This window comes from Rutidosis leptorrhynchoides, chromosome 1 (genome assembly GCF_046630445.1).
Source record: "Rutidosis leptorrhynchoides isolate AG116_Rl617_1_P2 chromosome 1, CSIRO_AGI_Rlap_v1, whole genome shotgun sequence".
Classification (NCBI taxonomy): Eukaryota; Viridiplantae; Streptophyta; class Magnoliopsida; order Asterales; family Asteraceae; genus Rutidosis; species Rutidosis leptorrhynchoides.
The window spans coordinates 647,418,038-647,490,126 of record NC_092333.1 but is presented as its reverse complement, the minus strand read 5'-3'; the positions used below and the strand labels follow the sequence as shown (position 1 = coordinate 647,490,126).

At 34.9% G+C, this 72,089-nt stretch overlaps 2 protein-coding genes and 1 non-coding gene across 4 annotated transcripts; 2 read left to right on the top strand and 1 right to left on the bottom strand.

Annotated features, from left to right (window-relative positions):
* The first annotated feature begins 34,137 nt into the window (after positions 1–34,137).
* TRNAE-UUC (transfer RNA glutamic acid (anticodon UUC)) lies at positions 34,138–34,209 on the top strand. Its single transcript has one exon. It is a non-coding gene; the product is annotated as a tRNA-Glu (tRNA).
* Positions 34,210–34,811: 602 nt separating this feature from the next.
* Positions 34,812–36,114, top strand: LOC139885758 (E3 ubiquitin-protein ligase RING1-like). Its single transcript, XM_071869515.1, has 2 exons — positions 34,812–35,622; positions 36,035–36,114. The coding sequence occupies exons 1-2, from the start codon at positions 34,812–34,814 to the stop codon at positions 36,112–36,114; spliced, it is 891 nt and encodes a 296-aa protein (XP_071725616.1).
* Positions 36,115–36,534: 420 nt separating this feature from the next.
* On the bottom strand, positions 36,535–41,616 carry LOC139885757 (uncharacterized). 2 transcript variants are annotated; one of them, XM_071869513.1, is made up of 5 exons: positions 41,247–41,616; positions 39,799–39,908; positions 39,086–39,457; positions 38,413–38,977; positions 36,535–36,907 (listed from the first exon to the last, which is right to left on the bottom strand). In XM_071869513.1, exons 1-4 carry the CDS (start codon positions 41,476–41,478, stop codon positions 38,432–38,434), a joined length of 1,260 nt encoding a protein of 419 aa, XP_071725614.1. In that variant the 5' UTR covers positions 41,479–41,616; the 3' UTR covers positions 36,535–36,907; positions 38,413–38,431. The 2 variants fall into 2 exon arrangements, with proteins under 2 accessions (XP_071725614.1, XP_071725615.1); XM_071869514.1 differs by having other exon boundaries at positions 36,535–36,872.
* Between the last annotated feature and the right edge of the window lie 30,473 nt (positions 41,617–72,089).

The following is a 72,089-nucleotide window of genomic DNA, read 5'->3' as shown; positions in this document are numbered from 1 at the left end:
GACCTAAAATTAGGGTTTCATCCTGTTATTAATTTCGTTTCATTTCGTATACATGATAGATAGGATACAGTAAAAATGGATACATTAGATTAACAATCCAATTGCAATTGCAATACTAGGCTAATATAAAATAGCACATTCATTGATTATTTATTTATTATTATTATAATGTGTTAGTATCACATCATAATTCATTCTTCGAGTTCGTGGTGACACGTTTCGCAATGATTTTCAATTGATTTAAACCTAGCTCGACGACATATAAAAGGTCGTTATCGTTATCGAGGATAACCGTATCTCCTGCATCTTCGGTATATGTGAGAAAGAATTCCAATGTAGACTAATACGTAGTAGGTTAGTAATCTTTTCTTTCAATGTCATTGTGGTAACATCAAGTGTACCATCCTTGATTGCAGCCATGAGACGGATAAACATTTTTCTATACTGAACCTTCAATTTTGATGAAAATTTAATTATTAGTATCAGTCACGTAGAACTAAGGTGGGACAAAACAAGAAATCTCCATAGATTGAATGCATTCGCACTTCGTATATGCACATGGTTTTCAGTCTGTGCTGTAATCACAGACTGAAAATAAAATAATAAAAAAAAAGTAAAAAATTTTAGTTCAGTTGTGAGTAGATTGACAAAAAATTTATTTTATTTCGTTGTCAATTTTTTCAATATGCCCACAAAGTGAAGTCAATCTGTACATAGATTAAAGTGAGTCTGTGCAGATACTGAAGTTCAGTCTCTGAACACACTGAAGAAAAAGAATTTTTAAAAAATTTTAATTTTTTTATTATGTCCATAAACTAAAGTTTAGTCTGTGGAGATTCTATGAGTTCTCTCTCTACTTAAATTCTCCTTTGATCTCTTCACTATATATATAGATATTGAAAGGATTTAGAGAACTTTTGACAAGAGAGAACCGATAGAACTCACAGATTGAATGAACATACACCTGCCACACGTACCTAATCTTCAATCTATGATCATTGAGTGAAAAAAATAATTATTTAAAAAAAAATTATTTTTTTTGGTCTGCCATGTGTCAGTCAGTATGGCACAGACTGAGCCACGTGTCAGTCTGTGTTACACAGACTGAGCCACGTGTCAGTCTGTGTGGCACTGAGCCATGTGTCAGTCTGTGTGGCGCATATTGAGCCACATGTCAGTCTGTGTACTGAGCCACATGTCAGTCCGTGCCCACATGTCAGTCCGTGCCAACATGTCAGCCAGTCTGATCTACGTGGCATGTCGTCTATCCTACGTGGTAGTCAGTCTGTCCTACGTGTCACTACCACGTGGATTTTTCTTAATAGAAAAATATATAAAAAAGAAATTTCTTTAATTAAAAATATTTTTTCTTTAAAAATTTTATTTTTATTTTTTTCAATCTGTGATCACAGATTGAAGAATAGGTGCATATGATAAGTGCATGTGCATTTAATATGTAAGTTCTATGAGTTATCTTTCATCTTTGGTTTTCTCTGAATCCTCACAATAAATAAATATATATATATATATATATATATATATATATATATATATATATATATATATATATATATATATATATATATATATATATATATATATATATATATATATATATATTTTGACTTTTAATCTCATCTTTTAAATTCCTAATCTGCTAACATTTCACATAAAACTGTCATTATTAATTCACCTCCATGAGTAATATGACACTTAATACTGACCATGAACGCCTAATTCTGAATTACAATAAATGGCAGAACTTAGAAAAAAAAAAAAATTAGTGACAAATAAATAACATGATACAATTTAGTTAGCTTTTCCCTTTTAACAATATGCATATACATAATGTATTATAGTAGTGCACAATTGGTTAATTGAGATACCATTTTAAAAGTTTCAACAAACATATTCAGGTACTTTTATATAAATGAATAAAGTTAGTAGATAATATAATATAGTACCCAAAATGATATTAGACGACTAAATAATATGGTTACAATGAAATTAACCCTACAATAAGTTTATACCATATCGAATCGAATCAAACATAACAATAAGAAAACAATATAAATAAAATATGATCTTACAAAGAGAATTTGAGGTCAATGTTCAACATAGTTCCCTTAATCTTGAAAAGTACTCCATACTTGTACCGCCAAACATGAATGCTGGCCAGAATTAGTGTTGGAATCCGTTGACGAACACATGTTCTTTAGAATTGGCCAACAAACAATGTTATATGTAAACTGCTTAGAAACAACATGTATGCTTCTAAAACAACTTGTACTGTATCTTTTTTTGGTGTCTATGTTTGAAGTATGTGTCATCTTTTCATTAAGATAATAAACTCCCTTTTATAATGGAGAGGAAAAGTAGAAAAGGTTACTTTAATAACAATCAAACTATTAACTTAATTTCTTAAGTTATGCAAATAAAGTGTCACATTAGTTGCAATCAGTAAAAGCTACAACTTAATTACAATCTTTTGACTTTAACTGTAACAAAAGTTAATAGCTTGAACAGACAAATACAATTGTAATTTATTATTATATTTATGAAAATGAAAACGTTTAGAGTTACAACTTGGCATTTGTATCTTATTAAGATTTGACATGTACGAGTAGTTTTTTGACAAGTACATTAATAATTTTTTCGTTCATCTATCACATAAATATTACAGTACTTAGTAATGGAGTCATATTGTGTTTATGTCAAATTTAGTATGTAAACACACTGAAACTACATAATTTTCAATAATCTTATGATGGCATTTATAAGAGTAAAACACATCATTATTCTAATTTAATACATGAATAGAGTAGAATGTAAAAAATGGTTGGAGGTGATGTTAGAGCTAATCGGTTTATGTGTCAGACATATTGAAAAAAACATAATGTGTATATATATAAGTTTATGAGAAGGAGTTTGATATTTTCACTTTCAATTTTTTACTACTTCCACCTAAAAATACTAAACTGTCATTAATAATGCTTTATACAAATTCTTGTTATATTTAAATCAAGTATATAATTGAAAAAAAAAATGCATAAAAAGATGGTGAAAGAATAAAATTTATGGGTGAAAATATCACCTCCCATACCTCTCTTTATTGTTGAGTTGAAGAATAAAAATATATTGTTTTTTAGTATATTTGTAATATTTTGAAATTCGTGTTTTGAATAGTTAGAGTCATGACGGGAGTTGATTGAAATCATATTAACCTTGAAGTAAAAGTTGATGTTGGTCCCACTATGCAAGTGGTTAAGTAGAATATTTTGTATATGCTTTGTTTGTCACTATGAAAATCTGCACATTCGAGTAATATGTACTAACCATGAAACTATATATAAATAAAAGTTACTTAATGTGGTCAAATGAGTTAACTAATGATGCCATAATACATTATAAGACTTACATATTGTAGTACGATTCATAATATTAAACCATATATTACCTTTACAATTTACCATTTGTTATAAGTCAAGTGTTACGGGGTAGTGGCCGACACTTTTGATAAAGTAAAATTTGGTGAATCAATATATTTGGTGGATCACGGATATTACTGTTCCACCTAACTGCACAGTGAATTATTGTACTATAAGTATGTTATCGATTGTAATCAGTAGGTACACCATTCTTGAATAAGAATCTAGTATCTTCTTTCTTCTTTCATATTTCTTCAAAATAGGTATTACAAGTAGTTATAAACTACTAAATTACAACACGTTATCAGCACGAAGAGCTCCGTATAATCATGGTGATTCTTCTAGTTGCTCAACCACCACTTTCACCTCTCAAGATTTCTGCCGGCCACCGTCCTCCGCCGCTGAAACTGTCGGAAGATCCTGAAACCTCCGATGTGTCTTCTCATCAAGAAGTTATCAGCTTGGATTCTTCCATCACTAAGTTATACTCATCAGGTATTCCAAAAATTGTTGACGTTATTTAATTTAAATTACTTTGAATTAATTAATTAACAAAAAAAAAAAAAAAACCAAGAACGAGGAACACAAACCATAACAAACCTACTTTGATCACATTATCATCGATCACCACCTTCATCATGTTATCAACCCAAAACAACCATACACATGCACGTTTATGTTTAAACTCGAACCAAACCCAACTGTGTTCTTGCAGTCATCGACCCACCATCTATTTTTCTTTTATATTTATATATACGTACATATGATCATAACCACCATAAAATGCCACCACCTTCAATCGAGAGCAACTACCACCACCTTTCGTTCTTTGAAAACTCACGACCAAAACCACCACTACAACACTAACATTTTTCTTGATCATCTTCACGACATCACTTCTATCACCTTTGTAAACATTGACTATATTTTTTTTTGTTTAGTTCTTGAAGCCACCACCTTAAACCCACTTAAAACCATCCAAAAATTTTCACTAGTTGCAGCTAGATATTGCCTACTACTGCTGTCTTAGTATTATTTCTGTTTCTATCCAAATGGCAGCGAAGCTTGTACTCAGGTTTTTGTTTCTTTAATTCGTGAACAAGGAAAATTTAAGGATGCACATAATAAAAGAAAGGCGATGCGTGATTGAGTAATATACCATGAATAATGCAAGATTAATGATTTTGTCAAGCATAAAGATAAAGTTGATAATAATGGGTTTATTTTTTTCCTTGTTGGCCGACAACTCCCCACCCACTCGAATTTTTTTTTATCAAAAGTTGATGTTACGGGGTATTATTTAACTTAGTAGGTGGATACCGAATTTCTATCAATTATATTATAATGATGATGATTTACAGCAAGTGATAAAATAATCCTTCTGGTCTACCAACACAACATTTAAGGTAATACTTTAATAAAGTTGATAATGATCATAATGATGATTATGATAATGCATCTAGGAAATTTCGCTGGATGTAATACATTGAAACCAGGTCGTGGGCCTTTAATTCCTATTATTTTGGGCCGATTAAAATCATTCTTTTTAGGTCACAACAAAAACTTGGGCTGTATTTGTGCTTAAGAAAATCGTGAGGTTGGGCCATATAAAACCCCAACCGATTAACTGCTGTAAACTCCCTAGTGTTCGAACCTCTTCTGCTGTTTATTTCTTGGTACTTTTCAAACAATCACGACACCACCTGAGGTCATGTTGATGATTATAAAGTCTTGATGGGTGTTGTGTCCAATCGAAACAAAAGTAGGAAAACAATAAAACCGTAAACTTTTATTGTATAAAACAACTTGGGTCGATATTTGCTGTGGGATCAGACGAACATGCATTAAACATAGTAGGGACTGTTAGATTGGGCTGCCAATTTATTTAAGACAATATGGTTGAATGGTTCCCTGGTCACTCGAAATATAGAAGAAGAATTAGAAACGGAATAAACGAGTAAATATATATGGGAGATGGATATAATCAGAAAAGCAAGGTTAGAGGAATGGTTAAGGGTGTTTGGGGTTAGGCAAGAGGTCTCGAGTTCGAGCTCGGGCAGAGGAATTATATTTTTTTTTCTATTCTTGTGAGGTTCGTGAATCCGAGATCAACCCTGCTTTGTTCAGTTCCGTCGTATGCATATTTTTACTGCAAAATATCGTATCGTGAGTTCATTTGATTCCCTTTTACTCTTTACATTTTTGGGACTGAGAATACATGCGCTGATTTTATAACTGATTTATTAAATGCTTTTGAAATACATTTTGAACTGCGAATGCATGAAATGCTTTTATAAATGCTTGACGAGATAGACACAAGCAAAACATTCCTCGAATCCCTAATTCACGCGAATCCTAAAGGTAGCTACCGGGTTTAACACCCCCACCCAGAATGTTCACTAGACGGAAGAGCTAGTAGGCGTGGTGTTTAGTACTTCGAGGTTTATATATTTATTACAGACTGAAAGTTCTATTTATTTTGGGCATATGATGAAAAGCGCATATGATGAAAAGCGCATATGATGAAAAGCGCAGCGCATATGATTAAAAGCGCATATGATGAAAAGCGCATATGATGAAAAGCGCAGCGCATATGATGAAAAGCGCAGCGCATATGATGAAAAGCGCATATGATGAAAAGCTCATATGATGAAAAGCGCATATGATGAAAAGCGCATATGATGAAAAGTGCATATGATGAAAATCGCAGCACATATGATTAAAAAGCGCATATGGTGAAAAGGATATATATGTCCAATTCATCCATCATGTGGACCATTTTGATATTTCATGGTATGAACATCAATTAAGGTATCTTATCCTCGCACAAAAGAATGCGAAATAAAAGTTCAAAAATAATGCATATGCAAGAACTTGTAAATCAATTACCTGATGCATTTATAGATATAAAAAGAGTGACTAAATCATATATACCAGCAGTAAATACTCCAGCTCGAATTGAAATTTCAAAAGCTGACAATAATGTCACTGTTGAGTCTTTGCCACGCATCAAACGTGGAAGATCAATTGGTTCCGAAGATAAAAAAATCCTCGAAAAATAAAATCAGCTGATAATGAGGTAAAAGAAAGTGTTCAAGAAGAACCACAAATCAATATTCCTTCTGCAGAGGATATTGATAAATGTAAATACATAAATTGTGATAAATTATGCAATATTATGGAACCGAAATAAAATGAAAAATCTTGATGAGATATTTTCATATAATATTACATTGACATCATGAATAAAGATGATGATCTAGAACCAAAATATGTCATTGAATATCAAAATAGATATGATTGAGCTCAATGGAAAGGAGCAATACAAGCTGAATTAGAATCCCTCAATAAAAGAAAAGTTTTCGGATCAATCGTTATCACTTTTAAAGATGTGAAACGTATGAGATACAAATGAATTTTTATCCGAAAAAGAAATGAGCAAATGAAGTTACAAGGCAAAACTAGACTTGTAACTCAAGATTTCCCACAAAGACCGGAAATGAATTATGAGGAAAACTTATCCTCCTGTAATGGATACAATTACTTATTAGATACTTAATCAACCTAGTAGTTACTTAAATGCATCTCATGGATATTGTAACTACTTATCTGTATGGATCACTTGATAGTGATATACATGAATATACCTGAAGGGTTTAAGGTATCATAATCATCTAATGCAAAACCCAAGGGAATGTATTCTATTAAATCACAAAGATTTTTATATGGGTCTATACAATCGGGACGTATGCGGTATAACTGATTAAGTGATTACTTGATAAGAAAAGTGTATACATGTAAACTTATTTGCACATGTGTTTTTATTATGAAAAACAATGATCGGATATATATCGTAGTTATTTATGTCAATGTTCTTAACATCATATTGTGACGATCGCTCCAAATCCATATGGACGAACATGTCATTCATTGATTTCATTGCGAGGTATTTGACCTCTATATGATACGTTTTGTAAACATTGCATTCTTTTGAAAAGGCATACCATAAATGAATATTTAAATCAAAGGTTTTCGACATCTGATGATTTCTACATATAGACAATCACCGTATATAATAGTTTACAATAGTACTTCCGTTGACAATGCAGTCAAAATAAGGTACATGATGATGAATTGGTGAATGCAACGTTTTCTTGAAAAATATGCCATATAAGACTCCATGCACATAGCTTGTCTATCATATAAGCAAACAGCGGAAGACTTCTAGGGAACCTGAGAATAAACATGCTAACAAGTGTCAACACAAAGGTTGGTGAGTTCATAGTTTGTATGTTTCGCATAATCTGTATATAAAGATGGATCACAAGATTTCAGTTGTTTCATCCAGAAACGTTTATCAAAATATTCTACCAAATTGAGCACACTGGTAACTAAACTTAACGTATATATAATTTGTACCCTTTGTATAATCATCTTAATAATACACGCAAACCAACGTGTACGCTTCTCAAATAGCATACGTCCGTTAAAAGGCTAGTGCTCTAGCTCGGACGGGGATATCAAGCCCTATGGATCCATATACTACTACTCGCGCCCACCAGTTCTTATAACTGGTAGTTACTAGTTACCAAAGCTAAGGGATTTTCGGTTCAAACTCAGTGTAGAATTTAGTATGTACTTGTATCCATTGTGTTTAAAATAAAGTGTATGTATTCTCAGCCCAAAAATATATATTGCAAAAGCATTTAAAAAGGGAGCAAATGAAACTCACGCATATAAATCTAGTATTTTCAGTATTTATAAACAGTCGCATGTATTCTCAGCCCAAAAATATATTGAGTAAAAGGGATCATATGAAACTCATTCAAATCAGTTTTAGTTTTTGTATTCATTTTATAAAACAGCGCATGTATTCTCAGCCCAAAAATATGTATAAAAAGGGGTCAATGAACTCACTGTTTTATATTGATATACAATATTGCAGAAAAGCATGTAGACGCATCGGAGATGATAAACACGAGGTTTGATGTGACGCCCCGTACTAAATCATCATGTACGGACCATCATCAACAGGATCATTACAAGGTTAAGTACTATATGCGTTTTCAAAACAGAGTTTGCATTCATTAATAAAAGTGACGTCATAACATACGTCAATTGTTTTACAAATCAAAAGTATGCTTCACTAAGTAGAAGCATTAAATAAGTGTACGTGACCATAATGCTCGTTACATAACATAAGTTCATAAGTAAAAAGTTTGAATGCAACATAAGTAGTCATGCGATAACAACTCTAGGCAGCGGGTTCTACAGCACGACTAGTAAGATAGCGGAAGCGACTTCAAACACCTGAGAAAATACATGCTTAAAAAGGTCAACACAAAGGTTGGTGAGCTATAGTTTAAGTATAACAGTAATGTAAGTAGGCCACGAGATTTCAGTGCTACAACGAGCGTTTCAAAAGTATGTAAAAGTATATGCTTAACCGTGGGCACCCGGTAACTAACTTAACGTTTAATGTACCCCCTTAAAGTGCACTTGGCAAGTGCGTATAACCTCGAAGTATTAAACACTCGTTAAATGCTAGCGCTACTAGCCCGAGTGGGGATGTCAAACCCTATGGATCCATATCTAAGATTCGCGTTCACGGTTCAAAAACCAATGATTAAACGTTACCGAGCTAAAGGGAATGTTTCTGCCGTTATATAACCCACACATATATAAAGTTTAAGTACTCGTGCCTAGTATGTAAAACATAAAATCCGCATGTATTCTCAGTTCCCAAAATAAGTTAAAGTAAAAAGGGAATGCTATAACTCACAATGATTAGTAGTAATGGTAAGGTAGTAGTCGGAAAGTGGTGTGCAAGTAACGGTCCAAACGTCCTCAACCTAAGTCAAATAGCACTAAGTCAATAAGTCGTCTCAAAAGGTTTACAAGTACGTAATTAAGGTCATAAGGGTCATCATCAATCATCATTAAACAAAAGGTAACAAGTAAGACTCGTTTATGAAAGTCGTTTAAAACAAAGGCTGACTTCGGTCAGTCACCACGGCCTCTACCCTTACTGAATTAAGGTGAGACCAGTGGTCATGGCTCCGTCTATGAGTCCCTTAAGTGTGGTAAAATTTACAGAAGCAAACTCGTCTTGGTTTGACCGTGGCGACGGTCTAAGTGCGAGTAGGTCAGAAATTTCTGCACAACGTTAAAGGACATGGTAACGATCGGAGGGCCATAAATCCTAAACCGTAACTCGGATTAAGACGAGTCCTATATGAAAAGTTATCTACTCGAAAAGTTCTATCTAAAAATCAAGGTTAGAACAGCCCAGGTCTACTGGTCTGTTCCAGAAGCATCAGGTCAGTAGGTTTTGGACAGAACAGTGGGTTTTGGAGAGTTCCGGTTGTCTCGGTGCTTGATGTTCATCACGGTTCTCATCCTTGATGCGTATAGCTTCAAGTGTACAACTCGTTGATGTGTTAACATCATTTTGACCAAGGTTTGTCCATCATAACTCAAGTGCAAGTGTTGTAAGTGTTTGATGAACCAAGGTTACATGTAAGTTTATGAACAAGTTCATGAACACTAAGAAAGATCACAACTAAGTGTTGGATCCATGATACTTGCACCAAAGTGTAAGCTCTTGTTGGTTTCATGTCCTTGTTCAAATGTGTAGTAAGCAACTAACAATAAGAAATAAAGAAAATGAATGATAAGCCTAAACCAACCATGAAGTGGTATTCTAGTAACATACAACAAACAAGAACACAAGTAACAATTATAAAGATTATAAACTTTAAATCTTTTGAAACAAAATAAAGTAGAAAACTAACTAAATAAGAAAATGGTTCATAGTTGCTCATACTTTTAAAGATTCAACCCAAGTTGATCTTTAAGTGAAGTAACTTTAAAGTTACTTCAAGAACTACAAGTAATGAGTTTATACAACTATGAACTTTAATCTTTTGAAACAAAATATGTAGAACATAACTAGATAGATTATGTTCTTGATGTTCTTGTTATAACAAGATAAAGATGAAGAATCAAAACTAGAAAGTTTGATCTTGTAACTTAGTAAATAAAGACAAGTAAGTAAGTAAATAATAACTAGTAACTTACAAGTAATCAACCTTAAACAAGAACAAGTAACAATTTAACAACAAAGAATGATGATGAAGATGGATTGGAAATCGGTTTTGGTTGAAGAAAAAGAAGAGAAATAAAGTTCATACACTTACAAGAACTAGAGAAAGGAGAGAAAAGAAATGTTGCAAGTAAGAGTGTGAGTTGGAAATGAGAGATGCAAGTGAGTATGTAGTGTAAAAAAAAATCAAATCACCACTATATGGCCATCAAAATCTCGGCATTCAGCAGAAAAAAGAGGGGATGGGTTGGTTCATTGGTTACTAGCTTGTAAAGATGACAAAAGTTGGATATTAAGGTGTTAGTGCATGGGGATGATGTGTAACAAGATTCCAAGTCTTCCTAAACTAACTAGTTGCATGTTAAATGGTATTTACAAGTTGCAAGAGTGGGCTAAAGGTTCATTAATAAATGTAGGGTGGGCTTATAAGCCCAAGTTCAAGAGTCCATTTACTAATCAAAGCCCAAGTTCAAATAAATCACAAGTTAAACCAATTAAAGCCCAAGTAACTAACTAATAGCCTTAGTTAATTAAAATGATTAATAAAATTAATCATGAATGTAAATAATACTTGAAAATATTATTCGTGCAAGTTCCGGGTGTCACAAAGACGTTTCGGGCATTTAAAGTTCAAGTACGGGCAATTAAAGCAACATGTAAATGTAATAACATACATTCTTTTAATCAAGCGTATTAATAATAATAATTATTAATAAATAGCGTTGGAAAAACCAGGGTCGTTACATTACCCACCTGTTAAAGAAAATTTCGTCCCGAAATTTAAGCTGAAGTAGATGGAGGAGTCGGGAAAAGATGAGGATATTTCCGCATCATTTGATCCTCTCGTTCCCAAGTAAACTCAGGTCCTCATTTGGCATTCCATCGTACTCGTACAATCGGAATCTTGTTGCGTTTCAAAGTTTTGATCTCACGATCCATAATCTCAACAGGTTCCTCCACAAAGTGGAGTTTGTCATCAATAGTAAGTTCTTCCAATGGTATGATGAGTTCGGGTGCAGCAAGACACTTCTTCAAGTTTGACACATGGAAGGTAGGATGAACTGAGCTCAATTGTGCTGGTAGATCCAAACGGTATGCAACTGGTCCAACACGTTCCAAGATCTCGAATGGACCAATGTATCGTGGGTTCAACTTTCCACGTTTTCCAAAACGGATCACACCTTTCCAAGGTGCAACCTTCAACATTACACGATCACCAACATTAAATTCAAAGTCTTTCCGTTTAAGATCGGCATAGCTCTTTTGGCGATCACGGGCAGTCTTAAGTCTAGCTTGGATCTGAGCAATCTTCTCCGTGGTTTCGTGAACTACCTCGGGTCCGGTGATTTGCTTTTCGCCTACTTTGGCCCAACAAATAGGAGATCGGCACTTACGACCATACAATGCTTCAAAAGGTGCAGCATTAATGCTTGAGTGATAACTGTTGTTGTACGAGAATTCGGCGAGTGGCAAATGCCTTTCCCAGGCCTTTCCAAAATCAATGACACATGCACGCAGCATGTCCTCCAAGGTCTGAATCGTTCGTTCACTTTGCCCGTCAGTCTGAGGATGATAAGCAGTACTCATGTCAAGACGAGTTCCCATGGCTTCTTGCAAAGAACGCCAAAATCTGGAAGCAAAACGGGGATCGCGATCGGAGATGATTGATAAAGGTACACCATGACGAGATACAACCTCTTTGATGTACAGCTGAGCAAGTCTTTCCATTGTATCAGTTTCCTTCATCGCTAGGAAGTGTGCAGATTTGGTGAGGCGGTCAACAATAACCCAAATATTATCGCATCCGCCCACCGTCTTTGGCAGCTTAGTAATGTGTGATGACCCGAAAATTTTTGACTTATTTAAACCAATTCTCTATACGATTTATTATTTTAACACGCTAAACAAAGTCTGTTAGATTGAGTCTCAAAATTTTAGAACTGTTTCATATATACAATTACCTTTGATTACTCTCGACGATTCATGAACAATTATATGTATGTATATATATATGTACAAGTAAAAACGACTTTCCTACAGTAAAACCCTATTTGCTACAGTAAAACACTATTTGCTACAGTGAAACCGTATTTTGCTACAGTGCTACAGTGAAAAACGACTTTGCTACAGTGATTTGCTACAGTAAACACTATTTGCTACAGTAAACACTATTTGTTGCTGTAAAACACTATGAGCCTAGGTCTGCTGGTTCTGAGAGATCACAAGCTGGTACTGATTCTACTGATATTGATCAGCAACCTTCTGTTGCTGCTCACTCATCTGAACCAGCTGATGATCAAGATGCTGTGTATTCTACAACCAGCTATTTGATGAACCAGCATCCGATTGAGCAGATTATTTGCTACAGTAAAATACTATTTGCTACAGTAACACTATTTGATGTCGACAAACTACCAAACAAAAACAAAAAAGGCGGCCATGCGATCGCATGGCAAAAACACTGAAAACTCATGCGATCGCATGAGCTACAGTAAACGGAAAAGTAATATAAATACGCCTGTTTTGCTCGACGAATTATCACATATTTTTTTCTTCAGTAATAAAAATTTATATTTAAATTATAATTATAATTTTAAATTTAAGTTTAATAATAATAAAGTATATTCGAGGGTGTTTTAATTCGGGTTTTAAACCACTTTAAGCTAAGGAAATATTGGGTATTGTTCGGGGTATTGTTCTTGAATCCAAGGCCAACCATACAGTCGTCTACCATCATTACGTCTACGCAATTTGCCTACAATATTGAGTCTCAATATTGAACTGTGAGTTTATAGTCTCCCTTTTTAAATACTTTAAATATTTTTGGGCTGAGAATATATGCAATTTATTTTAAACGCGATAAGACACAAGTACATACTAAATTCTACACTGAGTTAAACCGAAAATCCCTTAGCTTTGGTAACTAGTAGCTGCCAGTACATAGGATATGGACTGGTGGGCGCGAATAATTGTATATGGATCCATAGGGCTTGACATCCCCGTCCGAGCTAGAGCACTAGCCTTTTAACGGACGTATGTTATTTGAGTTTAAGACACGTTGGTTTGCGTGTATTAAAACGAATGGGGTAATTATCACTATAGCGTTAAGTTTAGTTACCAGGGTGCTCTGTTACGTAGAATCTATTGATAAACTTTTGATGAAATCTTGTGGTCTATCTTTATATATGTTTATGACTCGAGCAATTAAACCTATAACTCACCAACATTCGTGTTGACTTTTTAGCATGTTTTATTCTCAGGTCCTTAGAATGCTTCCGCTGTGATGTGCTTGTTGCCTGCATGGAGTCTCTCATGCTTTGTACAAAGTTTATTGCATTCAAAATAAAACTGCGTTGTGTAATAAATAATTGGACTGTGATGTCAACCTGTAAATTAAAGACTTATGTATTTCGGGGTTTTGCTTATACCTAAGCACTCGCCCACATATTTATAACTTTCTATGTTTAGAAAGTTACTTATTTTAATGAATGCAATATTTTATCAAAACGTATCATATAGAGGTCAAAACCTCACTGTGGAATCAATGATTAATGTGCCGCGTCAATAGCGATTTTGACGGGTCGTTACAGTTGGTATCCGAGCTTGAGGTCATAGGGAACCAGAAATTACATTATTGTGTTTAACTGGTAATTGTTAGGATGCATTAGTGAGTCTGGACTATGACCATATCTGTTTTTCCTGATTTTTGCTTATTATTTGGTCAAAAACATTATATGTGATATATTTATATGCTAACGTAATTGTTGTTTCAATTATGTGATAGATGACTTCTTCTAATCCTATCATTTTGTACGACTCGGAATCGGACACTGAATCTATTCTATCCACAACTGAAAAGGGCGTTCCAATACCTATTAAAGAAGAAATTGTGTTAGCCGGGGAATCTCAACTCCCGGTAAACCCAGAGGAGGTTCCAGCTCCACCCAGCTTTAGTTTTCCGGAGCCACAATATCGTTGGCATGGACCCATGATCCCTGGAGTAAAAGAGGATCGTCCATTTCTAAACAAATATGGACATTGGTCCAGATATACCGCCGACGGGCGGGTTGTGCCGATTACGCCTGGCAGATTTCGGTTCATGACCACCGGTACATATTCTTGCAGTTCGTCATCATATTCTCCTACACATGACTCAGACAGTTCGTCATCAGACGAGATCAGTAAGGAGGAGGATTTCGCTAATGAAATAAAAGAGATCACTAAGGAGAAATTCCAACTTGCTATAGATAATAAAAACAACCACAATAATAAAATGTCCTTAATTATTAAAAAAGAACAGGACCATTCGATCCGTAACCACCCTTATTGTATTAAACCCACTGAGGCAACGGGTACCTCAAAACCCCAAATAAAAATAAAATACACTGCCAGAATGTCTGTCGGACCATGTGCACACAAACAATTGGCAGAGAGAACCAAATGGGAAGAAGTTTCTGATAGTTCTGAATGAACGACCTCGCAACCATAAATCTTCCATGCGCTATTTTATTGCTTATGTGTGCTACTCTATCTTGTTATATAAAATAAGCATATGTAAAATATCAGTATTGTATGGTATTGTATTATTTTGGTTTATTAATAATAAATGCATGGAATGATTATTTGTATTATTACTACTTCTTATTATTATTATTACATAATAATGTAGTAACTCGCTATAATTTTTTATAGTGGAATATTATTAGGATTTTAGTAGTTAATTTCTTGTACTAGCTATTATGTATGAACTTAACGGGTAGGTAATACCCTAGAAATAATTATAAAATGCTAATAAGAAGAAAAGGCTTTTATAATAATTGGTTCATATTATTAATATGCTACGATTAACTATTGACAACTCATTTTACCTATAATATTCTATATGATTAAATTATATCTGTTGTGTTTATTGAAGAAACATGTCTCAAATGTCGGATGCTGAGTTTGAGCAACTAGTCGAGAAACGTGTGAATGAAAGAATTGCTGCAACCGAAGCAGCAAAAGCAACAGCCGAAGCAGCAGCCAAAGCAGCAGCCGTAAACACAAACTCACGAAACGGATGCTCATACAAAACTTTTCAAGGATGCAAACCACAGACGTTTAGTGGAACCGAGGGACCAGTCGGTCTAACCCGATGGTTTGAAAAGATGGAGTCCGTTTTCAAAATCAGTAATTGTGCGAACGGAGACAAGTCAAAGTATGCTTCTTGCACGTTGCAAGATGGTGCACTTACTTGGTGGAACAATTATGCTAAAGCAGAAGGAATAGATACGGCATATGATATCTCTTGGGAAGAACTGAAAAAGATGCTAATCGAGGAGTACTGTCCTCGAAACGAGATCAGAAAAATGGAATCTGAGTTACGTAATCTGAAGGTTATCGGCGCGAATCTCAATAACTATGAAAAGCGTTTCATGGAACTAGCCTTGTTGTGTCCCGAATTGGTGCCAAACGAGAAACGAAAGATAGAAATGTATATTGACGGTTTATCGATCAATATCAAAGGAAATGTTACATCGTCCAAACCAAATACGATGCAGGAAGCCATGACTATGGCACACCAACTCATGGACCAGATCACAGAGAGTTCGATTAAGGCACCAATTACCGAAGTCAAGACAACTGAAGGAAAGAGGAAATGGGAAGACTATAAGGGCAAAAGTACTCACCTGAAGAAACAAGAAACTTTTAAAGGTAAACAAGATGGGGCAACTGCAAGTCCAAACTATAAGGGACCCCATCCGTTCTGCAAAAGATGTTACACACATCATGCAGGTTATTGTCAAGTGGTCTGTGATAAGTGCAACAAGAAAGGACATGTGGCGAAAGATTGTTATGCCACCGTTTCTGAAGTAAAGACAAAACTGACCGATGTCAAGAAATGTTTTGGGTGCGGGAAGTCTGGTCACTTTATAAATCAATGCCCTGATAAGGAGAAGAACAAAGAACCCGCACGTGGGAGGGCATTTAATGTTAGTGCCAGTAAAGCACGTGAGGATCCTAATCTTGTCACGGGTACGTTTACCGTTAATAATCAACTAGCTTCTATTATGTTTGATACGGGTGCTGATAGAAGTTATATGTGTAAAGACTTTAGTTTTAAACTAAAATGTGCATCATTACCTCTAGACGATAAATATACTATTGAATTAGCTAATGGTAAACTGATAAAAGCCGATAAAATTTGCCATGGTTGCGAAATGAATCTCGCTGGTGAAACCTTCAAAATCGATTTGATACCCGTAGAATTAGGAAGTTTTGACGTAATCGTTGGCATGGACTGGATGTCCAAAACAAGAGCGGAAGTTGTTTGCGCTGAGAAAGCAATTCGCATCCCTCGTAAGGATGAAACGTCATTAATGATTTATGAGGAGAAGAGCAACTCAAAGCTGAACTTTATCAGCTGTATGAAGGCCCAGAAACTTATAAGAAAAGGTTGTTATGCTATTTTGGCACATGTAAAGAAGATCGATACTGAAGAAAGAAGCATTAATGACATGCCGGTTGTAAGAGAATATCCCGGAGTATTTCCAGAAGAATTACCGGGGCTACCTCCACACAGATGTGTAGAATTCCAGATTGATCTCATATCAGGAGCTGCACCTGTAGCCCGATCTCCATATAGACTTGCACCTTCAGAAATGCAAGAATTACAAGACCAGTTGCAAGAATTATCGGACCGTGGATTTATTCGTCCTAGTTTTTCACCTTGGGGTGCTCCTATTCTGTTCGTCAAGAAGAAGGATGGATCTATGAGAATGTGCATAGATTACCGAGAATTAAACAAATTAACGATCAAGAATCGGTACCCATTACCGAGGATTGATGATTTGTTTGATCAATTGCAAGGATCAAGTGTTTATTCCAAGATTGATCTACGCTCCGGATATCATCAGCTGAGAGTGAAGGAAGAAGATGTTCCTAAAACCGCGTTCAGAACCCGTTACGGTCACTATGAATTTCTAGTCATGCCTTTTGGATTGACTAATGCTCCAGCAGTATTCATGGATCTAATGAATCGCATCTGTAGACCGTATTTAGACAAATTTGTCATTGTTTTTATCGACGACATATTGATTTACTCGAAGAACAAGGAAGAACATGAGCAACACTTAAGACTGGTACTAGAGATACTCAAGAAAGAAGAATTGTACGCAAAATTTTCGAAGTGTGATTTCTGGTTACAAGAAGTACAATTTTTGGGACATGTTGTCAGTAAACATGGAATTAAAGTTGACCCTGCCAAGATCGAAGCCATTAGTAAATGGGAAACACCGAAGACTCCAACACAAATCCGCCAATTCTTAGGTCTTGCTGGTTACTACCGAAGATTCATTCAAGATTTCTCTAGAATCGCCAAACCCTTAACTTCATTGACTCAAAAGGGAAAGAAGTATGATTGGTCCACGGAACAGGAATCCTCATTCCAGTTGTTAAAGAAGAAGTTAACGTCTGCACCCATTTTGTCATTACCAGAAGGAAATGATGATTTCGTGATCTATTGTGACGCTTCGCGCCAAGGTTTAGGATGTGTATTAATGCAACGCACAAAAGTTATCGCATATGCCTCACGACAACTAAAAATTCATGAAAAGAACTATACAACACACGATTTGGAACTTGGAGCTGTAGTTTTTGCACTCAAAATATGGAGACACTATCTATATGGCACCAAGTGTACAGTGTACACTGACCATAAGAGTCTTCAGCATATTTTTGATCAAAAACAACTCAATATGAGACAACGTCGCTGGGTAGAGTTGTTAAACGATTACGATTGTGAAATCCGTTACCACCCTGGAAAGGCTAATGTTGTAGCTGATGCCCTAAGTCGAAAAGAAAGAGTAAAACCTCTTAGGGTCCGAGCTTTGAATATTACAATTCATACCGATCTCACAAAGCAAATTCAAGCAGCACAGTTAGAAGCTTTAAAAGAAGAAAATGAAAAAGGTGAAATGAGCAGAGGGTTAGAAAAACAGCTTGAGGTAAAAGCCGATGGAACCCTGTATTTTGCTGATAGGATATGGGTACCAAAATATGGTAATCTAAGGCAACTAGTACTAGATGAAGCACACAAAACGAGGTACTCAATTCACCCAGGAAACGGGAAAATGTACCACGATCTCAAGAAGTTTTATTGGTGGCCTAATATGAAGACAGAAATTGCTACTTATGTAAGCAAATGTTTGACGTGTGCAAAGGTCAAAGCTGAGCACCAAAAGCCGTCAGGATTACTGCAACAACCAGAAATTCCGCAGTGGAAATGGGAAAGAATAACTATGGATTTCATTACGAAATTGCCAAGGACTGCAAGTAGTCATGATACTATTTGGGTGATAGTTGATCGTCTAACTAAATCAGCTCACTTTCTACCAATAAAGGAGACAGACAGTATGGAGAAATTAGCACGCCTATATTTGAAGGAAGTAGTTTCCAGGCATGGTGTACCCATCTCTATCATATCTGATCGCGACACCCGATTCACATCACGTTTCTGGCAGTCATTACAAAAAGCATTGGGAACTCGATTAGATATGAGCACCGCTTATCACCCACAGACAGATGGTCAAAGTGAAAGGACAATACAAACATTGGAAGACATGTTACGGGCATGCGTGATTGACTTTGGAACCAGTTGGGATCGACACTTACCGTTGGCAGAATTTTCATACAATAACAGCTATCATACGAGCATCAACGCAGCGCCATTTGAAGCACTTTACGGTAGAAAGTGCAGATCTCCTATATGTTGGAGTGAAGTAGGAGAAAGACAACTTACTGGACCAGAAATTATTCACGAAACCACCGAAAAGATCATTCAAATACAACAGCGATTGAAAACGGCCATGAGTCGCCAAAAGAGTTATGCTGATGTAAGAAGAAAACCGCTAGAATTTCAAGTGGGCGACAAAGTCATGTTGAAAGTGTCACCCTGGAAAGGCGTTGTACGATTCGGTAAACGAGGAAAGCTAAGTCCTAGGTACGTAGGACCCTTTGAAATCACCGAAAGAATTGGAACAGTTGCTTATCGATTAAAGCTACCGCAAGAACTTAGTAGTGTTCACAACACATTTCACGTGTCAAATTTAAAGAAATGTTTAGCTGAAGAGGATGTCGTAATTCCTCTTGACGAAATACGAATCAATGATAAACTTCATTTTATCGAAGAACCTGTTGAAATCATGGACCGTGAGGTCAAATAATTAAAACAAAGCAAAATACCGATAGTTAGGGTTCGTTGGAACGCAAGACGAGGACTCGAGTTTACTTGGGAACGTGAAGATCAGATGAAGCAAAAGTATCCACATTTGTTCACTGATATCGCTCATGAAACAGGTACTACTCAAAATTTCGGGACGAAATTTTCTTTAAGGGGGAGGTACTGTGATGACCCGAAAATTTTTGACTTATTTAAACCAATTCTCTATACGATTTATTATTTTAACACGCTAAACAAAGTCTGTTAGATTGAGTCTCAAAATTTTAGAACTGTTTCATATATACAATTACCTTTGATTACTCTCGACGATTCATGAACAATTATATGTATGTATATATATATGTACAAGTAAAAACGACTTTCCTACAGTAAAACCCTATTTGCTACAGTAAAACACTATTTGCTACAGTGAAACCGTATTTTGCTACAGTGCTACAGTGAAAAACGACTTTGCTACAGTGATTTGCTACAGTAAACACTATTTGCTACAGTAAACACTATTTGTTGCTGTAAAACACTATGAGCCTAGGTCTGCTGGTTCTGAGAGATCACAAGCTGGTACTGATTCTACTGATATTGATCAGCAACCTTCTGTTGCTGCTCACTCATCTGAACCAGCTGATGATCAAGATGCTGTGTATTCTACAACCAGCTATTTGATGAACCAGCATCCGATTGAGCAGATTATTTGCTACAGTAAAATACTATTTGCTACAGTAACACTATTTGATGTCGACAAACTACCAAACAAAAACAGAAAAGGCGGCCATGCGATCGCATGGCAAAAACACTGAAAACTCATGCGATCGCATGAGCTACAGTAAACGGAAAAGTAATATAAATACGCCTGTTTTGCTCGACGAATTATCACATATTTTTTTCTTCAGTAATAAAAATTTATATTTAAATTATAATTATAATTTTAAATTTAAGTTTAATAATAATAAAGTATATTCGAGGGTGTTTTAATTCGGGTTTTAAACCACTTTAAGCTAAGGAAATATTGGGTATTGTTCGGGGTATTGTTCTTGAATCCAAGGCCAACCATACAGTCGTCTACCATCATTACGTCTACGCAATTTGCCTACAATATTGAGTCTCAATATTGAACTGTGAGTTTATAGTCTCCCTTTTTAAATACTTTAAATATTTTTGGGCTGAGAATATATGCAATTTATTTTAAACGCGATAAGACACAAGTACATACTAAATTCTACACTGAGTTAAACCGAAAATCCCTTAGCTTTGGTAACTAGTAGCTGCCAGTACATAGGATATGGACTGGTGGGCGCGAATAATTGTATATGGATCCATAGGGCTTGACATCCCCGTCCGAGCTAGAGCACTAGCCTTTTAACGGACGTATGTTATTTGAGTTTAAGACACGTTGGTTTGCGTGTATTAAAACGAATGGGGTAATTATCACTATAGCGTTAAGTTTAGTTACCAGGGTGCTCTGTTACGTAGAATCTATTGATAAACTTTTGATGAAATCTTGTGGTCTATCTTTATATATGTTTATGACTCGAGCAATTAAACCTATAACTCACCAACATTCGTGTTGACTTTTTAGCATGTTTTATTCTCAGGTCCTTAGAATGCTTCCGCTGTGATGTGCTTGTTGCCTGCATGGAGTCTCTCATGCTTTGTACAAAGTTTATTGCATTCAAAATAAAACTGCGTTGTGTAATAAATAATTGGACTGTGATGTCAACCTGTAAATTAAAGACTTATGTATTTCGGGGTTTTGCTTATACCTAAGCACTCGCCCACATATTTATAACTTTCTATGTTTAGAAAGTTACTTATTTTAATGAATGCAATATTTTATCAAAACGTATCATATAGAGGTCAAAACCTCACTGTGGAATCAATGATTAATGTGCCGCGTCAATAGCGATTTTGACGGGTCGTTACATAATGAAATCCATTGTGATCCTTTCCCACTTCCATTGTGGGATTTCCGGCTGTTGAAGTAACCCAGAAGGTCTCTGATGCTCGGCTTTAACCTTCGAGCAAGTCAAACACTTACCAACATAAGTCGCAACGTCCTTCTTAAGATTCGACCACCAATACTGTTCTTTAAGGTCGTGGTACATCTTACCTGCACCAGGGTGAATCGAATATCTCGATTTGTGTGCTTCATCAAGTATCAGGCTTCGTAGATCTCCATAGTAAGGTACCCAAATTCTTCCGGCATAACATCGGAGTCCAGACTCTCTATCCTCGAATCGAGAGACAAGTATGTTCAAATGCTCGTGAGATATGTTCTCCTCCTTGAGAGCCTCAACTTGGGCTACTCTGATCTGGTTGTTGAGGTTCGAATGGATGGTGATGTTCAGAGCCCTAACACGGAGAGGTGCCGTCCTCTCCTTTCGGCTTAAAGCGTCAGCTACAACATTGGCCTTGCCAGGGTGATAACGGAGTTCACAATCGTAGTCGTTGAGCGTCTCGATCCATCGACGCTGTCTCATATTCAATTGCTTCTGATCGAAGATGTGCTGGAGACTCTTGTGATCGGTGAAGATAGTGCTCTTAGTTCCATACAAATAATGTCTCCACAATTTGAGTGCAAAGACAACGGCTCCAAGTTCAAGATCATGTGTAGTGTAGTTCCGCTCGTGAATCTTCAATTGGCGGGAGGCATAGGCAATAACCTTTGATCGTTGCATCAGTACACAACCAAAACCACTCTTCGATGCATCGCAATAAACAACAAAGTCGTCACTGCCTTCAGGAAGTGATAGGATAGGTGCGGAGGTTAACTTCTTCTTCAAAGTTTGGAATGCTGATTCGTGTGTGGGTTCCCAAATGAACTTCTTGCCCTTGTGAGTCAGTGCGGTCAAAGGACGCGCAATCAGAGAAAATCCTTCGATAAACCTTCGATAATAACCGGCGAGACCTAGAAATTGGCGAATATGCGTTGGAGTAGTGGGGGTCTCCCACTTGCTGATGGCTTCAATCTTGGCGGGATCAACTTTGATACCCTGGTCGCTCACAACATGACCCAAAAACTGTACTTCCTTCAACCAAAATTCGCACTTGGAGAATTTGGCGTAAAGTTACTCTTGTCTTAAGAGTTCAAGCACTAATCGGAGGTGTTGCTCATGTTCTTCTTCGCTCTTAGAGTAGATGAGGATATCATCTATGAAGACGATAACAAACTTATCCAAGTAAGGCTTGCAGACACGATTCATGAGATCCATGAACACGGCAGGGGCATTTGTCAAACCGAATGGCATCACGAGGAACTCATAATGACCATAACGGGTCCTGAATGCAGTTTTCATCACGTCACTTTCCTTCACCCTCAGCTGGTGATATCCGGATCGCAAATCGATCTTTGAATAAACGCTCGATCCTTGTAGTTGATCAAAAAGATCATCAATTCGTGGAAGAGGATATCGATTCTTGATAGTCAATTTGTTGAGTTCACGGTAGTCGATACACATACGGAAGGATCCATCCTTCTTCTTTACAAACAACACAGGTGCGCCCCAAGGCGAGAAGCTTGGTTGGATAAACCCTCGATCTAATAGCTCTTGTAGTTGACTCTGTAATTCTTGCATCTCGGAAGGTGCGAGTCTATAAGGTGCGCGAGCTACAGGTGCAGCTCCTGGCACTAAATCAATCTGAAATTCTACGGCTCTCGGCGGTGGTAATCCAGGCAATTCCTCTGGGAAGACATCGGAAAATTCGTTCACAATTCGAACGTCGTTCACGCTCTTCACCTCAGTTTCTACCGCTTTCACATGTGCTAGGACAGCAAAGCGTCCCTTCTTCATAATCTTTTGCGCTTTCACGCAACTAATGAGGTTCAACTTCGAGGTACATCTCTCTCCATAGATAACCAGTGGTTCGCCATCTCCTTGTGGTATGCGAAGTGCTTTATCTCCACAGATAACATCGGCCTTTATCTTGCTCAACCAATCCATACCGACGATCGCGTCAAAACTTCCCAGTTTGATAGGTATCAAATCAATTTCGAAATCTGCACCAGCTATGTTGATAATAGCTCCACGACTAATATGGTCAACCTTTTCAAGTTTTCCATTGGCGACCTCGACAAGCATACTTTCCTTCAAAGGAACTAACGACCAATCTAACTTATCACAAAAATGTCTACACACATAGCTCCTATCGGCACCAGTATCAAATAGGACAGAAGCTAAAAGATTGTTGATCTTGAATATACCTGTCACCAAGTCGGGGTTGTCGCGAGCGTCCCTTGCATTAACATTAAAGGCTCTAGCACGTGGTGGTCCGCCATCCTTACGCTTGTTAGGACACTCGTTTCTGAAATGGCCCGTCTTTCCACATTCATAACACTTCTTAGGCCCATTGTTGTTGTGGTTTGGCTTCACATTCAAAGTGGTAACCTTGCAATCCTTGCCAACATGTCCAGATCGTTGGCACTTCTCACAGATAACATTGCAATACCCAGTGTGGTGCTTGTAGCACCTATTGCATTGTGGTAAGGTTCCTTTGTAGTTCGGATTGGTGCGGTTGTTGTTGTTGGGGTTGGTGTTGTTGTTGTTGTGCATGTTGTTGTTTTGCCTGAACCCTTCATGTCGTTTTGCCGGGTTTTGATCATAGTTCCTACCCCTGTTGTTGTTGTGGTTGTTGTCCCATTTCCTCTTTTCACCACTAACAGTTTCAAACTTAGCCTTCTCCGGCTCGTCCAGGATGATTTGATTCAAGAGAGTATGCGCCATGCGCATTGCTTCGGGAACACTTGGTGGTTTGGATGAGGTAACATTATCCTTGATGGACTTAGGAAGTCCCGAGAAGTATTTCTCCAAACGCTTAAATTCGGGGGTGACCATGGTTGGGCACATAAGAGCCAATTCCAAAAACCTACGGTTGTAGCTGTTAAGGTCGTTCCCTACGGTTTTCAATTGCATAAATTCGATTTCCATCTTTTGAATCTCGGTTCTCGGACAGTATTCCTCGATCATAGCACATTTAAATTCTTCCCAAGGCGTAGCATACGCCTCATCAATTCCTTTCGCTTGGGCCATGGTATTCCACCATGTGAGCGCGCCATCAGACAGCGTGCAAGATGCAAATTTCGTTTTGTTAGCCTCAGAACAATTGCTAACCCTGAATACCGATTCCAACTTTTCGAACCATCTGGTGAGACCGACGGGTCCCTCAGTGCCACTGAAGTAGTGTGGCTTGCAGTTTTGAAATTCCTTGTAAGTACACCCATCTCGGACGACAGGTGGATTGACAGGCGGTGGTGGTGGAACTTGGGGTTGTCTTTCAGCTAGTGCAGCAGCGACTCGCTCGTTAATCATTTCCTCAATTTGTGCCGCGGTGGGGATAGATCTCCCGTTGGCCATGATGTTCTATACAAATATTTTGACTCAAGTCAAAATCCATTATGCAAATAATAATAGTACATTATATAACAACCAACATGAAAACAGCACAACACATGTTGATTAAATAACGCAAGTAGATATAAGTACCACAAAACCATGAGATGATAACGTAAATAGAACACTTGCGCAAGAAGTAAGCAACACAAATTCCATTCATTAATGATAATAAGTTCATGCATTACAATAAGTTCGTACATTACATAAGTGAAATATGAAATTACAAAAGAAATTACAATACAGAATCTAGTACTAAGTCCTACGGCGATGGTGGGTACAAGATGTCCAAAACATGAGTCAACTGCTCCTCGAGCTCAGTAACTCGAGTCTGGAGAATCTCAATCTCCCGCCTCATTTCCTCATTAGAGGAAGATGGTGGGGCAGGTGGTGCTGGCGGTGCAGGTGGAGCCGGTGGTGCTGAAGTGGATGGTCCGGCTCTGGGTGGAGACGGTAATATCTGTGGATCGGCGGGGTACGGCACCAGCCGTTTACGAGCAGTGATCCTACGACGCCGACCATAAGCGTCAGTGACAGTTCGACCAGGAATTATGCCAGCGAAGCGATACCGCTTCTTCGGCGGGGTAGAAGGTGCCTGAATCGGTCGGTCAGCGGGATCCTCCTCATCACTGGAGTCGTCAGATGAGGTGTCGTCTGAAGAAGCATCGGTGGAAGAACCGTCGTCTGAATCATGCGGTGGTGGCGCGGGTGGCTCAACATATCCGAAAGCGGCCAACATCTGTCGGTGTCGGCCTGGCGTAATCACAGCTAAGCGGCCGTCGGCAGTGCGTCGGCAAGGTGTGCGCCAGTGATTACGGAAGGGTCCTTCCCCGAACTCCGCGGGGATCTCCATGCCACCAATGCGAGCCAGTTGCCTCAGGGGTCTGGAAGAAGACGCCGGGATAGGCACACTAGAGCTAGCTCCAGAACTAGAGGCGCCGGGGTTGCCAGTGGGTGTCGGGGCCGGGATGTCAGCAGCAGCAGCAACAGCAACAGGTGCAGCAGTGGGTGGAACAACGGGGCCTGAGCCGCTCGGGATGTCAGTAGGTGGAACGTCCGACATCTGAACAAGGAAAAATAAATTTTCCATGTCAGTATGTCATAAAGCAAGCAAATAATAGGCCAACAGTTTAAATCATGTATAACAATAAGTAGCATGGCAATATCAGTAATCGTACGAAACTAGCATGCAATCGAAAGCAAGTAATAGCATGCAGTAGTGAAATCATGTAGTAGCATACGGCATATAGCAGTAACAGTAAGCAGCAGCATGCAGTAAGTTCAGCGGAAACAAGTAAACTAACAAGTTGTAGATTAGCCCTATTAGTGAATCCTACTCGGGTCGGTCTTAGACTCACTAATGCATCCTAATTCCCTACAACCAATGCTCTGATACCAAATGTGACGCCCCGTACTAAATCATCATGTACGGACCATCATCAACAGGATCATTACAAGGTTAAGTACTATATGCGTTTTCAAAACAGAGTTTGCATTCATTAATAAAAGTGACGTCATAACATACGTCAATTGTTTTACAAATCAAAAGTATGCTTCACTAAGTAGAAGCATTAAATAAGTGTACGTGACCATAATGCTCGTTACATAACATAAGTTCATAAGTAAAAAGTTTGAATGCAACATAAGTAGTCATGCGATAACAACTCTAGGCAGCGGGTTCTACAGCACGACTAGTAAGATAGCGGAAGCGACTTCAAACACCTGAGAAAATACATGCTTAAAAAGGTCAACACAAAGGTTGGTGAGCTATAGTTTAAGTATAACAGTAATGTAAGTAGGCCACGAGATTTCAGTGCTACAACGAGCGTTTCAAAAGTATGTAAAAGTATATGCTTAACCGTGGGCACCCGGTAACTAACTTAACGTTTAATGTACCCCCTTAAAGTGCACTTGGCAAGTGCGTATAACCTCGAAGTATTAAACACTCGTTAAATTCTAGCGCTACTAGCCCGAGTGGGGATGTCAAACCCTATGGATCCATATCTAAGATTCGCGTTCACGGTTCAAAAACCAATGATTAAACGTTACCGAGCTAAAGGGAATGTTTCTGCCGTTATATAACCCACACATATATAAAGTTTAAGTACTCGTGCCTAGTATGTAAAACATAAAATCCGCATGTATTCTCAGTTCCCAAAATAAGTTAAAGTAAAAAGGGAATGCTATAACTCACAATGATTAGTAGTAATGGTAAGGTAGTAGTCGGAAAGTGGTGTGCAAGTAACGGTCCAAACGTCCTCAACCTAAGTCAAATAGCACTAAGTCAATAAGTCGTCTCAAAAGGTTTACAAGTACGTAATTAAGGTCATAAGGGTCATCATCAATCATCATTAAACAAAAGGTAACAAGTAAGACTCGTTTATGAAAGTCGTTTAAAACAAAGGCTGACTTCGGTCAGTCACCACGGCCTCTACCCTTACTGAATTAAGGTGAGACCAGTGGTCATGGCTCCGTCTATGAGTCCCTTAAGTGTGGTAAAATTTACAGAAGCAAACTCGTCTTGGTTTGACCGTGGCGACGGTCTAAGTGCGAGTAGGTCAGAAATTTCTGCACAACGTTAAAGGACATGGTAACGATCGGAGGGCCATAAATCCTAAACCGTAACTCGGATTAAGACGAGTCCTATATGAAAAGTTATCTACTCGAAAAGTTATATCTAAAAATCAAGGTTAGAACAGCCCAGGTCTACTGGTATGTTCCAGAAGCATCAGGTCAGTAGGTTTTGGACAGAACAGTGGGTTTTGGAGAGTTCCGGTTGTCTCGGTGCTTGATGTTCATCACGGTTCTCATCCTTGATGCGTATAGCTTCAAGTGTACAACTCGTTGATGTGTTAACATCATTTTGACCAAGGTTTGTCCATCATAACTCAAGTGCAAGTGTTGTAAGTGTTTGATGAACCAAGGTTACATGTAAGTTTATGAACAAGTTCATGAACACTAAGAAAGATCACAACCAAGTGTTGGATCCATGATACTTGCACCAAAGTGTAAGCTCTTGTTGGTTTCATGTCCTTGTTCAAATGTGTAGTAAGCAACTAACAATAAGAAATAAAGAAAATGAATGATAAGCCTAAACCAACCATGAAGTGGTATTCTAGTAACATACAACAAACAAGAACACAAGTAACAATTATAAAGATTATAAACTTTAAATCTTTTGAAACAAAATAAAGTAGAAAACTAACTAAATAAGAAAATGGTTCATAGTTGCTCATACTTTTAAAGATTCAACCCAAGTTGATCTTTAAGTGAAGTAACTTTAAAGTTACTTCAAGAACTACAAGTAATGAGTTTATACAACTATGAACTTTAATCTTTTGAAACAAAATATGTAGAACATAACTAGATAGATTATGTTCTTGATGTTCTTGTTATAACAAGATAAAGATGAAGAATCAAAACTAGAAAGTTTGATCTTGTAACTTAGTAAATAAAGACAAGTAAGTAAGTAAATAATAACTAGTAACTTACAAGTAATCAACCTTAAACAAGAACAAGTAACAATTTAACAACAAAGAATGATGATGAAGATGGATTGGAAATCGGTTTTGGTTGAAGAAAAAGAAGAGAAATAAAGTTCATACACTTACAAGAACTAGAGAAAGGAGAGAAAAGAAATGTTGCAAGTAAGAGTGTGAGTTGGAAATGAGAGATGCAAGTGAGTATGTAGTGTAAAAAAAATCAAATCACCACTATATGGCCATCAAAATCTCGGCATTCAGCAGAAAAAAAGAGGGGATGGGTTGGTTCATTGGTTACTAGCTTGTAAAGATGACAAAAGTTGGATATTAAGGTGTTAGTGCATGGGGATGATGTGTAACAAGATTCCAAGTCTTCCTAAACTAACTAGTTGCATGTTAAATGGTATTTACAAGTTGCAAGAGTGGGCTAAAGGTTCATTAATAAATGTAGGGTGGGCTTATAAGCCCAAGTTCAAGAGTCCATTTACTAATCAAAGCCCAAGTTCAAATAAATCACAAGTTAAACCAATTAAAGCCCAAGTAACTAACTAATAGCCTTAGTTAATTAAAATGATTAATAAAATTAATCATGAATGTAAATAATACTTGAAAATATTATTCGTGCAAGTTCCGGGTGTCACAAAGACGTTTCGGGCATTTAAAGTTCAAGTACGGGCAATTAAAGCAACATGTAAATGTAATAACATACATTCTTTTAATCAAGCGTATTAATAATAATAATTATTAATAAATAACGTTGGAAAAACCAGGGTCGTTACATTTGATTCCCAAAAATACCCCCGAAAATTACCCATAACCTTCTTGGCAATAACCCATAATTTCCTTAGCTTTAGCTTGCTCGAAAACTTGTTTTGAAAATTATTTGGACAGCACTCCGTCGTAATATTTTATGTACATTATTATTTTTGTATCGCAAAAATAATAACACTAATAATAAAAATAATAAGATTAATAATAATCTTAATAATAATAATAATAATAATAATAATAATAATAATAATAATAATAATAATAATAATAATAATAATAATAATAATAAATAATATTACGGAGTATATCTATATTTGTATATGTGTGAGTGAAAATATAGCCAGAAACTCGATCAATTTATAGAACTTTTTCTGAAAAAGCACCCCATGCGATCGCATGGGATTTGTGCTTCAAGGCCATGCGATCGCATGGCACCCTGGGACAGCTCACAAATTTTTAACTTCTTGTTTGTCGACATAATTTTATATTATATATAATAATATAATATATTTAATTTATATAATTAATTATATATTATATTAAATTCACGTGCATAGTTAACTTGTAATTTTTGTTCCGATAAGTCGTATGTCGTCACTCGACTTATGTCCCGGTTCCGGTTTTTCGAACGTGGTTTCGTACACTGAGAAAACTAGCATTTTGCGTTTTACCGCCTATACCTTTGTCAATAATTAGGCTTATTCTTCACTAAATTATATTCTATGAAATATAACTTATACATTTAAGTATCGTGGTCATTTGCTTTTATAAATCATCGTCTCACTATTTGTTAAAATACATTTTAAAATACAATTCTTACTGTAGCAATTCACTGTAGCAAAGTCAATTTCACTGTAGCAAATAGTGATTTTCGAAAACGCTGTAGCATTTTGAGTAATGTGGCAAATTGAAAACACTGTAGCAAATTAGTGTTTTAGTTCATCTTAAACGCTTTAGTTAACTTATCTAAATATCAATCGAATCAATAAACGAATGTTACTATCGTTTACTAAATAACTTGAAATCATATATATTCAAATAGATATATAAACCAATAAGTTTAATGTACGGTATCATGCAATTAAAACTTTGTTACGTTTTCAAGTTATAGTATATATATGTATCTATTTACATATAATGGTTCGCGAATCGTTGAGAACAATCGAAGAGTATTTGAATAGTTTAAAATTTTGAGATTCAACTTCATAGACTTTGCTTATCGTGTCGGAAATGTTAATCATACAAAGATTAAGTTTAAATTTGGTCAGAAATTTCCGGGTCATCACACATATGAACAAATAAAGAGATCTATGAAATCATTCAACTTCTAAAGAATTATTTTGAAATGAAAGATCTTGAAAAAACCAAGTATTACCTTGGATTGCAAATTGAGCATATGCCTAATGGTTACTTGTACATCAAACAACTTATACCGAAAAGATTTTAAAACATTGTTTTAAAGATAAATTCATTGTTGTTAGATCACTCAATATTGACACTGATCTATTTCATCCCTGCGAAGATCATGAAAATCTTAACAGATCGGTAGTTCCATATTTTAGTGCAATTGAGGTTCTTATGTATCTTATAAATTGTACAAGACCTGACATTTCTCTTGCAGTTAATTTGTTGGCAAGATTCAGCTCAACTTCTACCAAATGACAATGAAACAGGATCAAACACATATTTTGATACCCTTGAGGAACTGCCGATTTAAAATTATTTTATTCTAACGCTTCAAAACAAGATTTGGTTGATTATGTATATGCAGGTCATTCATCAAATCCTCATAAAGATAAATCTCAAACTCGATATGTATTCCTAAATGGAGGTACCACAAAATCATGGCGTTCTAAAAAACAAACACTTGTTGCAACATAATCAAATTATGCCGAAGTGATTGCATTACATGAAGTCACTCGGGAATATCTTTGGTTAAGAACAATGACACAACTCATTATTGATTCTTGTGGACTAGAACGCAATAAAAACTATCTATGAAGATAATGCAGCTTGCATAGCACAGATGAAAGAAGGATATATCAAAAGTGACTGAACAAAACACATACCTCCTAGATTCTTCTCATATACTCAAGATCTTATAAAAGACAACCAGATTAAAATGAGATCAAAAGATGTGACGACTCAGTGATGTCTACTTGAGGGGGAGTTAACTCTATGCTGCACTCTTTTTCCCTTGGTTAAAGTTTTTATCCCACTGGGTTTTTCTTTGGCAAGGTTTTTAACGAGGCAGTAACTTGTAGTTGATCTCTAGTGAAACAAAATTGTCGTCCAAGGGGGAGTGTTATAAGTCAAGTGTTACGGTGTAGTGGCCGACACTTTTGATAAAGTAAAATTTGGTGAATCAATATATTTGGTGGATCACGGATATTACTGTTCCACATAACTGCACAATGAATTATTGTACTATAAGTATGTTATCGATTGTAATCAGTAGGTACACCATTCTTGAATAATAATATAGTATCTTCTTTCTTCTTTCATATTTCTTCAAAATAGGTATTACAAGTAGTTATAAACTACTAAATTACAACACCATTAAATTGTTGCAGGTCTCTTTTTATGACTTCATATGTGACAATGAGTAGATACATAATAATTGGAATACATAAAAAAACTTCTAAATATAAAAATGAACCGTTACGTGTTATTACACCACACAATATAAAACTCGTGAATAGAATAAAATTGGAGGTTCATAACATTGAATAACAATTGATATGAAATTAGCAATTATTTATTAACTATTATAATAAAGATCTGCAACACCACCAAGAGTAGTAAACCTTATAAATTTTTCAAAAACTGTTATCATTTTATTTCCTTAATTTAACTTTAGTTATAAACATTCATTTATAATAAGTAAAATTTATATGTCATAAAATATATGATTAGTTTCAATCTTTTTATTTTTCTTATTATAATTTTGTCATAAATTTAAAATTAAGCTAAGACATAAATAATAACAATAGTTTTAATCTTTTTATTTTCATATTTACATTGATAGATATCGTTATATATATATATATATATATATATATATATATATATATATATATATATATATATATATATATATATATATATATATATATATATATATATATATATATATATATATATATATATATATATATATATATATATATATATATTAATATAAATTAATTAAAGAAACATGATCTATATATTTACATAGATAAAAAAATATTACACCTATAATAATCATACTTATATAAATTATAAGTAAGATGTAATAATAATAATAATAATAATAATAATAATAATAATAATAATAATAATAATAATAATAATTGTTATTGTTAATCATATTTGTAATTATAATTATGAATTATAGCGATAATATATATTAATATATATATATATATATATATATATATATATTAATATAATTATTTATATTAATTAATTAAATAAACATTATCTATATATTTACATGCATAAAAAACGTTACACCTATAATAATCATATACTTATATGAATTATAACTAAATAATAAAATGTAATAATAATAAAATAATAATCGTAATCATATTCATAGTTATAATAATGAATTATAATCATTACAGTAATCACAATCTTAATTAGTAATAATCATATAAGTTATACAAATATACAATATAATAATCATAATTATCATAATATTAACATTAGAAGAGATATTCGGACGAATCGATCTAACATAGAGTCAACCACGTTCTTCTTGCATTGTTCGCGATTTACAATATTTTAAAATTGGTGTTTCTTCGATACCTACAAAAACAAACAAACATATATTATGTTTAATAATATATATATATATATATATATATATATATATATATATATATATATATATATATATATATATATATATTTATATATATTTATATATACGAACTATACCTACTATAATAATATATATATCATTTCTTCTTCTCATCTAAAAAAAATCGAGAATAAAGCATTACTAATATGGTGTGCTCTTTTGTATGATTGATATGAAAAAATGGAATGGAGATGACATATTTATCGGCTAAAGAAAATAATTTATGTTACTTAGAAGATAAAAGGTTTTTATATTTATTAATCATTAATTACTTAAAATTTAATTTATGACGTTTTTATTAAAGAAAATAACTTACATTACTTAGAAGATGAAAGGTTTTTATATTTATTGATCATTAATCACTAAAAATGTATTTATGACGTTTTTATTTAATATGTTCTTTATTTTTTATTTACTTTTTTACCATAATAATTTTTAACCTTTTTACTAGTTTATTAAATTACGGGTAAATTTTATTGAGTTAACCGTATTTAATACACCATACTTATGATTACAGAACTCAATTACTATAGATATATAGATAGATAGATTATTTTTTAGTATATTTGTATTTTGTATATAGTATACGGAGTAAAGTAATAAACAAGAATTAAGGTCTTTGACCTTTTTAACTTACTTCAAGTTTAAAAAGTTACGATCTATTTGATGATACTAAACAAGAATCAAGTCATATTTTGGGGTTGTTGGAATTTCCTTTACAAACTCTATTATTGTTTTTAAATTATTGGAAATATAATAATAATATTAATATAGTATGATATTCGGTGTTAATTTATTATGATAATAACATCATACATTTCAAAGTGGCTAATCAAGGAAATCCATATATCCACTTTTTATTACAGACTTATTATATATGTCTTCAAGAGTAAGCAAAGATCCATTGTCGTCCAGCGGTTAGGATATCTGGCTTTCACCCAGGAGACCCGGGTTCGATTCCCGGCAATGGAATTTTTTTTTTATATATACCATTCTTCAATATTTAATGAGTTATCTAGAATTTTGAATAGTAATATAGTAAAGTAACAATTTATTGTATGTTTTTATTATCAAGTTAATCGACTAATATTAATAAAAACCACATCCTAATGATTAGAATCAAATACTGGAAAATATTTGCTAGTCTTCATTGTTATATATTTATGATTCTTTGTTTCATGTACAATGGCATAGTTGAACTAGTATATACTTCCTCAAGCGTATCAAGGATAAAAGGTGATGATCCTAGGTATCAATAAACCTGTATTCAAATTTAATTATTTTTAAGCTTCATATATTATATATTTGTGTATCAAACCCCATTGATATTAAACTTGTTTTGCAGAAGACCAACTGTGACTTGCTCACACATACTTAACTTTATTAAAAAGTCCTCATGTCATACATATTAAGCAAAATAAAACCATCACACGTTAAGAATCCCTAAACTTTACAACTTGCCAAACCCATCCCTTATTTTCTCCCAATTCTTAAAACACACCCCATATATACAAATTCTTTCTCTTTCACATATTTATTCACAAACTTTCTACCCATTATTTCACTTTCCAAGCATGTCATTGCGACCTCGTCACCGTGTTATTGTTAACGGAAACCAAAGAACGAGAACATATCATTACTATTGGTGTCGACGTTGTCAACAAACGTTTAGAACCAATTCAAATAACTTACCTGAAAATGTTTGTCCGCGATGTTTAGGTATTCTTCCAGATGAACTTGACATACAACGACCAAGACTTACATTAAACATCGCAAACATAGAGCCACCTTTAGCTACACAACTAATTGAAAACTTAGCTCTTTTATTTGACCCGCCCGAATCACCACCACCATTCATTGGACCACAACTTCTTAACCCTGAAACTGATTCAAATTTTATTTTTCAAGTTACTGGCTCTCAACCTCCTCTTGCTCATCAAAATACTGCTTCTGATGAACCATTACCAAATAATATTTTTAACGAAGAACAACCAAATTCAGTAATTGAAGGTTTACCGCTTGTGAGTCTAACTTCGTCTCATTTGGCTAATGAATCTCATTGTCCTGTTTGCAAAGATGAGTTTGAGGTTGGCGAAGATGTAAAGGAGCTACCTTGTAAACATTTTTATCATTCTGATTGTATCGTTCCATGGTTGAACATGCATAATACTTGCCCAGTATGTCGATATGAGATACAAGGCCTCTCAAACACTAATGACCAAACACCTTTTGAAGAAGCTTTTCAAAGACAAGATTATGGAGACAATATTGATATGAATCGCGGTTTAGAACAGTTAATCTCGTTATGGCCTTTTAGAGCTTTCTCAAATTCGACACTTCGACAAGATTATTTTCATCGCAACAATAATCCAAGTTCTCTCTTAGGTCTGTCCATATGAATCTTGAATTTCATTTTTCATACTTATCTTTAAATTCCATTTATTTAAATAATTCTCTTTGAATTGTGTCTGTTTTCTCCTAATTAACTTATCATCAAGTACCAAAGAAGCATTGCTTCAACGGTACCCGTCCCTTTGAAGCCGGGGCCCCTGTTTGGAAGCTACACACAAACAGGGCGCAGGTTCGAGTCCCGGGGGAGCAATTCCCTCGGAGTATGCCTTCGGGTTAGACTCGTGCTTGCCACTCATGGGGTATTCGGTGGAGGTGTTTTACAGGCATCCGGCTATTACGGGGTTGGCTTGGTGGGTTGCCAAAGGCAACACAGGGTTAAGGTGTCCCTGCCAATCTACACTTTTTACACAAACTTATCATCTAATACTCTTATGTATGTTTGCAGATAGAATTGGTGACACACTTGGTTCAGTTTATGAATTCTTATTTGATTTGGTATCACCTTTTAGAAACAATATATATTAAGGTGATTCATATGCAAACATGTTCATTAAACAAACAATAAGTTAAATCTCTCATTGTAACTGAATTGAATATTACTTTATATGTGAGAATGTTATGATTTCCTTGTTAATATATGTTCTCTCAGTTGATTGTTTCTCTGGTGAAATTCTAATTTTATGTGTCCGTTATATGAGAATGCTATTTAGTCTTCAAACATAGCCTACTTCTTGTTGGGGCTCTTATATCCTCACAAGAGTTCTCGGTTAAGGCGCGAACATCTGAGTAAAAAATCTTCTCTCCAGAGTCCATATAAGATGAACATGAACAGAGAAAACCTTATCTAGTTTTTCTAAATGACATTTTGAACGATTTGTCGATATCGTGAGTACAAGAGAAGAACGAATCCAAGTATTATGTATGCAATGTGAAGTACCATTAAACTACTTGAGTTTTATATAGTAGTAATTAGACATATCACTATTTCACAAGATAAAGTTGTGATTTAGTTTCTATAGCCCAAAAGCAACCAAATTTAAGCTACACCTTCTATTATAATTCAAAAGCACGGCATGGACGCCTCTCGATTATCGGCCATCTCAAAGAAACAATTCCCTTGGGGAAATATTTAACGTGAAACATAAAACGGCCCGCCACCGTTCGGCTTTGACCTTTATGTACAATCTGTGTGTGTATCGATGTGTGTTTGTGTGTGTATGTCAGTGCTGGGGTCAGCTTGCTATGAAGTTTGTAGTGCCATGAGCGTGAAGAAGAAAAGAGGCCTGCGAATCACGTTAACATGATCTAAATCCTGATGCTGTAAAGATACATAAGAAAAAATCATTAGGATCCACTAAATGATCAATTAAAAGAGCCTAACTACAACATTCACAACACAACCACAGGTCATAAGGCTTATGCTATTAAGTAGTATTAAACTAACACAATCATAAACCATTCATTGAAAATTGTAATAATTTGAAAATCTGCAGACTCAAAGTTGCATGCTGCAACAAAATTGTCGCAGGCGGCAACAATTGGTGCTGCGATTTTCTTTATTGCAGGTGATTGTTGGGGGATAAAATAACAAATTTTATCATAAACTTAGAGCTGAAAATCTTGACCCATTTACCTAAAATGGGTTTATATCCTCAGAGTGTGTACCCGAAAGCTTACAACCACAAAAATTGATTTATTAGGCAAAGTACTATTAATGATATAAGATTCAGAATTTTGAAAACTTTAAAACATGCCTAAACTGTTGGAACCTAAGCAATAAACATTTCGGTATGCGTAACATTTGGTCGTGAATAAAAGCACCTAAAGAGGAATTGGCGAAAAAAATTGAAAGACGACCAATAGACTTGGATATGTAAAAAAAGTTTGGTTTTTCAGCCACGAATGGTGGAACTTTCTGTATCCCACTAGGTGACTTTATCTTATGATCATGATGTAGAAACAAAGATAACATTTTCTAGTCATGTGCCATTCTTTTGGAAACTAGAAAGCACATTCCATCACGAATCCATGATAATATAAGTATAAATAATCAGAATAACGTATCAATTGCAGACTTTAGATCAACTAGCAATTAAAGAATCCTTAATTTTGAACGGGTCGAATGGGTTAAATTTAAATTACAACTAAGAAAGGATCACAAGGTCAAGTGGGTTTTAAAGGTGATCCAAAATGTATTCAAATGCAATTGAACATCTTAAGTTACCTTAATGAAAAAATTTGGAAGTATTTATTAGACCTTATATATGTGTATATTTGTATAGCCCATATTGGATTTGTTAGATATGGGTTATACAAATATACACACATATACGGTCCAATAGTATTATTCTAATAGTATAGTTTTTGTGACATTATATATAGCATTTTTCTACCGCCAACCCCTAGGGATGTTGTTAAGGTGCATTAATGTGTTGTACAAATGGTTAATGTTGACTACATGGCGGTTATTCAAAAGTACAAGTCTTTTTTGCACCTTAACTTTTTTGCACCTTAACGACAGCCCATAGGGCCGTCGTTAGAAAAACCCTTATACTACACAAATAATTTATGAAACAATTAAATATGGAGAATAAAAAGCGATTGTCGATCCAACCCAACCTGGCCCATTTATCCACCACTTTGATCATCACTTTGACAAAAAAGCATTACAACCCATTACCCAATTTCCCCGACCCTCCCATTGTGAGTCCTCTACTGTTATGGCAATGTTTTTCTTAGCTAGTTACACCCATTACAGGGTAACTACAGAAATATAACATCATAGACAATACGAGAGTGAAAAAGATCAAAGAAGGAGCTTACAAGACACGTATGCTGAGACCTAAACTGGTGGAGGTGCTGAACCCTTATAATCTTCTTTCTCTCGATCAAGGGGCATTTTTGTCTTTTGATATGTGGGTGGTGGGCTATTAGAATGATGACGTGGCAGTGGCAGGTACGTTGGTGGTCGGCCTGGAAAGATTTTGAACCCATCACAAGGTGACGGGGCATGTGGAAGAGGTGGTGAAGATTTTTCATGCCCAATTTTGGGAGACAAGTGTGATGAATGCTGAGGTGGCGAAAAAGCAGGGTACGGTGAAATAATGGGTCCCTCATGATCTTCTAATTCCGGAGATGGAGAAGGAGATGGGGTAGGTGCATCGAGCGTATAATACAGATAAGAAGATAAACTGATTTCCTTAACTTTGCCAAAAATTGAATGATCAAGGCCGAGATTTCTTGTATCGGACGATTGTGTAATCGTTTGTGCTAATTGCTTTAATCTTAGCGGCACGAGGTTACCTAAATCTGAGACGATTGATGCCTGCACTGTAACTGGAGAGTCACTTGTTGAACCAGCTTTGTTGGTTACTTGAACATATACACTCTACGAAAGAAAGTTATAAGATTTATTACTATTTTATTAATAAAACATAAACACGAAACTAAAACCAATAGCAGAATGAGCGTAACAGTTCAAGGAAACAATTTGTACCTCATAAGGCTTTAGGTACAATCCTGTTTTTAGTTGTTCCTGTAGCTCACCGAAGTTTTCTACTATTTCACGCACAGAATTAGGAAGGGTAAAATTGAATAAGGCTTGTTTTAGCATCCACAACGATGGAGGTTGCTTAGGGATGACTGTAATTCCACCAGGAAACTTAAGAATATCAAAAAACGATGGCTGCCCGAAAATGGATGTGGTCAAAGTTAAGTTTGACCTTTGAGTGAACAGGTCAACTAACGACGATCTCAACATACTTAAAGACACGGGATTTATTGTAGAGTTTATGGGATCTGAAAGAACACTAAACACCACATGGGTCGAATTAGATCCACTTGCTTTGTGCATGGATAAAATAGTAACCTGTAAAATACCATGACCATTTAAGATGAATTTTCTTCAAGTACAGTTATAATGCATTCAAATACATATTTAGAAGGATTATATTAGAAGTGGGAAAAAAGAAATGGGCTTATTTTTTTATATCTAACGGTCGAACAGGTAAAGAAATAATATTTTGCATAAAATGAAACGAGTCAAATGGGCAAGAAGCCGCACAATGTGCATCCTAATGCATGAAACCTCCTAAATCATTTTATCATTTTATTATATATAAGAAATTTTAACATTTTGGACAAATCCAGCCCGGTTCGACCCGTTTTGGAATGTTATACGGAAAGTGGAAATAAACTTGGTCAACTAACCTGTGTGTGAGGAACACCTATTTCTGCGTAAACATCATACTCTAGTCTCGTTATTTGAGGAAGAAGATATGAAACGGGCTTTTGTAGTCTGAAGTATGCTTGTATCGTGGCTGAGTTAACCAAAAACGTCCTTCAGTACTTCCATATCCATAGTAATATTAATATTAATAAGCATTTTAAAAGAAAGATACAAGTATTGCTTAAGGTGAAAACTAATATAAAGACGGCTCATCTAAATTGGAGAAAACTAAAAGTTAAGGGCTCCTGGTTCTTATTTGTAAACCAAATCGAAAATAGAGCCACACGAACTCTAAACATCTCCCTAAGAAAAAACGCAACTAAAATATGAATAATGACAATTCACAATGATTTGAGCAAACATTTTCTTGAACTGAACGGCCTAACAAAAGATGTTCTTTATTATTATTATCATATAACAAAAGATCTACACAATCAACACTTACAAGAACTTATTATTAAAATCATGTTTTCCATCGAATATTTGAATGTTAGAACTCAAGTGTTACTACAAAGAACTAAGCTTTTTGTGTTTGAAAGTGTTTGAAAGTTATATAAGAAGACATGGTCTGGAAATTAGTTGCAAAACATTATTTTGATCCATAAGCTACTTAGTAGCAATCATCCACAGTCACTTAAACAAATGCATAGAGTTCTGAATTAAAAATTGGCTTGTTACTTTGAATACTTTTAATGTCATAAGACTGTATGTATCGGTTTGCTTATGGGGCGTTGCAAGCCCACGTGGCACCCAACCAACACCATAAATTGCAAGTATCAATGCGTGGGTTGGGGGTATTTTACCTCTGTCAGTTGCCAAGCAACGTACCAAGCAACGTGCGTTGCCAATTTTTTTTTATTTTTATTTTTATTTTAAAAATGTTATTTTTATCCTCTTTTAATATTTAACCCAATTATATTTTATCACATCATCAAAAAAACTCTTAACCCACACCATAAACCCACACCACCACTACTCCACAAACATAAACCACACGTCCTAGTCATCAAAAAGCAACTCACGCCCTCGACCCACGCCCCCAACCACTACAAGTGGTCTAATAGACAGTTCCAGATCATCACCTAACCATCAAATCAGAAACTAAATATTTATATAAAAAAAAAAAAGCATGAATACTCATCAACCAATTCCAGCAAAATATATTAATTTACAAGTTACTAAAATACGGAGTATACAATAAAATAAAAAATAATCTTGGGAAAAGTAGATCCAATCTGCAAACAATTAAAGAAATTTACCATAATTTGAATTCATCCAAGTACTTAATTTAGCAAAATAACATTAATTTTAAATCCACTGTCTCATAATCATCATATATCAAATAGTAATCAACTAATCATGAATTCATAATTCATAATATAATATAAATAAAGCAAAATAACAATAGAATTCAGAACTACATGCATACCACTGTTCTTGATTGAATCTTTTGCATCAAACCCAATTTGTGTATGGTGCAATTGAAAGATTGAAAAAACAGATGTGAGAAGTACAGCAACACTGAGAAACAAAACAAGAACACACTTGAAACTCAACAATTGGGTGATTACTGAGGAACCCAAATCAAACAAAAAACTTCCATCATGATTCTGTTCTTGTTGTTGGTTGTCAATTGGTAATTGGGGTTCAGATTTACCCATTTGCAAAGCATCTGTGCACACCTAACTCAATAAAGTTTCAAACTTTTTTATTTTTTAAATAAGGGAAATTGATTGAATTTGAAGATGTGTAGGTAAAGATGATGATGAGAGACTAACTTACAACTTTTGATAGGTATACTTACATTCTGTTTGTATGTAATGTGGTTGTTGTTAATTTTAATGTTAAATGTATGTTTGGCACAACTGTAACTAGCACTCAGGAGGAAGCATCTGATACCACTTCAACTATTTTTGGGTTTTCTAATTATTTTTTATAATGCTTTTAAAAATATTTCAAATATTTCTTCCATGTGGGATTGTAAATTTTTTTTTTTCAAAAAAAAAAAAAAATGTGGGATTGTAATTGGAGGATGTGGTGAAGTTACAAAAAGTACCCATCTTTTAGTGTTAATTAAAATACTTACCCTGAGGTTTTTATCAGTTTGTTTTCGTTGTTATGGTTCATTTACGACTTTTATATTCACTTTTTTTTTGTTATTAGAACAATTGTTTGTTATTGTCTTTTTGAATGTTGTAACCATTTGAATAATTACATGTTATTTGCCGTATATTATGTGATAAAATGTTATCCTACTATTAGGGAAGGATGAATAAAATATTTGTTATGCCTTATATATATAAAAAAAAAAGTTCTTAATCCCAATTGTTATGCTAATGTTGTTTATCACTTTGTTGTTGTATGCATGTATACGTTTCTTGGTTATCAATTAAAGCATGCTAATCATATAAAATGAGAGATCATATGAAATGTAAGTTACAAATCGATCACTTTAAATTTTTATTTTCAAGATAAAATTTTCACATTTTAATTTTTGAAAACATGTTGTCTTATGTTTCATAGTAGCATATGTAGTAATGAATAACGTCTTTAAAAATTTTTGATTTTGATAAGCTAATAGTTCATAGCGTAACAAAGTTATATGAAAAGTCTAGAACATGTCATGTTAAGTTTGAAATTTTGATCGTAAAAAAAGTTTAAAGATGTGTAAGTTATGTGATTTGTGATAACTATGAGGGTAAAATTGTAAGATAGTGTTCTCTTCATTTTTTATTTTTTTTTAAGTTTGTTTTAAAGATAATTTTTTATTTTTTTTTAAGTTTGTTTTAAAGATAAAGATAAAGATAAACAATAATATTAATATTAATATTCAAAATTAAATACTAACTTTACTAATTTACTCTTAATTTATTTTTGTAATAGAAAATTGTGTAACATTATGGTAAAACTGTTATCTTTCTCTTACATAATGTTGTCATATGTTTCACATTTTAATTTTTGAAAAACATGTTGTCCTATGTTTCATAGTCGCATATGTAGTAATGAAGAATGTCTTTAAAGTTTTTTGATATTTATAAGCTAAAAGTTCATAGCATAATAAAGTTATATGAAAAGTCTGGTACATGTCATGTTAAGTTTGAAAATTTATAGTAAAAAAGTTTAAAGATGTGTAACTTATATGATTGTCATAACTACGAGGGTAAAATTGTAAGATTGTGTTCCATTCGTTTTTTTTAGTTTGTTTTAAAGATAAAGATAGACATTAATATTAATATTAATATTAATATTAATATTAATATTCAAACTAGCTTAATGCCCGCGAATTCGCGGGCTTTTTGTAGGGGTCAAATCGAAATTGTATATGCTCAAGTAAAAGGATTATATAGTACAAATCAATATAAAAACATATAAATTATCTATTAATGTTTTCATAATCTAGTTTAAGAACTGCTAAATCCGTGCAATTTTTTAGAGGGACTTCTGAATAATATTGATAATGCTAATCACTTACTACTAAAAATTGATTTTAGAAACTACAATTATAACCATAAACCATATCTGAATAAGTTGTACCAATGATCATATGCTTTTCTTTCACAAATCTTTCAGTATTATGGTACAAAAATATAAATAAAACAAAACCCACGAACACGACACGGTGTTCGATCTTTCATTATTAGATCCTCAACCACTGGAAAAAAGTCCATTGAAGCTCGAATGTTACTGTGTTAGACTCTACCATCGCATAGCATGAATTATAACAAAATATCACTTCTAATTACATATGATAAAACATAAGCCTTTTGAAAGAAGAGTATTATCAATTTAGTTCCTCGTATATGTTAACATAAATTAGCATCATATGTAACAATATAAATATAAAGACAGTTGAGTCACAAATTGCAAACTCGAGACTTTAAGAAGAAGATAGAAAATATAACAATACCATATGCCTCCTTAAAATTCACCACCTAGAAAAGATTATTAAATATTATTTCCTCGATAATTATATATCAAGCCTGCTAAATGTGGGTATACTATGGTAAAAATCTTGTAAGGATCGTATAGCCCAAACACAATGTCCTGCAATATAAGCCCAAGAGTCCATCCTTTTCTAAAACCAATTGGTATTAGAGGGACTTCCCCTTAGACTTATATAAGTACATTTGTTTTTGTCTCCCTCCTATGTGGGATAGGTTTGCACCCCAACAATCCTCCCCTCAAACCGAAGACCACATCACCGAGCCTCTCCTTTAACGATACTCCTGCCATCTTATATCACCGGTCTCTTTTCTTTCACTTTTCTTTCACTACCGGGACACGCCTCTTATACCGCCGATCTCTTTCTTTCACTTTTCTTTCACCATCGGGACACGCCGCACTTCCACGCCTTGGGAAGGAAGACTTTCGATATAAGGCACCATGGCTCCATTATCGTTGGCAAACTGAGGGGTGTGCCATGTCGCACCGTGCGGTTAAGGGTGCGCCACCACTACGTTATTCAACACATCGGGCTATAGCCTAGCTCTGATACCACTTGTAAGGATCGTATAGCCCAAACACAATGTCCTGCAATATAAGCCCAAGAGTCCATCCTTTTCTAAAACCAATTGGTATTAGAGGGACTTCCCCTTAGACTTATATAAGTACATTTGTTTTTGTCTCACTCCTATGTGGGATAAGTTTGCACCCAAACAAAAAATGCATCACATTGAATTAGCGTTAAAAACACTTTGTGTGACTTTCAACCCAATTTGATACCCATTCGTTCTTACCTATAGTTATTAAAGTTACCTACCAGAGTTGCTAATGCCTCCGTATACATTCAAAACATGTATTATATCTTTCATATATAAGCTTAAAAAATTCTCATTGATTACAATAAAACAACTCTTGAGATAATCATGTATATTTTCATAAGTTGAACTCTACATAACCGTTCTTATGATTTGCACATTACAAAGAAGACCTACTTAATACTTGACTCGCAGTTACAGACGGGAACACTCTCCCAACACCAACAACATCAGTTGGTTCACGAAAAACACTACCAGTACAACTACCATTTTGTCGTTTCCTTTTATTCGGCATAATATTCATCAAAACTAATACAATAAAACATAACATATTGGAAATCATAATCAAAAACTTTGTAAGTACACATTCATTGCCTTAGAATGATTGATTCGTATGGCTGAAAATGATAATTTCAAAGGGAGCTGTTTTCTTCTAAGTGTGAACGGTATCAAATATTAATATTGTTTAACTTATTATACACTATAGCCACAAACGCATACCAGTCACAAAGAACAATCAATATCTATCTATAGTTGCATATATACTAAAGAAATTAAGCACATACAGATTGAGATTTGATTAAACCCAACAACAATAATTAAGCAACTTTAATTATCATTGTAAAAAGCAATGGATAGTAGCAACAAATATATATTAGCACAACCTAATTATCAGCCTAACTAATCATCACCGATTGATGTAATTCAAGAATTAGTAACCTTTATACAAAGTATAAACAAATATAACATAATCAAAGAATGACACTAACAGTACAAACAAAAACTGCAATACATACAACAATAGAAAACACCTTAACAACATTCAAAATATCTAAATCAAACAATAAAAAGATACCATAATAATCATTGAAATAACAGACCTCCATAATAAAGTTTCTAATGTTAAAAACCTTAGTGTACAGTTTTAACACATATGAATAACCACAATCTTAACACAAACAACCACAATCTTAATTTGTAATACAAAACTTATAATACATAGCATACAGCTTTTAAAGTTAAAAACTTTAGCATACAATTTCATTACATATAAAACTTTAGAATACAACACATATGTTCACATGCAAACTCTTTAAATTCATGCATATGTTCACATATATGTACGCATTACCTGATAAACTGTAGAAATCAAACTAAAGAGCATTCAATCACATTACCAAATAACAATCACAAACTACTACATACAATATTAATCATATTTTACAACCGAAAGTTTAACATCCAAAGCTTTAATCTACGCTTACCCTTTTTTAGTACATAAAACCATAAAAAAACATTGGAAGTAAAAACAAAAAATAACCACAATGTTGAGATAAATACATTCAGGCTGAAACAAATAAAAAGCAAAATTAACATTCTGTTACCAAAATTTTTTTGAAACATATCATTTTTTTTTTTTTTTTTTTTTTGTTGAAAGGCAAGGTTAGTTGTTAGACTCGAACCTGGGTCACTCTTGAAGATGTAATTCGGACCTTAGATCATACGTTGTATCTAGATTAATGGCGGAAACACTAATTAGAATGAGTCGAATACATATTAGACTAACGGGATCAAATTAACCAATGAATAATTGATAGAATTGATGCCTAAGACTGTGTATTCGGTTGGTAAGGGTTTTGGGACGATTAGCAGCAAGTAATACGACGGCCTAAGGGTTTATGGTGTGTAGCCTAACACAAAACCACGAAACCCGTATTTATACTAAATACAGTGACCATCGGCCGGTGGTCTGGGACCTTCGGCCGATGGTGACAGTCCCTCGACCGATGGTCCCTACCATCGGTCGATGGTCTTGAGCAGCCAACCGACTGCTTGACCTATTCACGACATTATACTAAGCATCATAAACACAAAGTATAAGTGTCCACGTACATATATGACTGAAATATCAAGTACATAACAAATAGAACAATAAACGTAATAGAACTCGGGATTTATGCACCAACAAACTCCCCCTAAGACCTAGTTCTATTCCATAAGACTTCAGTCATCATACGGATCGATCACCATGTTGTTCAAGTAGCACAGCTTAGCCACTTTAACATACTGTTCAGCCTGTACCCTGTTTTCACGACGATAAAGCATACGGTTATAGTACAAAGTAAAAATATCAGCTTCGGTACAGTTCCTTAACCAGATCGGATCCAACACACGAATACAATCGATATCATCTTCCTTCAGCTTATCTAAAACAATCACAGCTTCCTCAGAACGATCATCATAAAACCACCAACGAAATCTCTGACTCCAATTCTGCGGCAATTTTCTTAACGGAACCTTCTTCATAGTCTTTGCCGGCTTATACTTCAAAATTTGTCGAGATACTCCACTAATAGGATCAACCCTGTACTTAATCCTCGGATACTGTGGTCTAAAATCCTTCCAGTTATTCGAATTGTACGCGATTCGAATTTTCTTAACCAACAATGATGAGCGATCGTTCATTCCACAATACAACATCTTTAACCTGGCAATCTGCATAAGCTCAAAATACGGCAGTGACTTGAACTCATGACCATGTTTGATGTAGTCAACTCCAAACTCTCGTTTAATTGCAAACATGTTGAATTCTTCAATGTATGCCCAGGCCAAGATCCTTCCTTTCGCACCTTTCCTCAAATTTATCATCTTCAAATACTTTGGCTCAAGCTTCGGTTTTTCACAATACTTTCGAATCCTCAAGATATCACGCCAGTCAGCTTCTAACTTCGCAGCAACCTCATCATTATACTTGACTGGCAAGAACCCTTCAGGCAAAACCTCAGTTCTCTCTTTCTCTTTACACCTTCGATTCAAAACTTCGTCATCTGTTCTAAACAACTCCTCAAAACCAGGAAGATCTTCATTCCTATCATTCATATACGTAGGATATTCTTCAAAAGTAACATCTTCCATTAAACCATCAACTTCCCCATCATCGATATCCTTAGAAATCTCAGGGCCAAAAGAATCATCCTCTGATGGAGGATCATCGAACTGTGCGTCAGCAGCTTTAGCTTCTTCTTGCTCTAGACGCACCAGCTCGTCCAGCTCAGCTCTGGTGAAGTTGTGAGGGATCTCCCCCTCCTCTAAATCATCATAAACAACAGAATGCTTGAGCTCATCCTGTTTAGACAAGAATTCACTAAAACTATAATCAATTTGTAAAGGAATTACTGACAGTGCTGTTTCTTTTGAAGTACCAGGAGCCACCACCATTTGAACATCAGTTTCTCCCTCTGGCAATTCAACCAGATCAAACTTCTCTTCCCAAGCAGTAATCCTAGCCAAAGCTGACTCTGCCACCTCTCTAGCTTCAGAAGCTTCTTTCTTTGCAGCAGTTAACAACAATGATTGATCACCAACTTTCTTTTGTAACAAATCAACCTGAGTTCTCAACCTAGTAACATCCTCAGTTTTCACACGATTCTCTTCTCTCAACTCCTCCACTTTCTCATCCATATCCTTCTTCATTCTCAGATTATCAGCCATAGCTTGAACATACAAATCATTCAGATTCTGAAGCGCAGATGAACTAACTCCTCCTTCTGCTCCTGTATGTGGTGCCTCCGGAGTTGGAGTAGACACAGTCTCTTGAGACAATTGTTGAACAATTGGCGGTGATTGATGTTGCGGTTGAGTTTGTTGCCGTGGCTGACTTTGTTGCTGTTGTTGACTTTGTGCTTGAGTAGGTGCAGTTCTTTGTGTAGCACCTGTAGCAGAACCACCTGGATTCTTCAAAACCAACTTAAACCTCTTGCTCGGTCTCATCTTTGTTGAAACCTGAGAACCTTCATCTTCTACCAGACGTCTCCTCTCACCTCTAGGAGCTTCTTCACCAGTACCAGTATTAACATCAACGGGCTCATCAGCCAAACCTCGAGTACTAGAACCACCTGTACCCTGAGTATTCATCGGCTGATCAACCTCTTCATCACTGTTTGCTAGCTCAAAATTAGGCTCATGACCAGATAGACTGTTCTCATTCCTCCACTTCTTGCCTGGTGGACATTGATAATCTTCCCTCGCAAGATGACACACCAGCTTTCCATCACTAGCACTCTTCTTCTGATTTAATCGATTAAACGTAAGATCAGTCATATGTTTCAGCTTGATGACGTCCTTCTTTGATCTCGGTAGATCCATAGTTTGAGCATTAATCATTATCTGCAGGAACCTCGGATAAATCAAGTATTGTAGGCTCGTAACATTCTCCATCAACAGATCAAAGATAACACCCGAAAAATTGAAATCAGCTTTCAGAATCAAGGCAGCAAACATTCCCTGATAAATCTCACTCAGCTCATCAAATCCGCCTTGTAACGTACTCAAACACTTAACAATCACTAAAGACAGATATCTGTACGGTGGAGTAAATCCGCTTCTTTTGATCGTAGCACGTGTAATATCACCAGCATACTCACATCTCAGCACACATCCAGTAATCTTAGTCTTCGACAGTCTCTTGGGTATTTTCTCATCATCCTCAAATAAAAACGTGTTCCGTATAGTATACTCAGATATCTTAACCTCTTGATCACATACTCGACTTACTATCACAGGCTTATTATCAACAGTTTCCACTCTAGCGTTAGCCCAGAATTCTCTCTGATGAGAATAGTAAGCAGTACATGGCATTGACACCGCAGCAAATATCCTTGAACGTTTCAAAAATTCAATCACAGTCTTGTACTTGCTAGCATTTGGACCTTTGTCATTTAGACACGCCATCAGATTAGAGTTAGGGCTCGCCTTCAACCCTGGAAGACTAGCAGATGTGGGTCCCCCTGATGATTCAGTCTCAGAACTGTGGACAGCTTGTTCTTGATCCATTTGTGCACCTGACATGATTAACAAAAACTGCAAACACAATTCTTAATCAGCGTTAAATTCATGAGTAATTAAGTATCACTGATTTATCATCACAGAACATATCACATTAATATGATCACGGTTACATAATCACATGTTCAAAGTTAGATCATTACAGACATAAGATACCGTATCAATGCTAACAGGCTAGCATTATCAAATTACACAATAATCTGAAAATAATCAAACATAAACATAACATCAGAATCAATCATCCCATTATGGGATCCTCTGGCACTAACTTTTCTTCATGTTGAATCACACCAAGTTTCTCAAACAAGTTATACAGTAAAGCTGCATATGGGAATGGTTCTTCTGATTCAAGAAAATCTTTCATCACATGAATGAGAAAGTGTCCCACATTCACTTGAATACCCTCTAGTAGGCAATATAGAAACAAGACTTCAGTACCAGACAGCAAATGATCTCCTTCTCTCCTAAAAGTCACATTTCTTTTGATGATTCTCAAATGTATCTCATATTGTGGCAAGATATCTTCATCACTAACCTCAACTCTACCAGTATACACTACCTTCTCTGGCTTGCATATCCTAACAATAACATCTGACAATCTGAATCTACTGGGAATCTTTCTGATATCTTTGCTAGGGTACAGTATCTTAACCCCAGTATGAGGAACGTTTAACAGGTTTGAGAATTCCTCTAAAGTCCACCTATACTGTTGATTAAATAGACCCGAGTGTACAAACTTCTTCTTACCATCCTCTAAAGCAACATTGGCGTAAAATTCTCTAAGTAGAGCAGGACAGTAATAATCCCCAATATCTATGAAAGCCTGACACCCAATCTGTTCCCAAGGACTATAAGTCTGTCGAGTCGCAATGACCTTTTGTTCTACTAAGATTGGTCGATATCTAGCTAGGATTCTCCTACGGTCGATGTTGAACATCCATTGACCAACAAATGAGCCACCTGACATTCTAATACAAACTACAAACACTAGCATTAGATGGGCATCACAGAAATTATCAGAGACCAATCATTCAATGAAAATTAATCAAAATAATCTACCATCGGTCCAACAGAATGACCATCGGTCGATGGTGGAGACCATCGGTCCGATGGTCTAGACCTACGGCAGATGGTCTAACCACATACACACACTGGTCAAATAACGACCTTCGGCCGAGTGACAAGATGTCCGGCCGATCGATGGACGCCATCGGTCGATGGTCAGAGACCCTCGGCCGGAGGTAGTTCATCAGATCTGTGACTCGAAATTGATCAAATCGTCCGATTTGACGTTTCTAGTTCAAATTCCTGTTATAACAGATGCTAAAGGGGCCGTTTATCATACATCAAACATCAATTTCAACAGATCTCAAATAAAACTCATCCGATTTAAAGTTTATACTTCGAACACTAAATCATCGATTACAAACAAACGATTAAGAGTTATGTTACCTTGTTTACGGCGCTAAGATCACAAAGAAAAGATGAATAATAAAAACTGGATCAAAACCTTTCTCCTTAACTTCAGAAAATTAGGGTAAAATCACACAATTTTGGCCAGAGTGACTGACCCGTTCGTCGCTGGGTCCTTTTATACCCTGTCAGTGACCATCGGCCGATGGTCAAGTCCGTCGGCCCGATGGTCTTGACACTCGGGCGAGGGTCTGAGTCCATCGGCCGGATGTAAGGACTGTCGGCCGGTGGTCTGACATTTGAAAACTTTTAAAACTTAACACTTTTCAATATCAGACTTTTACCCATTTACACTAACTCCCCCTGGGACTGATCTCCACAATAAAAAACATCACGCTTTGTTCCTTTAAGCTCAAAACAACTTATATTCAAAACAATAAGAAACCTAAGGTTCCTTTCACAGTAAACCTTACCCAGAACTGAGTTGTGGACTTAAAAGATGAAATATAAATGCACATGCAACTAACACATGAATGCAAACTAATTCAGAAATGCATGCTCATGCAAATACACAAAGCAAATAACTGTACAAGATCAAGTGTATCATGATCAGCAATATAATAACAGATATAATCAGTAACATTTAACCTTTTAGATCTGTGGATAATTGATGTTTCGCGAGGTGTATATAAAATAGTTATTAAATTTTAGCAGAAAATACTATTAAATACGATACAATTTTACACAAGATATTTATTTATTTATAGAATGGATATACTTAAACCTTGCTACAACACTTATAGGCAGTGTACCTAATCGTACAGTAGTGTAGTTTTTAGTAAGTCCGGTTCGTTCCACAGGGAAATCTTTAAGCAAAGCTCAACGCTATATTAGTTTACTTTTATAAAAATACAAATATATATATATAAATAATATTATTATTATAAAGGGGGGTTTTTACCGTTTAATGACCGGTTTGTCGATTTTAAGATTTTAGTCGCAGCTAAAACCTAATGTAAAATATTAAATAAATACAAGACTTTAAATTAAAGCGTAAAGTAAATAACGATAATGAAATTGCAAATAATAATAATGCGATAAAATTAAATTGCGATAATTAAAAAGTACGATAATTAAAAGTGCGATAAAATGAAATAACAATAAATAAAAGTGCGATAATTAGAAGTGCAATTAAATATAAAATAAAGGAAATAAAATATGATATAAAAGAATTATGCTTATTTAAACTTCCGTAATCATGATGTTTGACGTGTTGATTTTAGTTTTATGCCCATGGGTTAATTGTCCTTTGTCCTGGATTATTCAATAAGTCCGTCTGGTTTTCGTCCATAACAGTCCATCAGTCATAAATATAAATTGCAAGTGTCCTTGTCAAATTATTATTATACCCGAAGATAAATATTCCAACTAATTGGGGATTCGAATTGTAACAAGGTTTTAATACTTTGTTTAATGAATACACCAGGTTATCGACTGCGTGTAAACCAAGGTTTTACTACTTTGTTAACAATTACACCAATTACCCTTGAATGTAATTTCACCCCTGTTTTAATTATTCTAGTGGCTATTAATCCATTCCCGTGTCCGGTTAAATGAACGATTATTCGTACATATAAATACCCCGCCCATCGTGTCCGATCGAGTGTATATGGTAATTTATAGGGACGCCCAATTGTAAATCTTTATATTAACATTAACAAACTTTCATTTAGTTAAACAAATATAAAGCCCATTAATAGCCCATAGCCTAGTTTCCACAAGTGTCGTTCTTTTGTCCAAACCCCAATTATGGTACAAAGCCCAATTACCCAATTTTAGTAATTAGCCCAACATCATGATTACTTCGTTTTAAATAAGCATAATAATAACTTAGCTACGAGACATTAATGTAAAAAGGTTGAACATAACTTACAATGATTAAAAATAGCGTAGCGTTACACGGACAGAATTTCGACTTACACCCTTACAACATTTGCTAACATATCCTTATTATTAGAATTATAATTAAAATTAAAATATAAATTATAAATATAAATATATATTACTCGTATATATTGAGAGAGAGATGAAAATATGATATTATTTTGATCAGAATTCGGGTTGATTTATAGCCAGGAATGATTTTTGGGGCTCCGCGACTCGCGGCAAAATGGCCTTCAAACTCCGCGAGTCGCGGAGAGGTATTTTCAGTTTACACCCTTGGAGTTTCCTGCTGCCGACGGTTTTAAATATATATATATAATATATATATAATTAATATAATTAATTATATATTATATTATATTTATATATATAGTTAACTTGTAATTTTTAGTCCGTTGCGTCGAGCGTTAAGAGTTGACTCTGGTCCCGGTTCCGGTTTTTCGAACGTCCTCGCGTACAATTTAATATCTTGTACTTTGCGTTTTGAATCTTGTACTCTTGTGATTTCGAGACGTTTCTTATCAATAATTGGAACCTTTTTGATTGTCTTTTGTTCTTTTGAGCTTTTTGGTCGTTTGCGTCTTCAAATCGTCGAATCTGTCTTTTGTCTTCACCTTTTATTATTTAAACGAATATCACTTGTAAATAGAACAATTGCAACTAAAAGCTTGTCTTTCTTGAGGAATAATGCTATGAAATATATGTTCGTTTTTAGCATTATCAAATATTCCCACACTTGAGCGTTGCTTGTCCTCAAGCAATATTGTCTTGAAATACTAGAATCACTTCTTTATTCTTCACACTTTGTACATCAGTGATTTCTATACAGCGGTATAAACAATGGTAGTAACGATATGGTTTACAGTCCCACATGACTATAAAAATTTAGATCCATTAAGGAAATTGGATCTTTATGAAAACATTTGATCTTTTGAAAATTAAATCTAGTTTTTACCCTAGATAAGTTTTCCGGAATAACCCTTTACCGGTGTTTGCAAAATATTTTTGTGGGTTTGGTGGGTTTCAGATTTGAAAATTTTAGCTCAAAACTTGCGGTTTTGTGTCCCCCACTTGCTAACCTTGTATTTGGAAAGCAACACGTCCAGTTTACTTGTTCCGTATATTACCTTTCGGTAAACTACCGTCCGGTTGTAAAGGAAAGCGTTGAACAAGCAACTGTTAAGGCAATGTCCCGTGACATGCTTTTGATTATGGTCTATAACGTGTCGGACGCAATTACTATCCTTGGTAGGAGCAATAGTAAAGCTCACCCTTATAATTTGTCGGTTTGGCACGAGGTCCTGTCTTTGACCATGCTATGCAACCACCGTTCTTACGGTTGACACCCGATTTAGTTCAGGTGACCTAATGAATTCCAGGTGAATTCCTAGGATTTTACGTTCAATGGTAATGAACGCATTGAAAATAGGGTTTTCAGAAAACAAATCGGTTTATAATTTTGATCAAAATATTTTTTCGTTTAAGCTCGAGTTTAGATATCATTGAATTCCATGAGTTTGTAATTCTCAATCTTTAAGGTCAATCTCAAGGATTGAGTAATATCAGTCTTAAAAGCTGATTTTTAATCTTTAAGGAGATTATCCTTTCTGGGGATCTGATTCATTAGTCTTATCCAGCTAATTTGCACGGTGCCCCCCATTGTACTTGATAAATCCTTCTCATGGTTAGGATAAATCTGACCACTTGGCGACCCTGTTTAATGCTGAGGTCCGTGGATTTCCTGCTGATTTTAGTGATGACTTTTCTAGATTTTTCGTCAACCTACAGCTGGTCTGGACGACAACTTCATGACCTAAATCAAAAAGCGCGTGTCTTTTTCGGAAGACTTTACTTCCTTTTAATGATGGAATTGATTCATCGTGTAGATCCATCTCTTCTTTTCTTTCATTGGGTAAAACAGTTTAGTTTAGTTCAAAGCAAAAGTATTTTCAGTTATTTGTTACAAATATATGTGGCATATGTTTAAAATAACTTGGTAAATTTTCCCACACTTGGCTTTTTATTTTTCTTTTTATCGTCCTCTATTCCATTTTAAATGAATTTTAACATTTTAGTTTGTTTCTCAATTTATGTCCTTTCCGAGGTAACAATAATTTCGGTGTTAAAACCTAGTTTTATCGTTCATAAATATGTATAAACATGATTTTAATTCATTTAATTGAAAATTTCGAAAAATTTTACTAGAATTGGGTAGTCAGTATATAAGACTAGGGCTGTTCTTTTTATCAGAGAGCACTAGATTCTAATACAACTACTGCTTTACTAGTATTTTTAATGGTAACCAAGTGTTTAATATAAAAATTTTAAAATCCGAAAGAATTTAATCCCTTCCCACACTTAAGAACTTGCAATGCCCTCATTTGCAAGAAATCAGTAACAATTTAAATTATTGAGGGTGATTTGTGTGAAAATGATTAAATTTTTACCAAAGTTTCCAAATATATTGGCGTTTGTTTGCTGAATGATAAATGGTGCACGTCATTTGTTCATTCCGTCTTGTTGTTATTTCACATGTATTTTGCATCATTGTCGTCAAAATTACTTGCTTTTGCTGAACTTAATGCCAGTCTTTGAAAATGCGTTGTTTTACCCTGTTGTGTACATAAGATAAACTGCAAACATATATACATATTTTTGAAGTTTGGTATATTACCCCACATTCAAAAATTATTAAAATCTAAGAATAAAAGTTAGATAAATATAAAAATGATTACAATATTAACAAAAAATATTAAACATATCAATAATTACAAATTACAAAATAAAAATAAAAATAAGTAAACTAAGGATGATATTGGTACCAATAGGGGTTCCACGCATAACCATAAGTGCTATAGAATGCCTCGGCAGGGTCATACGTAGGATATGGTGGCTGCATCTCTATCGACCAAGGAGGGAAGACGGGTTTCGGTGTAGGAATATAGTTTCTACCTATGTGTTGGCAATGCGCTATGATCTGGTTCTGATGAACTTGCCAATCTTCAAATGCTCTCTGTCTAGCATTTTCGTATTCCTGAGAAGCTATAAACCTTTGCATTTCTTGCATCTGGTTCCCCCCTCCTACATTACCTTGTTCCTGGTTTCTCTCTACCTGTGGATGTCTACCATTGTATCGTACTGCGGCGTTATTTCGCCGCTTCAACACTTTCGCACCATGGTATACATTTAAACCTATAGTGTCGCGGGGTTCCGGCTCTTCTACTAATAATCCCCCCCGACTTATATCCACACCGAGATATTCACCAATCAAAGTAATAAAAATACCACCTCCTATTATGCTATGTGGACGCATCCCCCGAACCATAGCTGATAAATAATAACCCACACAATATGGTATACTTACAGCGCTGTGTGGGTCTCGAATACACATATGGTAAAACAAATCTTGTTCATTTACCTTTTCTTTGTTTTTACCCCTTTGTGTAATCGAGTTAGCTAAAAACCTATGTATTACTCTTAATTCGGCTCTATCTATATCCAAATAAGAGTAGTTTCCCCCTTTAAAACGGTGGTGGCTTGTCATTTGACTCCACACACCGTGTGTATCAAAATTCTCATCTATTTTCCTACCGTTTAGTATCAATCCTCTACAATCGGCAGACGCTAATTCCTCAGGCGTATATATACGTAAAGCCTGAGCCATGTCTAGTAAAGACATGTGGCGCATCGAACCGCCTAACAAAAATCTAACAAAAGAACGATCGGTTAAACTGGCTACCCGATCATTCAACTCTATACTACATAACAACTCTTCACACCATACTTTATATACAGGTCTGCGTATGGTGAATAAACATATCCAGTCATTAAAAGAAGAATTACCATACCTCTGTACCAGTAATTCCCTAATTGGCCCGGCCAATTCTACAGCTTCCAAGGGTCCCCATTCTATGACCCTTGGTACCTCAACAACCTTAGAGTGAAGAGTATGCAAACCCCGTTGATATTTTGGATAATCTATCCAAAGTCTGTCAAATCGCAGGTTCGGGTGTAACTGTTCCAAGTGCATATCTGAAAAGGTCATGACTGGATGAGGTACATCCTGCTTGTAGTAGTTATCTACCTCCTGTTGTTCCAAGTTCTCAGCAGGAGCATGGCGGGCTTGGGATGAAGATTCACCCCTTTCAGTCTGCAAAACACATCAAACACAAATTTTGTGCATCCAAATATGCATTAGTGTCAGCAAAATCATCAATCAAAATAATTACAATGACATTATCAATTTATATCAAACTTAAGCTTATTTTCACATTTTTATCAAATCTACACTTTTTCAAATAAGCATATACGAAAATTTTCGCCAAGTTCATAAGCATTCAACTCAAATAACATGTCAAAATAATCATTACTAGCAAATAAACAAGTCTCAAATGGCATTATCTTTCAAAAATCAAGTTCATGAATCTTGGACTTGAAAAAGTCCACTTTAATTCTCAAAATCATGTTTAGGCTCAAAGTTTGGATCATTTAACTACCTAGACATGTTACACTACTCAATTTAGCAACAATTCATGACAAAAATCGGCCATAACCTGTTTATATCAAAAAGCCCCAAATTGCTCAAGAACACAAACCCTAGATTCTAAAGATTTTGAAGTTTTTGGCTTCAAATCATGTTAACAAGCATCAATCTAGGTTATACATGCATAATATACTAACAATTTAACACTAATTACACTAAAAATTAACAAAATTCAAATTATGAAAATATGCTCAAGAACACACTAAAATTCGGATTTAAAGGTGATTTGGGGTGTAATTGTACCTGTTTTCTTGAGTAGTTCCTAGATATCATCCTTCTCAACATGATTGTAGTGAAAAATTTGAAGATTAACGGTGAAAAATCGAGTTTTTGGGATGATTTTCGTGGGTTTTTCGGGGGTTCTTTTCGCAGAAAATTTCTGTGTTTTTGGTGGTGGGAGTAAACTGATCGAGCAGCTCCTTATATTTTTTTTCTGTAATTTTGTCCCTCCGCGAGTCGCGGAGGTTTTCACTCAAAACTCCGCGAGTCGCGGAGTTACTTTTTTTTTTTTTTTTTTTTTTTTTTTTTTTTTTTATAATCTTTAACTTATAAAGCAATTAAGAAATTAATTTTAAAATTTTGTTTCCCTTGTTATTTAGGACGAGGTCGTTTCGGATTGATGTCCTAGTCCGTCCCTCGACAAAATTTTTAAAATTTGTCTTTTTGTAGCGATTGTTTTAAAAGCTAAGATTTTTGGGTTTTTTCAATGTTTTTGGCATACTTTAAATCAATAAGATTAAAAATAATGATAATAAAAGTTCTCGTCCCTCCCTCGGGTAAAGCAATTTCGGTTCAAAGACCTAGTCTTCAACTTACGACGAATTTTAAAAATCATATTTTTAACTTAATGAGATAAAGCAAATTTTTGTTTTTAAATTCACACAACTTAAATATAAAATTCAAAATTAAAAAATTAAAAATTAAAAATTCACACCAAACTTAAAATTTGAAATGCATAAAATTAAAATTCATATTTTAAAAATTAAAAATTCACACCAAACTTAATTTAAAAATTCATAAATTCATATCAAACTTATATTAATTTTTCAAATATTTACAATTTTAAATATATTGTTTTTACAAAGTTTACAATATTAATTTAAGATTTAAATATTAATTTTAAAAACATGGTAAAAATAAATTAAAAATCTTTTTGTCTTTTTATCCCACTTTAATCAATCAAATATTATCAAAAATATGCGCCCCTCTTTTCGGTAAAGTAATTTCGGTTCCAAGACCTAATTTAACTCATGACGAATTTTTAAAATATTTTGGGTTGATTGATTAAAGATATTTATACCTTAAGAATAAACGTTAAATTTCGCAGTGATGTAATAAATTTTTGAAGGATATCAATAATTTCGGTCGCCAAACCTAATTTTATTTAATACCAATTTAATACTTTTTAGCGAACAAATTAGCGTTTATTATCAAAAGGTTAAAAATAAAAATAAAAACTGTACAGACATACCTGTGAAATAGATTTCTTAGTTATATGATCTATTATATTCATAAGATAGTCGGTTTAATTGGTTTTCCATGGCTGCATAGGCGTAACCTCGAGCATTCATTGTCTTTTCTTCTAAACATATGAACGGTCCGTCTCTGCATAAAGTAACAAATTCGGTATTTGAATAGGTTTGATTATTTGAACATTTACCTCCATGTGACCATTTTCCGCATTTGTGACATTTTTCTAGGTGTCGTGCTCTTCTTTTCGCTGCGGATTTTGATTTTCCTTTACCAAATTGTAACTTATTATCTTCGCATCTGGATCCTTTTCTAACTCCGTCCATTCTTTCTCTGATTACTGATACTAATTCACTCGGTAGTATGTCATTATTTCTTTTAGTGATCAAAGCATGTAGCATTAGACCATGGTTTAGTTCACAGGCAGTCTTCATTTCGTAAAAACCTAAAAAAAAAATTCAGAATGGGGGGAGAAGACTAGTTCTTTAGGGTCTGCTAGGGAAAGACCATACGTGTTCCATTTTCGAGAACTACACGAAAACAGACAATCTAACTCTAACAGAAATACATATTATCCTTTAAAGACTTGATTCTCCCCACACTTAGTTAGCTGTGGTGTCGAAATTGTGATTAACTTCGTTGTCGACTTCCATCGGACCCTGTATGTAATGTTTAACTCTGTGACCATTAACTTTAAATTCAATCCCATTTGAATTTATTAATTCTATCGTTCCGTATGGGAAAACTCTTTTGACTATGAATGGTCCAGACCATCTTGATTTCAATTTTCCAGGAAATAGCTTGAATCGTGAATTGAAAAGAAGAACTCTGTCTCCTTCTTTAAATTCTTTTGAACTTCTGATTCTTTTATCATGCCATTTCTTCGTTCTTTCTTTATAGATTAACGAATTTTCGTATGCTTCATGTCTTAATTCTTCTAATTCGTTTAGTTGACTTAATCGTAGACGTCCGGCTTCATGTAAATCAAGATTACATGTCTTCAAAGCCCAAAATGCTTTGTGTTCAATTTCTACTGGAAGATGACATGCTTTTCCATACACAAGTCTAAAAGGTGTGGTTCCAATTGGAGTTTTGTAGGCTGTTCTAAAAGCCCAGAGTGCATCCTCCAATTTAATGGACCATTCCTTCGGATTTGATCCTACGGTTTTCTCTAGAATACGTTTTAAAGCTCGGTTGGTATTTTCAACTTGTCCACTTGTTTGTGGATGATATGCGGTGGAGATTTTATGAGTTACTCCATATCTTTTAAGAACTTTCTCAAGTTGATTATTACAAAAATGAGTACCCCGATCACTTATTAAAGCTTTCGGTGTTCCAAACCTTGCAAAAAGACGTTTTAAAAAGTTTACTACAACTCGTGCATCGTTAGTTGGGAGAGCTTGTGCTTCCGCCCATTTAGATACATAATCAATGGCTACGAGTATATATAGATTATTATGAGATTTTGGAAATGGACCCATAAAGTCAATACCCCAAATGTCAAATACTTCACATACTTGGATGACATTTTGTGGCATTTCATCGCGTTGACTTATTCTTCCGGCCCTTTGACATGCATCACAGGATTTGCAAAGAAGGTGTGCGTCTTTGTAAATTGTAGGCCAATAGAATCCAGCTTCATAAACTTTTCTTGCTGTTAGTTGAGGCCCATAATGCCCTCCTGTTGGTCCTGTGTGACAATGGTTTAAAATTTTACTAGCTTCATCTCCAAATACGCATCGGCGTATTATTCCATCGGGACAACTTTTAAACAGATGTGGATCTTCCCAGAAATAGTGTTTTATATCACTGAAGAATTTCTTTCGTCTTTGGTACGATAATCCTTTTTCAAGGAATCCACAAACTAAGTAGTTTGCATAGTCTGCAAACCATGGGATTTCTTTATAATCTATCTTCAATAGATATTCATCAGGAAAGTTGTCTTGTATGGCCGATTCATTCAGAACTTCTAATTCGGGATTTTCAAGACGAGAAAGATGATCAGCGGCGAGATTTTCTGCTCCTCTTTTATCTCGGATTTCAATATCAAACTCTTGTAAGAGTAAGATCCAACGGATTAATCTTGGTTTAGCATCTTGTTTTGAAAATAGGTATTTAAGAGCAGAATGGTCGGTATAGACCACCGTTTTTGCTAGAACTAGATATGATCGGAATTTGTCAAAAGCAAAGACAATAGCAAGGAGTTCTTTTTCAGTAGTTGTATAGTTCGTTTGTGCTCCTTGTAATGTCTTACTAGCATAATATATAGGTTGAAATCGTTTTTCAATCCTCTGTCCTAAAACGGCTCCCATTGCAAAATCACTTGCATCGCACATTAGTTCAAATGGTAGATTCCAATTTGGTGTTATCATGATCGGCGCATTAGTGAGTTTTTCTTTAAGTATATTAAAAGATTTGATACATTCATCTGAAAAGATGAATGGCGCATCCTTTTCTAGGAGTTTATTCATAGGAGTGGCAATTTTAGAAAAATCTTTTATGAAACGTCGGTAAAAACCGGCATGCCCTAGAAAACTCCTAACTCCTCTAACATTGGTGGGATGTGGAAGTTTAGCAATTACATCTACTTTAGCTCTATCCACTTCAATTCCTTCTTTTGAAATTTTATGTCCAAGAACGATGCCTTCTTTAACCATGAAATGGCATTTCTCCCAATTAAGTACTAGATTTGATTTTTCGCATCTAATTAGCATTCGTTCCAGATTTACTAGACATGATTTAAATGTATCACCGAAGACTGAAAAGTCATCCATGAATACTTCCATGCATTCTTCTATCATGTCGTGAAAAATCGCCATCATACACCTTTGAAAGGTTGCAGGGGCGTTACAAAGTCCAAATGGCATGCGTTTGTAAGCAAAAGTACCATAAGGGCACGTGAATGTGGTTTTCTCTTGGTCCTCGGGTGCTATTGGAATTTGAAAATATCCGGAAAATCCATCTAGAAAACAATAGTAACTATTTCCGGCTAATCTTTCCAACATTTGATCTATGAAAGGTAAGGGAAAGTGATCTTTTCTGGTGGCGTCATTTAATTTTCTATAATCAATACACACACGCCATCCTGTTACAGTCCTAGTAGGAATAAGCTCATTTTTCTCATTTGTGATGACAGTCATGCCACCCTTCTTAGGTACGCATTGAACTGGGCTTACCCATGGACTATCAGAGATTGGATATATCAAACCTGCATCTAGCAGTTTAATAATCTCTTTCTTAACTACATCTTGCATATTAGGATTTAGTCTTCGTTGGCGTTGCACATACGTTTTATGACCTTCTTCCATAAGGATTTTATGTGTGCAATACGAAGGACTTATTCCTTTAATATCATGAATCTTCCATGCAATGGCTTGTTTATGAGCTTTCAACACAGAAATGAGCTGTGATTTCTCATTTTCAGTAAGAGAAGACGATATTATTACAGGTAATTCAGATTCACCATGTAAATAAGCGTATTCCAAATGGTTTGGAAGTGGCTTTAACTCTAATTTCGGAGGTTCTTCTATCGATGATTTATATCGATATCTGTCTTCTTCTTTTAGCATTTGAATTTCTTCTGTTGTTGGTTCATATCCATTAGCTATAAGTGTAGCTAACATTTCAGCTTCATCAATTGGTTCATTTCCTTCTCCTAAAGAACATTCTCCTGTTCCTTGTAATTCTGGAAATTCTTCTAATAATTCTGCATGTGCATCTATAGTTTGAATATAATAACATGTATCATCTGCAGATTGTGGTTGTTGCATTGCTCTATCAACTGAAAAGGTAACACTCTCATCCTCTATACTTAGGGTCAGTTTCTTACCGAACACGTCTATCATTGCTTTAGCCGTGTTTAAGAATGGTCTTCCTAATATGAGAGGAACTTGAGAATCTTCTTCCATGTCCAAAACAACAAAATCTACTGGAAATACTAAAGTACCAACTTTAACTAGCATGTTCTCCATTATCCCTCTAGGATATTTTATTGATCTATCGGCTAGTTGTATGCTTATTCTGGTTGGTTTTAATTCTCCAAGGTCTAATTTAGCGTATAGTGAATACGGCATTAGATTTATACTAGCACCTAAATCTGCTAATGCTTCTATTGAACTAAGGCTACCCAGAAAACATGGAATTGTGAAACTTCCTGGATCAGATAGTTTTTCTGGTATCTTATTCAACAGCACTGCTGAACAATTAGCATTCATAGTAACAGCCGAGAGTTCTTCCATTTTCTTTCTATTTGAGATTAGATCTTTCAAGAATTTAGCATACCTTGGCATTCCTGAAATCACATCAATGAAAGGAAGATTTACATTTATCTGTTTAAACATATCCAAGAATTTGGATTGCTCGGCTTCAAGTTTTTCCTTCTTCATTTTACTCGGGTAAGGAAGTGGTGGTTGGTATGGTTTAACATAAGGTTTAGCCTTAACTGTGTTATCTTCATTAACCTTTTCAACTACCGGTTCTTTTTCCTTATCTTGATCAGGTTGTGGTTCTTGTGGAGTAGGAATAGTTTCATCAGAAGTTACAGGTATTTCAGGTGGTTTAAGTGTTGTACCACTTCTTGTGGTAATAGCTTTAGCTGTTTCATTCCGGGGGTTAGCATTTGTATCGCTTGGTAGACTTCCCGGTTTTCTTTCACCTATTAACCTTGCTAGGTTACTTACTTCTTGTTCCAGATTTTGAATAGAAGCTTGTTGATTTCTAAATGCTTGAGCATTTTGTTCATTTGTTTGTTTTTGAGATGTGAAAAACTGCGTTTGAGTTTCAACTAGCTTCGTCATCATATCTTCTAAATTCGGCTTTTTATCATCGGTTTGTTGTGGTGGTTTGTTTTGAAAATTCGGTCTTTGCTGATTGTAAGTATTATTGGATACTTGTTGATTGCTAGGACCTTGTTGGTTGTTGTATGGAATATTTCGGTTATAATTCTGGTTTTGATTGTAAATCGGTCTTGGCGGTTGATAATTATTCTGATAATTATTTCCAGGCCTTTGGTTTATGTATGAAATATTCTCTCTTTGTTCCATTGTTAATTCAATACTGAGACAATCTTTTGTCAAATGTGGTCCTCCACACTGCTCACAACTAATTCGTATTGAGTGAATATCCTTAGTCATCTTTTCCATTCGTCTTTCCACAGCATCTATCTTTGCGGAAATGGAATCTAAGTCATGGCTAGAATCGGCTCTAGCTGCTTTAGATGATCTAATGATATCTTTTTCTTGGTGCCACTCATGTGAGTGGGAAGCAGTATTATCAATAATTTTGTAAGCATCAGTTTCGGTTTTCTTCATAATAGAACCACCAGCTGCTATGTCTATGTCTTTTCTTGTAGTGATGTCGCATCCTTGGTAGAATATTTGTACTATTTGACAGGTGTCTAAACCATGTTGCGGACATCCTCTTAGTAACTTTCCATATCTTGTCCACGCCTCATATAGAGTTTCATTTGGTTTCTGTGTGAACGTAACAATTTCTGCTTGAAGTCTTACGGCTTTAGATGCAGGAAAGAATTGTTTAAGAAATTTGTCAATTAAAACGTCCCATGTATCGATCGCCCCTTCAGGTAACGATTCCAACCAATCTTTGGCTTCTCCCTTTAAAGTCCAGGGAAATAACATGAGATATATCTGTTCATCCTCCACTTCTCGGATTTTAAATAGTGTGCAGATCCTATTAAAGGTACGTAGATGTTCATTTGGATCTTCCTTCGGCGCACCACTAAATTGGCATTGATTAGTCACCATGTGTAGAATTTGTCCTTTGATTTCATAATCTGGCGCATTAATGTCTGGATGAGTGATTGCGTGACCTTGGCCAGTGCGTTTAGCTCTCATTCGGTCTTCCATACTTAAAGGTTCCAGATTCTCCATAATTGAATTTGTGGAATCGGTATCACTAGATGATTCTGATTTAATAGTTCGTTCCTCAACAATCTCTGTTTGAATGATTGGTGGTTCCGGAGGAAAGTTTAATGGTTCAGGATCTACGAACCGTTCCTGAATATTTTCTGGATTCTCAATTGTGAGGTTTGTTTCAAAAACTGGATTATCGGAAATTTGAACTGAAGTACTTGGTCGACTGGATGACGATTCTAAAGAAAAATCAACGGCGGTTATATTTGTTAAACGATGTCTTGATCGAGTTACAGGTGGTGAACGTACAAAAGGTGATGAACGTCTTGCTCGGTGCATTCACAGAATATCCTATTAGTTTTTAAAAGGAAAGAAAAATTATAATAAGTTATCCAATCAATAGACTTTTCTGATTTTGCCCACGTTTCGAATAGCCAAAAGATGCAGCAGAGGGGCAGGATTCGTTTGGTCTCAATATAATTGAGGACTGTTTGGCTCCAATAACCCGGTCCACGTACAAATCCAACTATTACTACGAACCAGAAAATTTTGATGTCTATCAATTTAACCACTTAAAATAAATTTTCGTAATTTTAAGAAATTTAGATAAGAAGTAGAATAAAATTCTAAGTCCTAAAACTAGAATGGCGAGAAATAAGAGAGAAAAAGATTGCGCGTCGAAAAATGTCGAAAAAGAAAAATGGTTGAAAAATAAAAGGTGACGGAAATAAAAGAAACTTATCAAAACTTAAAAATACTTAACTAATTTAACCTTATTACTACAACTAACTTAAAATTATAATCGCAAATTGAAATTACTAATTGGAATGATAATTGATACATAGTAAAAGGTCTAAAAATATTAAAGCTTACAAGGAAAAACTAAATTCCAATTGGAAATAACTTAAAAAGAAACTAAAACTTAAAAAGGCGTCGCAAAATTCTAAAGCACCTAAATCTTAGTCTAAAGAAAAAGCACTTAAGGAATTCTACGGCAAAGCCTAAAAATCTAAAGTTAAAATAACTATAGCAAAAACTAAGTTTAAAATTAATTATGAGCAAAAAAATACAAATATTATGCTACAACGATTAAAAAGGTACAAAATATAAAAATATACAAAAAGTTGTAAAAAGTACAATTTTTATAAAAATATTATTTTTATATTATTTATTTTACTAAACTATTAATTTTACAATTTAATAAAAACTTATTAAAACTAAATACATAAATATAAATAAAAATAAAACTTAAAACTAATAATAATAATAATAATAATAATGTTTAAATAATAATAATAAATAATAACCCGTGATTAATGCGGTTTTAGGGTTTTTGTCCGTGTGTCAGAAGCCCTCCGCGAGTCGCGGTGATAAATGAGGAAAACCCCGCGAGTCGCGGGGTTCAGGAATTCAGTTGACAGGTTTTGTTTTTACGCGTTTTTCTTTATTTTTTTTTTTTTTTTTTTTTTTATTTTGTTTTCTGTTTTTAATTTAAATAAACGATTTTTAATAAAATTTATATTTTTATAAATTAAAATAAAGATAAAGAAACTTATAAAACTTAAATATTTAACAAAATCCTAAAAATACTTATATTTTTGTTTTTCTTTTTATATTTTTGAATGATTAAAACGTAATTTTTACAAAAACGACTTTTAATAAAAGTAAATAAAAATCTTTTTTTTTTTTTTATTAGCGTTGCGCTTCCGGCTTTTAAGAGTAATTCCCCGGCAGCGGCGCCAAAAATACTTGATGTTTCGCGAGGTGTATATAAAATAGTTATTAAATTTTAGCAGAAAATACTATTAAATACGATACAATTTTACACAAGATATTTATTTATTTATAGAATGGATATACTTAAACCTTGCTACAACACTTATAGGCAGTGTACCTAATCGTACAGTAGTGTAGTTTTTAGTAAGTCCGGTTCGTTCCACAGGGAAATCTTTAAGCAAAGCTCAACGCTATATTAGTTTACTTTTATAAAAATACAAATATATATATATAAATAATATTATTATTATAAAGGGGGGTTTTTACCGTTTAATGACCGGTTTGTCGATTTTAAGATTTTAGTCGCAGCTAAAACCTAATGTAAAATATTAAATAAATACAAGACTTTAAATTAAAGCGTAAAGTAAATAACGATAATGAAATTGCAAATAATAATAATGCGATAAAATTAAATTGCGATAATTAAAAAGTACGATAATTAAAAGTGCGATAAAATGAAATAACAATAAATAAAAGTGCGATAATTAGAAGTGCAATTAAATATAAAATAAAGGAAATAAAATATGATATAAAAGAATTATGCTTATTTAAACTTCCGTAATCATGATGTTTGACGTGTTGATTTTAGTTTTATGCCCATGGGTTAATTGTCCTTTGTCCTGGATTATTCAATAAGTCCGTCTGGTTTTCGTCCATAACAGTCCATCAGTCATAAATATAAATTGCAAGTGTCCTTGTCAAATTATTATTATACCCGAAGATAAATATTCCAACTAATTGGGGATTCGAATTGTAACAAGGTTTTAATACTTTGTTTAATGAATACACCAGGTTATCGACTGCGTGTAAACCAAGGTTTTACTACTTTGTTAACAATTACACCAATTACCCTTGAATGTAATTTCACCCCTGTTTTAATTATTCTAGTGGCTATTAATCCATTCCCGTGTCCGGTTAAATGAACGATTATTCGTACATATAAATACCCCGCCCATCGTGTCCGATCGAGTGTATATGGTAATTTATAGGGACGCCCAATTGTAAATCTTTATATTAACATTAACAAACTTTCATTTAGTTAAACAAATATAAAGCCCATTAATAGCCCATAGCCTAGTTTCCACAAGTGTCGTTCTTTTGTCCAAACCCCAATTATGGTACAAAGCCCAATTACCCAATTTTAGTAATTAGCCCAACATCATGATTACTTCGTTTTAAATAAGCATAATAATAACTTAGCTACGAGACATTAATGTAAAAAGGTTGAACATAACTTACAATGATTAAAAATAGCGTAGCGTTACACGGACAGAATTTCGACTTACACCCTTACAACATTTGCTAACATATCCTTATTATTAGAATTATAATTAAAATTAAAATATAAATTATAAATATAAATATATATTACTCGTATATATTGAGAGAGAGATGAAAATATGATATTATTTTGATCAGAATTCGGGTTGATTTATAGCCAGGAATGATTTTTGGGGCTCCGCGACTCGCGGCAAAATGGCCTTCAAACTCCGCGAGTCGCGGAGAGGTATTTTCAGTTTACACCCTTGGAGTTTCCTGCTGCCGACGGTTTTAAATATATATATATAATATATATATAATTAATATAATTAATTATATATTATATTATATTTATATATATAGTTAACTTGTAATTTTTAGTCCGTTGCGTCGAGCGTTAAGAGTTGACTCTGGTCCCGGTTCCGGTTTTTCGAACGTCCTCGCGTACAATTTAATATCTTGTACTTTGCGTTTTGAATCTTGTACTCTTGTGATTTCGAGACGTTTCTTATCAATAATTGGAACCTTTTTGATTGTCTTTTGTTCTTTTGAGCTTTTTGGTCGTTTGCGTCTTCAAATCGTCGAATCTGTCTTTTGTCTTCACCTTTTATTATTTAAACGAATATCACTTGTAAATAGAACAATTGCAACTAAAAGCTTGTCTTTCTTGAGGAATAATGCTATGAAATATATGTTCGTTTTTAGCATTATCAATAATAAACCTTTAACATCAGTTTCATAAAGCATTAACATTAACAAAATCATGATGTTATCAGCATAGGAACAAATAATACTGCTTATCATCAGTCACACTTCCAGAAGAATAACATATCTTTTGTGAGTTGGCATATAAAATTGATTGAATCCTTTTGATTCGGGGATCAGAACTGAACTATATTGACATGTTATTCCATAGTTCATTCACGAACTTATTCATTAAAGCATATACAGAACAACCTTCAAATATATCAATAAACATTCATCAACTTTCACCCTAGACTTCGATGATCACGTTAGATTAATTACTTTAACATTTTTCAATGTCAGATTTACATCACAAAGTCAGTCCTCGTTTGAGATCGCACGATTTCTCGGGTAGAACAATTGAGCACAAACCTGTTGACGCTGTCCTCTTATCACATCAATGTACTTTCGATTCTATTGAACAGAACCATCTCACGATGTTTCTAGCAACCCTGTCAGCCTTTGGCTTCTACCTTAAACTTATACCTTTCGTTTCAGATAACATTGTTAATCTCAAATTTATTGCATACTCTGTTAAGGACGCATACCGGCCGCTATAAACCCCATACTTAAATGGAAATAGTATGATGTATGGTGTTGGATGGATGGAAGTGATATAAATATTTGAGTGATGGAACGCTAAGATACCTTCCAGAAGATATTCCCTCTATCCAGGTCAATAGGCACAATCCCATATCACAGACAAAAGATGTAAAGTTCACTAATTGAGATGTGAACTAAATGATTTAAGTTCTCTATATTTGATGATCTGATAAATTCTCCCCCTCGGATGTAGATAACGAAATCGTTCAAATAAGTCTCCGATTGGAATGTATGTTGTCTCAAACATTGATAACCGAGAAATCTCTGAAACTCTGTTCAATTCTTGATCCATGATTCTCTTGCAGCTATGTAGTGCATCATGTTATTTACAAATTGAAATAAATACATAAATAAACATAAGCAATCCATAACTTGTATTTTTTTTTTTTTTTTTTTTTTGGATTTTCTGATGTTGCATTTTCTCCTTACAATACATAAACAAAATAAATAAATAAATGATTACAACTAAACATGATGATGACGCACCACTGTCTTTGACATTTGTTATAACTGCACGGAAAACCAATCTTCGTATGTGGAAATCTAGAACCCGATGATGTTGCCTTTTAAAATCATTCTTTGTCTGTGATACAAAACTGCACTTCTCAACCCTTTTAGAGAAAACACCTCCCTTTGGGTACCCGATATGTATGTTGTTGGATTTCGGTCCAAGTAATAAAGGTAAATAGAAACAAGTATGCATCCTAGACAAAATATGCTCACCTTGGGGACTCACAAAATTATCCTTTTGCTACCGAGTATAAATCGTAGTAGGGGAGACCTCAACCGTCTGTCGAGTTTCTGTTCAATCATTTCTCGGTACATATTCAGTGATAAGTAGGTGACTACCCTCAACCGCTGTAAACCTTTCCACGATTTCCTCATCATGATATTTACGCGTTATTAGTGTGATCATCTCTATCTAGAATTAGATCAATAAAGTTTACCAACATATTATCAATCATCCTGTATTACTTGTTTTTCACAACTTACATGTCAGTTCAGTATTGCAATCACTTCCCCACAAACATAACAAGCAACTCATTTTCTGATTTTTCACTTTTTATGGATTTTCTATTTTTCTAATTTTTATTTGTTTTTCTGGTTTTTCAATTTTTATGGCTTTTTGATTTTCTCTGTACAAAAGCATAAAACTATCTAAAAACATAAGCAAACATGCAAATTTCAGTAAAAACTAATCTATCATGCAAACGAAAAATGCAAATGATCTAGAAGCTATCATGCAAAACTATTCAAACTCTACAAGCAGTTTCTAACCATTCACAACTCAGTCTCAGGCTTAGATTCCTCTGTGTCAGGTACCTCAGTTTCAGGAATTTCAGTTTCAGGAACTACATCTTGAAGCAACTTAACACCTATCTCATTTAATAGAAATTCAAAACGTGGTTTATCAAAAGCTTTTGTGAAGAGATCAGCCCTTTGGGCTGTAGTGTCAATTTGCACTACATCAATTAACTTTTTCTCATAGCAATCTCTAATGAAATGGTATTTAATCCCTATATGTTTCGTTTTAGAGTGATTTACGGGATTCTTAGTGACAGCTATGGCAGCAGTATTATCAACATAAATAGGAGTGTTAGAGATTTTCAAACCATAGTCACGTAGTTGCTGTTGTATCCAGATAACCTGTGATGTACAGCTGGCCGCGGCAATATATTCTGCTTCACAAGTAGACTGAGCCACTGCTGTCTGCTTCTTACACTGCCAGGTTACTAGTTTGCTACCAAGAAATTGACACCCTCCTGATGTTGACTTGAAATCTTTCTTGCAACCTCCATAGTCTGAATCACTGTACGCTGTGAGATCAAAACCATCCTCACACGGATACCATAACCCTAAGCTGGGAGTATCTTTTAGATACCTCAGAATCTTCTTGACCACTAACATATGATGAACATTAGGGTTTGCCTGATAACGAGCACACAGGCACACCGCAAACATTATATCTGGTCTAGAAGCAGTTAGGTACATTAGAGAACCTATGATAGCCCTGTACAAAGTAGGGTCCACTGGAGCACCCTCCTTATCTGGTGAAATCCCATGATTAACCGACAACGGAGTCTTAGCTGGTCTCTCTGTATCTACCTGAAAGCGCTTAAGGATATCAGCAACATACTTCGTCTGATGTAAGAAGATGCCTTTATCCGTTTGAGCTACCTGCAAACCTAAGAAAAACTTAATAGTTCCCATGGAACTCATCTTAAACTTCCGTTGCATAACCTTCTCGAACTCATCAACCATACTCTGATCTGTAGACCCGAAAATAATATCATCAACATAGACCTGCACTAACATAAGATGTTGTCCTTTCTTCTTGATGAAAAGTGTCTTATCAATGACACCTCTCCGAAAACCATTCTCAAGCATGTAGTTGGACAACGTTGCATACCAAGCTCTAGGAGCTTGGTGTAGACCATATAGCGCCTTTTCTAGTCGATACACCTTTTCTGGGAAATGCGGATCCTCAAAACCAGGCGGTTGTTCAACAAACACTTTCTCGTTTATCTCACCATACAAAAACGCACTCTTCACATCCATTTGATAAACTTTGAAACCCATATAGGACGCGAAGGACAAGAAAATCCTGATAGCCTCCAGTCTCGCAACTGGAGCAAAAACCTCATCATAGTCAATTTCCGGGATTTGCTGATATCCCTTAACCACCAATCTAGCTTTATTACGAATCACTATACCCTGCTCATCTTTTTTATTCTTCAAAACCCAATGAAGACCATAGGGTACACAACCATGCGGTGGATTGACTAACCTCCAAACCTTAAGATGTTTAAATTGCAACAGCTCTTCCTGCATAGCACTTACCCACTCATCGTACTTTAAAGCTTCGTATACATCTTCTGGCTCGATTTGACACACATAACACGAGTGGGCATGAACAAACACTCTCCCTGTCTTGTTCAATGATGAATAAAAAGCTGTCACCAAATTCGCACTTTCACTTTGAACATCTTCAACTGCAGTCATATTTTCAGTAACCGCGGGAACCTCGGATGTAGAGATAACTCCTG

Coding starts and splice junctions, on each gene's coding strand:
- LOC139885757 (XM_071869513.1), bottom strand. CDS start 41,478: ATGGGTAAATCTGAACCCCAATTACCAATTGACAACCAACAACAAGAA. Junction 39,458..39,798: donor TAGGTGTTCCTCACACACAG/GTTAGTTGACCA, acceptor GGTATTTTACAG/GTTACTATTTTATCCATGCA. Junction 38,978..39,085: donor TGTACCTAAAGCCTTATGAG/GTACAAATTGTT, acceptor TTTCTTTCGTAG/AGTGTATATGTTCAAGTAAC.
- LOC139885758 (XM_071869515.1), top strand. CDS start 34,812: ATGTCATTGCGACCTCGTCACCGTGTTATTGTTAACGGAAACCAAAGA. Junction 35,623..36,034: donor TAATCCAAGTTCTCTCTTAG/GTCTGTCCATAT, acceptor GTATGTTTGCAG/ATAGAATTGGTGACACACTT.